Source organism: Aphelocoma coerulescens, chromosome 1A (genome assembly GCF_041296385.1).
Source record: "Aphelocoma coerulescens isolate FSJ_1873_10779 chromosome 1A, UR_Acoe_1.0, whole genome shotgun sequence".
NCBI classification, from domain to species: Eukaryota; Metazoa; Chordata; class Aves; order Passeriformes; family Corvidae; genus Aphelocoma; species Aphelocoma coerulescens.
The window spans coordinates 22,615,899-22,687,987 of NC_091014.1; positions in this window are offsets into that span (position 1 = coordinate 22,615,899).

Here is a 72,089-nt window from a genome sequence, read left to right on the forward strand (position 1 = left end):
ATCACAGCACCTTAAGGAGTTGAAATGGACCTTAAAATCACCTAGTCCCAACACCCTCTGCCATGGACACAGACGAATGTGGGAATCAGGCATAATTTAGTTGCCTTTATCCAGAATATAAGTATTCCAACTCCTTTTTTGACTGTCTTGAAAGTATCAGAAGTCTCAAGGTGCTACAGGTTTTGAGCTTGATTTTCTTATAAATTGTACTTTTGAAATCCTAGCTTTTACTGAGCTGAGTAGCACTGTGACTGTCATATGATTGTACACAGCTAAGAGCTGCTAACCCTCATTTGGGGAACTAAGCACACCCCATGCTCTTTTCAAAATACACAGGCTGTCTTTTTTCTTTCAAAACTTCCTTGGAATAGTATGCACCTTCTCCACTGCATTATAAAAATCAGTATTACTAAAACTTTGGAGAATGATTCCTCTGAGAATTCTTTCATGTTCCTTCCAGAAGGCAGCTGTCATGGAATTGAATGGAAAGAACCAGTGTTAAGGAGCATGGTTTAGTATACAAATAGGTAAAGCATGTGGCTAAGAGAGAGGGTATGTGTTTCCATTGCTCTTTAAAGTCTGTTCACATTATTGGAGTAAAACATCTTTTGGAAAAAAACTAAATCATTATTAGGAGAATGCTAAAAAATTATCAAACAGCCAAAACCAACCAAATCCTCTTCAGTGAAGGAAGTGGGTACCCCTAAGGAGAAAGTCAGAGTTATGCATTCCAAATATGCAGTGATATCTTTTTGCACATTTTTAGAATCACCTTTGAGTTTTCGTATTCTTTAACTGAAGAGGACGGTACAGCTACACAGGCAGGTAATATAAATCATGCAGGTCCTTGCTCAGTGTTTCCTGCTTTGACTTCTCTTGGAGATGCTGCTGGCCAAGCCTACATGTGGGAGAATATTCAGGAATAATCCCTTCTTCAGGAGGAGACCGGGCTGTGCCTGCAGATCCTGTCTTTGCTGTCCTTACAGAAGGATCACTGATGGATGAAAAGTGCTTACCCAAAAGGAGGTTTGTCACATATATCCCTGAATCCAAACCATGCTCTGATCTGTCATTCTCCCGGAGTACTGTCTCTGCTCCATGCTCAGCTTAAGGGCCCACCTTCAACAATATTTTTAGATTTTTATTTCCTAACTCCTCTTTAACTTCTCTATTCAACAGTATGTGAAATTAGGAATTTAAATGTGAGTTAAGGGACCATGTATTTTCAATTTGTAGCTGAATGTCAATGTAGCTCTTAACTTTCAGATGCACAAGGCTTTTGTAGCACTGATCCATTTGAGTTTTTCTTCATATCAGGTATCTGTTCTGAATTAATTCTGGAATATTCTGAAAATTAAAATATTTCTTCAAAGACCCTGCAACTCTTTTATTCTACATATTGATAGACTACAATTCATTTTCTCTTTGGATTTTCAAAATATTTTCATATCACTGAGCAGAAGTCCTATAAGAATTTTAATTAAAAGTATAATATTTTACAGCTTTTTATACTGTTAAGGATTCTTCTCTAGAAGAGATCAGTTTTCTTGTCATTTACAGTATGTATGAGAAAAAGAGCGAAATAGTTGCCTATTTTGGTGATTGCCTAATAAATAAAAATTTTGGATAGAAATTTCATCCTAAATTAAAAAATAACAATGGAAGTTCAGAATTCATAAAAATTGGTGTTAATATTAAAGAATAATGACATGTTCAAATAAAGGGTGTCAATGAATTATTTAAAAAGAGTAACTAAGTAAAATCTTTCAAGCCAAAAGTATTTATTACCTTTAGTGCCTGACTGACACACAGGAAGGTTGATGTGTATTTGAATGTAAGATTCAAGATGTGAGAAGAAAGGAATTCTAATATCAAAGCTATTCCATAGGCAAAGGAGTAAATGTATTGTTTTTCTCAAAATATTTGTTTCATTAAGGTAGCACAAAAGCAGTATCTTCTTTTAGCTTCAAAGTTTAGTTTTTATAGTCTTCAAAACAATTTTTAGTAGTCAGAATGGTGAGCATCAATTCTCTCACTGAAACTGAGTTGATAATAATGTAATTCTCCAGTTTAGTCAGCCACCCCAGTCCCAGTATTTCATTTTTTTTTACTAAATTATAGGTTTGAGATAGAGACAAAGCCATCTCCCAAATCTAATTTCCTTCTGAGCTCATAGATAACTAAAGACCTAGATACTTGTAGGATAACACCCAAATCTTAAAATCCCTAATCATTACTAATGGAATTTTTCCCCTCAACTGCCCTGTGGATAGGAAAATAATATCCATAGCAAGTAAGGAATCAGGCAAAATAAGTGACATACCCAAATTTATGAAGAAAGCCAGATGCCTTGGAATATAAAAACCTTGGAATATAAACACCCTTTCTGCAGGTTGCTCTTTCTTCCTTGGAATATTTTGTGGTGTTCCTATGAAAACACTGTACAAAAAGGTATTTAAATTCTTGGATTTAAATTGCACAGCAGCTATCATGCCTGTTTTACGTTTCACTCAACCTCATCTCTGGCTAAAAATGCTTCTGATTTCTTCTTATCAAATATTTCTTAGCCATTAGGTTTCCCCTTTCAAACTTGTTGGTCTAAGAACCACAGGTGACACTGCACCTCCACTATTGCGCTCGGTTCTGGGCCTTTCACTACAAGAAAGACATTGAGGTGCTGGAGAGTGTCCAGAGAAGGGCAATGAAGTTGGTGAAGGGTCTACAGAACAAGTCCAAAGAGGAGCAGCTGAGGAACCTGGAGGTGCTTAGCCTGGAGAAAAGGAGGCTCAGGGGATACCTTATCACTTTCTACAAGTACCTGAAAAGAAGTAAGTCTCTTCTCCCAAGTAACAAGCGACAGGTTGAGAGGAAGCAGCCTCAAATTGCTCCAGAGTAGCTTTAGATTCATTAGTAGGAAATATTTATTCATGGAAAGGGTTGTCATTGGAACAGGCTGCCTAGAGAAGTGATGGAGTCACCATTCCCTGGAAGTATTTAAAGGATGTGTAGGCATGGTGTTTAGGGACATGGTTTAGTGGTGGACTTGGCCATGCTAGGTTAACAGCTGGACTCAATGATCTTAAGAACTTTTTCTAGCTTAAATGATTCCATAATTCTATAATTTTCTTTGTCCACTAATGCATTTTTTAAACTTATGTCCTAGTCATTTAGTTGGTATAGTTTTGATGCCAAAAATCACATAGTGCCATTTTTTGTATGGCATTTTGCAAAAAATTATGATAGGTGATAGTATTAGCACTTTTTCTTGCTGCAACATCTATCAACAAGAAATACATATAAGTCACAGGAATAATCAGACAATCAAGGCATAGCTGAATGCCTCATGCTGAAAAGTGACTTTTATAAATACTGCCACCTGGAAAATAAATCAGTTGAAACTATCACAGCTGATCTCTCCAATCCAACTAATCCGTCATTCTTTCTGGCCTATTATATTACATTCCAATAAGGTGTCAATTTGTTACTGTGCAAATGCACCTGCTAGGAGTGATGTCTTGTTTGGAGATGAACTAAACCACATTAGAATGGGGTGAAATCTGATTAAAAGGTGACTCTACACAATTTTCCAGTAGTCGCTATTTACTACATGACTCTTATCTCAGCCTGCTAGCAATTTAGAGCAGTTTTCTTTGGTTAAGGGCATGAGAGATCACTGTCAGACTCCAAAACCTTCACACCAGATTTTCACCTACCACCTAGCATAGCTCCTTCATTCTGCTTCGAAAAAGAAAGATATGCAAGAAACCAGAGCTCTCTTTCAGTCATGAAATATTTTACCTCTGAGAGGTAACGTCTCATTCTAGACTGTAATTAACAAAGTGGAAGGTATGAAATCCCAAGAGCTATGAGGAAAATAACCAACTGTCTTTGCTATATAATATAATTTTCTACATTCACTTGTCAGTTTTTAAAATGAGACGAAAGAAATAAAAGAGCAAGTGAGTTTTGTGATAAAAACAGAAGCATGGTTTTTAAAAGCATTTTATAAAAAAAGGCTACACTACAATTACTTTGCAAAATTTTATTAAATTTGCTATTTCTACTCCCTATGCTGGCACACTTTTGATCTGACATAGCTCTGCTGAAGAAAGGAGTCATAATTAGTGAACATGAAATGAACTCTCCTGCCTTTGAATAATTGTATAACACAAGCAGTTGTAGATTACACAAATCTACAAGTTCAGTTTGATAAAAACATGAGCAGGAGAGAAATATTTAATGAGGTTATTTGCTAGACCAATAAGTATCAATGTGTCAGACAACTCCTGGAAATAAATGTGTCTAGGAGGGGTGTAAAATTCCAGACATCACTTTAGGCTACTTACCCATGTCATTATTACCGGCCAGGAAATTTTAAGCTGGGATGTCCTGACTGTTATTTAAATCTTTTATTATTATTTTTGAGAGTTTGCCTTGTCCTTGAAAGGAAACTAAGTCAGAATTAGGTAAAAATGAAATTAGAAGTTTAATATAATTTAGAGTGTCAGGAAAAGGTTTTATAGGGATGTGGGCATAACAGAAATTTTTTACTAAGATTTCTCCTTTGTTACCTCAGGGTCAGGGTCACTCTCACCCACTCAGTGGGGAAATCCTGATTTCTAATAGCCATGTAGGTGGTTGCAATATTTTAAGCATCACAAGTAAGCCTTTAAAGCCAATAAAAGCATAGCACTAAGTACCATGTCCAGTCATTTCATTAAGACTTCCAGGGATAATGACTCCACCACCTCCCTGCACAGTTGTTTCCAGTGCTTAACCACCCTTTCAGTGAGGAAAATCTTCCTGATGTCCAACCTGAACCTTCCCTGATGCAGCTTGAGGCCATGTCCTCTTGTCATGCCACCTGTTACCTGGGAGAAGATGCTGACCCACACCTGGCTGTATCTTCAGACAGTTGTAGAGAGTGATAAGGTCCCCCCTGAGCCTCCTTTTCTCCTGGCTAAACAACCCCACTTCCTTCAGCAATGTCTCATCAGATTTGTGCGCCAGACCCTTCAACAGTTTCACTGCCCTTCTCTGGACATGCTCTAGCACCTCAGTGTCTTTCTTACACTGAGAGGCCCAGAAGTGGGCACAGCACTTGAGGTGTGGCCTCACCAGCACTGAGTACAGAGGGACAATCCCTGCCCTAGCCCTGTTGGCCACAGTTCTTTTTGATCCAATCCAGGATGCCATTGGCTTCTTGGTCACTTCAGCTGCCAATTCTGGTGAGCCCCAAAGCAGAACAATCTCAAAGGGTATTCAGAATTAGGTGTTCAAAAGTTTATTTCAGTTTGACTTGTGCACAGCTATGACTAGCTGCTGCAAGTGGTTTAAAGCCAGAGTAGGTACTAGCATCCCATACCTCAATCACGATATATCAATTTCCTATGATATGTTCTCTATTGTCTTAATATAACATCCTTTAAATGCACATGCTTAAAAAAAAAGCCAAAAAATGCAGCAATGAATGTGACATAGGAGGGAAAAGATTATTTTACTATGAGCTGTGAAGAAAAATCTTCTCTCCTTGATGGTTCTCAAGAGACATGTTCATCTCAATGAACCTGTTTGTTGCTTTTACCTGGTTGTGGAAGTTTCTAAGATAAATTCATCATGATCTCAGAAGAGTTTCAGCTGTTATATATATAGTGCTTACAAATTCAATCCTCTAGAATTATTAATAATTATTACAAAATCTCTGTGTTCTATCACTGGAATATTCTCACAAACACTATGTTTAAAGGCACCCATTATACCACTATTTTTCAGAGAGGGAATGGAAGCCTATCCAAATTGAAGGATATCTTCAGAACCAGTTTACCCAATCTGTAGGTGTCTTCAACACCAGAGTAAATTGGAGTTAGACAGTAAAGAACAGTCTGAGCTCCTTGCCTTATTGACAGTTTACTCAGACTTTCACTTAAATATCAATGTTTTTACAGGTATAACATAAGAATCTCTTCATCAACAGAACTATTTCTAATTCATCGTTATTCACTATATTTGAAATATTGAATTGAATTTTTCTACATGGTTGTGTCTGAACAAAAAAATAAGGTACATTAGCACAAAACTGTTATGAGAGGAAAGTCAGGTCCTGTGAGCATATGATTTGTTTTTCTAAGTGTTTATGTTTAAGCCTTCACAAATTGCCCCAAAATATTGTTATCATTAAAGCAAGAAATCTGCTGCTATAAAAAGCCTTATTCTGAGTTTTATCATGCATTACTTCTCTCCTTATGCTATACTGGAAGAAAGTGTGGCAGAACTATCATACTAACTTGCATGAAATAATTACCAAGCCTTTCTCAGCTTCCATTGAAAATATGAGCATTTTTAAACTACTTCATGAAGCATTAAATGCGGTCTCACTCAGAAATTTCAAAGTGAAACCCAGGGGAATGTGGTTAATTTTTCTTATTTTGTATGATTTGCAAAGCATGGTTTTGATTTTTAAAACCCCACAGTTTGCAAATTCAATTATTTACCTCTAAAAAATAAGCAAATAAATAAGTCACCAAACCACAATATTCAACTAGTACTGTACTAGCAGTATAACCTGCCTTGAAAAGGTCATCTGCCTCTGCTGGTTAGTTATCTATTACAAGATAAAATCATTCTCATATAAAAAGAAAGAGAAAACTGGAGCGAATCTGTTAAAACTTTCTTCAGGTTCTACTAAGATATGCAGCTGCCAGAATAATACAAACTGTTTTCATAGGACCTTTTGTAAAAAAGTTTCATTGAAAGTTTTTCAGCATTTCTTTATGACAATCTGAAATCAAAAAGTTCATTTATTTAGAAAAACAAGACGAAGCAAAGCAAAACAAAATACCCACAGCCAAACCCAAGAAACAAACCAACACACTTTTCTTTTCTTGTTTATTTGAAAAACAGGAAGGTAAGGAGTCAAATGAAATCAAAATTTCCTTTTTCTATCTAATAGAAAAAGGAAATACTCAGATGAACACAATTTTGACAGAACAGTCTCCAATCATGTCTATTTATGTGGAAGGTTAGCTCATTTCATTGCTGTTGTTCTGTGCAGTCCTCTGTGGGTATTCAACCAGAGGCACGTAAAGGTAATGCTATTTGGATCAGTAATGCAGCTGCCAAAATGATTTTCTCACTTATTAAAGCAAAATGTAGCCTATAATTGGCACTCAGGTTTCTGTGTACTGCTATGCAGATGTATCGCAGAGATGCCAGAATGATTTTTGCTTTTATATTTCCTTCATATATATTTGTAGCTCTGTAGATTATGGCTGTATAGTTATATAGTTCCTAGCCAGCTCCACTACTTTTCCCTACCTTTTCCCTACCCAGATAGGCAGAAAGATAAAACACAGTCCAGAGGCTCCAAAGCCCGGGGCTCCAAAGCCCCTATCCTATCTTGGTTCTTCCTGGGAGCCAAGGTTGAAACCAGCTCTTCAAGACACATTTGCATAAACAATGTTTAGTTCGTATCTAGAGGGGCGCTACAGAAGAGGTGGAACCAAAAGGGGAGAATTACCTCATCACCTGTGCTTCTAACTGGGGATTCTTGTCAATTATGCTAATTTGCTAAACTTATAAAACTGTAATAACCCCATGTGTGGGTGGCATTTTCCACATCTCCCCCTTGGAGGCCTCCAATAAAGACCAGCCCTTGTATTACCTCCTGTACTAATATTGTCTCAGAAGTGTGTTGTTTTATTTCTAGGTTCTTTAAGGCACCAGCAGGACAGTAAAGGTGCTTGTAAATGCGGTGTTTGAGTCACCTGGAACATATCTTAAAAATTAAAACTTTCCAGTGGTGTTGATACTCAGCCAAAGTCTACTTTCTTTAGGCTGCATGCTCTAGGTATTTCTTAGCTTTCTCTGCCTTTCAAAGTTTTTTATATAAAATATTTTAACAGAAAGGTATTTCATGAGAAAGTATGACCAGGAGTTCCTGGATGTATAATGGAAAACAATACAAATATGAATTGCTCATTTGAATTCATGAACACCACCTCTGTCTGTGCTCTCTCTATACTACTACACACAATAGGTACAAACCCTTCTTCCCTCTATCACTGTCAAACTGACTGTGACTATACCAGTCTCTTCTGAGGTCTCCAAACATTTGTGCATTATTCTGAATGAAGCAAATAAAGTATCTATGTCATTAACTGCTCAATGGTATCCTGTGCATTACATTTTCCTATTCATGTACTGTAATAGAATAGCTGCAGCTTTTATGAAAACTAAACAATTTTGAAGTGACAGCCATGCACGCAGGACACTGTTTAATATCAGGACATAAAAAGGAAATTTACTCACTTTTAAAATTCATCTCGACACTTATAGCATACATTTAGCCTACATATTATCCATAAGCAGGGAAATAATTGAATACCCTAGGTAAGTGGGTTAATGTGTTTTCATGAATATGGATGATCATATTTTGCTTATTCTTTCACAGTCTACACAGCTTTTGTTGAATGTCTTTTGATTGCAGGATATTGAAAAGTTGCATTTTCCTACACTCCATTAGAAACCGATAAATCATATGCTGGAAGAGTGTTTCTCTGCCTCTATATGCCAATACGTTGTCAGTGGTGGATCTGGGACCAAATGTTTAGAATAAAGGTACAATAAATTCTCCAGCAGAGAGGAATTATGGAAAAATAATACACAAAGGGAATTGCCATCAGTTATGGGTTATCTTTTGCCTTGAAGCCAGTTTTATTCATGCTGCTTTCAAAATACTTTTTGTGTTTTATTTATTTAACCTTAACTATTGTAGAACAGGGTGGTTTTATTATCTAAGTAAATGTCTAGCCCTTTAGAGACCATTATTAACCTCATAATACCTTACAGATGGCTTTGTAATGTGTGCCCATTAGTAACAGAATTTAATGGTCCATTAGAATGACAGGAATCACCAGGACCCCACAGCATTGTAGGCACATTCACTCTCTGGGCACAAACCTCCTTGGCATCTTATGCAGAGGACATGTTAGAAAAAGATGATACCATTTAGCTTGGCCTTTGGTTCATGCTCTGATGTTAATGATTTTTCAGTTAAAGGGAACAAGTTACTTTGTTTTTAATAGCCTTTTTGGATTAGCTTTACAAGGAGTCACTGAAGTTGGAAATAATAATCTCCTTTATTTTCAGTTTCTCCATAACATGATACAATTCTGAGGCGGTGAAATAAGTATCTTTATGCCCATATTTCCAACCTTCCCAAGTAAGCAGAGGAAGAAAATGGAGCAACCATGTTTCCTACATTCAAAATTCAACTAAGCGCTTCCATTAATCTCTGCAAAGTCAGAATCATAGGCAGGAAGCAGATCCGTGTTGGAGAACAACCTTCATGGAAGTCCAGTACTGTGAATGCTAAGGATTAGTCTTTGTTTTCCTGAATATCTTCTGGTTTTCTCAAAGCTGTCTGAAAAGATTTTCTGTCTTTGGCTTTTCTGTTTTAAGGAGAATGTTGAGAGAAATGGTATGACTGGAAAGGGTAATAATGTGCACAGAGGAAACAGAAGTTCTTGCTTTTGGTGCAAGCGTCCAGGTGGAATACTTCACATGTATACTTGTGTTAGCCTGAAACTCCTGTTTACCACAGGGTTGCAACTATAGCTGTCTATACAACATGTTCTAGAAGGCAGGCTAGGAACATCATAGGTTATGACCTGAACCCCTAGATCATTGTCTGGTACAAACAATAATAAGAATCTACACTTGATCTTCATCTTACAACAGAAGATGAACGGATGATGAATGGAATTTGACTTGAAGGTAGTTATCTATTGTGAGTATCTGTGTATACCTTCTATTTTGTGATCACAAATATTAAAACATGCACGTGAGTTCACAGAGATCACACCTCTGAAAAAGACGTGCAGCAGAGACCTCTCAGTACTTTTTCCAGTGCTGAAGGTTATCCCCCAGAGCACAGAGTTACATTAATGATAGTGGGAGTCAAGTTTAAAAAACTTCCAGGTAAAATCCCCTGCCCCAGAATTTGGGTCCTGTATTCTATAACTGACAAATTGTATACTTCTTTTTTTGTTCTTTCAGCTTAATTACTGGTTTTTGCTAACTTCTTGTTTTTTATCACAAGCTGTATGTGTATAAGGCCTCCTCACTATGGAAAAAGACAAGGGTCTTCTTGCATTTAAGAATTTATCAACCAAAAAGGCTTCCACTGAAATGGTTTTTTTTCAATGGGCTTTTAATGCATAACACAGAAACACTAGCAAAGAATCAGTGGGTCTTTTCTACATTTATGTTGCTTACTGAAAGAATAGCCAAAAAATACTTATTCTAAGTACTGTGACTTTTACTGTATGATGGCAATTAGAAACTTGGATTAAGTTTGGAAATCTCCCTTTTAAGAGTTGTATGTGCACCTAGTAACAAACAGTAGCCATTCTAAATTTGTTGGGAAATGAGAGGTAACTGCTTGAGAAAAGGAAGCTGTATGAGGAAACTAAGACACAAAGAAACTGTGGTGCTGAAGTACAATCTATGAGTGGCAAAATGAAAATTTATAGACCATATATTTCCATAGACCATATATATATAAATTTTTCAATTTATAGAAAAAATTAAGTATCTGCATCAAATATGTGCCTCCTGTGCATCTGTTAGACAAGTAAGTTAGACAAGGAGAGATAAGCACCTCTAGAGAGGGAATCATCTGTCCTGTTTTAGATGCCTGTTCACTACACACCATTTTCATTAAAAGGAGCCCAAGGTTACAAAATTAGATTGAAATTTAGCTTAGACTTAGGAAAAATAAATCCCAGTTTTAATTACTACCCATGTCCTTGGAAATGTGACTTTCCCAGGGTTTGTGGAATTCAAGCAGCTCACAGTCCAATGCTGGAAGCATTACAGAAATCTTCTTCTAGGCACAACTTAGTCTGCAGCACAACAAAGATGAGGCCACCTAACTACAAACTAGTTTCATAATATGGATTTTGTAGACTTTTATTCTGTGTAGTAGCTTTTTCTGTGTAGCTTTTCAACCATCACAGGTTCCATTTTGTCTGCAGTTTCAGCTAGACTATGGCTGTATTCATACAATGAAGAAATCATCTCTAGGACGGGCTCAAAGTCATATTTGTTTCCCATCTGCATTATCTATCTGCAAAGTAGACTGCAGGGCTGGCTTGAAGCTGACCCAGCTGGAGTGTCCCCGGAAGAAAACTGTAGATAAATCAGGAGCTTTAGAGCACACAGAAAAGCAATTTTCTTTCCCATACAGAGATAGATTTGGAACAGCTGAGGAGACTGCTGCTGCAGCACTGTGCAGAGTAGATGGCCACAGAGGGCTGTGCAGAAGCACTCTTAACATTTTGCCTGAAAATGCACCAACTCTACCTGCCATGAAGGCAGATGGTATTTACAGTCAACAGTTTTCAGGCTGGTTGCAAGCTGCCTGTAAATCCATATGGTCTAGAGTGCTCCCCTGCTTGTCCAGTGTCTATACAGCTCAGACATATTTGACAATTTTCATTCTTTCTCCTTTTATACATATATCATAAACTTATCTTGAAATGAAATTACTTTGCTCCTCTTTTGCACTGGAAAAGAAAAGGATGTTATGAAGATTTATATCTGACCTTGGGACACCTATACCTCTCTCAACCTTCTGCAAAATCAAAGTGACAGTTTCATGCTTAGCCTTGTCAGTTCTCGCTTCTAACCCTTAGACTAATTTAGAGTGGGGGAAATAACAAAAGTGTGTGTGGATATGTTTTTGAACCAAAAGTTAGAAGTCCACAATCTCAGCAATAGCTGTATTTGGGATGGAGATCTGAGCCTCTGTTAATATAGTGAAGCCAAGAACAATGGAGATGAGATATGTTTTGTTCTGCTGTTGGATGAACGTCTCCGCATCAGGTGAGAAAATAGAGCAGAACTCTGCATGTTTATCTCATAATAATATGAGAGTGCCTGTCTTTGCCCAGCATCCTCAACCTGGATAGATAACATTACTGAAGAGCCATGAGACAGGAATTCACAGCTCTTTTAACAATGAAGACAAACCTGGAATCTGATATATAAATGTGCTCTCCTATCACGACTTTAAGAGCATTTCAGAACACACTTCGTGACTAATGTGGTAATGGAAGAGCCTCCTCACTGTCATTTTGCATCAATGAGGGTGGCTGCAGGCAAGTGTCGTGTGCCTTTTTTATACTACATCAGCCTGTTGATCAACATCTTTCCCAGCAAAACTCTTCAGGGAGAAGCTTTAATTGGTACTGTCACAAAATGTGTCTTGCTGCCTTTCTCATTCACTAAAGCTGCAAAAAGCACTACAAAAATTCAGAGTAGCAAAAAGTCACATTATCAGGCATACGACATTATAGAAATCTGTAAATGCAAAATAAATCAACCATGCTCAATGCAAAGCTGAGTATTTAAGGCAATGTTTTTCTTCTACTGGTTCTGGGGCACTAAATAGATCTGTCTATATCTGCTATCAGTTTCACCACTTTCATATCCTGTTTTTCCTTACCTCACATATAAGCAATATTTTCTCCTGTGGCATTTTCTTTCAGTTTCAATTTAAAGGCCAAATAAATTTCAAATAATTTCCTATTCAATTAAATTTTTAATTTTAAAGGACTGTGGCCACAGAACATGATTGCTGTTATGCCTTGATGAAAGATCAGTGAAGCATCCCTGGATTTTATATATGTGCTTGCATCCAGGTCACTGCTTGAGAGCAAATTCATGTCTCTGCAAATATTGATTCTTTAGAATTTTCAAAGTCTCTGGAACTCAAGGTGACCTGGTGCACCAGAGATGTAGGTCAATAAATTTCAGAATGCTTGGGAAGAGTGCCTGTGTAACTTCCCTGTTGGTAAAATTCCTCTCCTATATCTTAATGTCTTCATAGGCCAGATGGCAGTTTAATTTCTAGGAGTCTATTAAGAAGAATGATAAAAAGGGATTATATTATTTGAAAGAATGGTGTGTGTTGAAAGGTAGAATATACCTTTCATTAAATAAAAAATACATTTAGCCATCTATTGGCTGAATTCAGAGCTCAGGACAGAAAATACTTTAGGAATTTGGTTTGAATTACCCTACTGTTGTTCTGTTCCACATTCTGTATATTCTAGCACCTTCATCTTTTCTGATTACTTAATACACAGACACACTCATGAGTGAAGAAATGGAACCTATTTGATCTCCCTTGCAGCTACCTATGTTTGCTTACGCTGTTTGACCTCCATAGCTTTAGATGCAAATTTCTACTTGAAATCATTTTTCAAGATATTTAACTATAAAAAACTTAATCATGGGATGTGTCTGCTTACTGATGGTTTAGGTGTTTGGGGTTTGGTGGGGGGGGTGTTTGGCTTTGGGTTTTTTTTTTCATTTTGTTTTTGTTTGGCTTTGTTTGTTTCTTTTGTTTGGTTGGGTTTTTTTGTTTTTGTTTTTGTTTTTGTTTTTTTTTTTGTGGTTGTTGTTTTATCTTTCCCAGAACAAAACCAGATACTAGTTTTTAATTTCAACTGTAAAAAGCCCCACACCATATTCCTTCCCCAGCTCCCCACCAAATTTGGGAATTATTTTGTAGGAAAAACAAGTAATCTGACTAGCCATGTTATTTACTCTCACTCAGGAAATGTGCTTGGGAATTTATCCTGATGAAATCATCCTATCAAGCCACTAGACAGGAGTGTATTAACAAAGTCAAACTCAGAGTACTCTGAATTTAATTCATGCCTTCTTCAGCTCTTCATATGTATATCCAATGGCTTAGGGTTTCAAAAGTGATCCTGCCTGTCTATCTTCTTGTGCTGTCCTGTTAAAAGTAAACAAGTACCCAGAACATTCAGTGGTGTTGGTAATGGCAGTCTGCACACTGACTGTACAGCAGGAGCACTCCAGGAGCATAAAGGTGATATGGTGTTCTGCTGCTGGTGGTGTATGTGGAAGGAAGAGTCACTTCTAGAAAGACTGTTTTAGATGTTAGCGTTGTGCATCCTGAATTCAAGCAAATACAGCCAAGACTACACCAATCCATGACATAGCAGTGAACTAATCTTTAACAAAGAGCTTCTGAGAGCTTTGTATCTCCTAGTATATTTATATATCCAATGGACAATGAATTAAAAGTTGGTTACTTTTTGTCTCTGGAAATATGTAAAGTATTATTTTTTTGTTTAAATGACATTAAAAAGAGCCACTTATCAATTTATTCTTTCTTAGACTTGTAGCAAATAGAACTGGATGAGTGGCAGTGACAAAGACTGCCTTTGAAACAACTTATTTTTATATGGAGTATTCAATTAATAAGAAATGAAAAGACTGAATATTCTGACTTTAGTAACAAAAGCAGAACTGCATTTTTTGTTATATGGATAACTGTGTAGTTTTCTTCTGTGTAGAAGAAAAGTTCACAACTGATTTTTGATCCAAACACATGCCTACCTAAAATCTTACACCTTCAGGAAGAATTGCTCTAGTTAAATACCCTAAATCCTGACTGAACATTGTGGAAATGGATATCCCAGTGATGTGAATAGAACCCTTGATTATTTCAAGCCAAAATTACAATATTGAAAGTTCTGATTCTATTCTCAGGGAACACAAAAGTAGACCAAAATGTTTAGTTTATTCCTGGGTCTCCAGATCAAATATGATGTTTTGAAGTTAAAAGGTTCCTTTCCTTACCACCAAATGAGGAAACTAGATCTCAGAGATTCATGAAACACCTTTTAACCTGCCCTGATTTCAATGAGCAAGCTGCTGAAAATAGTTCAGACACAGCTTTTGTAGAATGATAATTTGGATGCTTTCACTTCTGAATTGGGAATCCAGACTACTGATGCATCCACCAAGGAATACACATTCATGTCAGGAGCTATAAGGCTGTCATTCTTACTCAGTTTAAATAGGACTGAACTGCAATAGGTAACATCTACCCTGGGGAGACATCTTTGCAGGCAAAGGCAATGAGTTTGGCCCTCAGTTCCTGACTGTGGGAAATGTGACTAGTAATTCAGCATATTTTGTAATAATTACAGGCACATAAAGCTAACAATTGCTTTGACATAAATTCCTAACAGAAGCAGAATATACTTAAAAGGATAACTTGATGTATCTCGACTAGGCAGAAAAGGAAAAGAATTCTGAGCATTCATAATCCTCTTGCTTTGCCATTCCATTAGAGAATTAATCTATTAGCTAAATAACTAAATGTACTGTGTGCCAAATCCTGCATAAGTTAGGACAGCAAACAGGCCAGTAAACCATTTATACTCCTGGTTACACTGATATAATTATAGCAATAGGTTGGTATCCTGAGTTTGCACACCAAGGCATACATAGAGTTTGTGCTTTTACAGGCTGTGCGCTGCCCATTGGCAAAGATTTCCACTGCTATAAGCAGGACCAGAAATAAATCATTAATTTGAATACTAATGCTTGCATATTATGCAAGGACAGAAAAATAAAACCTAAGCCAAACCCTAAACAAACAACAACAACAACAAAAAAACCAAACCAACCCAAACAGACAGAAATATCCAATCTAGCCTAGGTGCAAGAATAAGGCAAAGTAACTGCTTGCCTCGGGCAGCAGCATGTAAAAAAGTGCCTGTGTCCCACAGCGGTTGTGCTGTGGGAATACTGCAGCTGCTGGCAGAGGTGAGAGGAATATGCCTGAAGGGGGTTAACCTGTTACTCACCTGGCTGCTCTCTACCTCATGACTATGTATTGCACTGCACTGAGCTTGCAATAATGGCTCACCAAGGCTGGCCCCTTCTCTCTCTGATCCCATTCTGCTCCATTCCTCTACTGCACCATTTTTCCTGGCAGGAGTAACCTAGTGTCCTGGTTTGAGACAAATTAAGGGAAACGTTCTGGAAGGAATACCTAGTGACCTGACCCTTCCACACCTAGCATAAAGAATTCAGTTTTGTAACACTCCTGAGAATCCCTAAGATGTCCTTGAGGAGTTCTAAAAATACAGAGTAGTTGCTAAAATTATATTTCTTCATAGGATGCCCTAGAAAGCCCTGAAAGAAGAAATAAAAGCTAAATAACCAAATCATCTTTAAAAAGCAACAAAAAACTTTCGAGCACTTCAGCCAACCCATCTAATTTTAAACAGAAGATTGGGCCCTGGGGGGGAGGCAGGGGTTTCCCTGCCCCTGCTCAGCCTCGTTCCCCATGGGTTGTTTTGTGTTCCCCTGCGTGGGCAAAGGACCCTCGGGTCCTGTGATTGAGCAGTTCCTGGGCAGAGCCCCGGCCATGCACCTGGGGAAATAAACATCTCTGAAACATCTACCAAGAATTGGTCCATAGATATTTCTTTTCCATGGGCCTCGTCGTCTGATACATCGTGTTGCAGTATCTGCACTGTAACAGTGGTCTTCTTAGCCCAGAGGTCTTCAGTGTGGTGCTGTGGCCTTTAAGCACACCCTCACATCCTTTTGACTGCTTTCCTGGCATTTCTATATGAATGCCACAAAAGAGCTGAAGGCCTGAGGTTTGAATGTATTAAATGTAAAGCCACAAAGGGAGAAAATCTGCTTTAGGACACTTCTACCCTCTCTTTACTGTCAGGCACCTTAACTGGTTATGTATCTAAATATACTTAAGTGCTGTGGCAGTGAATGGGCCTTGGGATTTGAAAATCTGACCAGAACTGGGCAGTTTCCAGCTTGTTTTCATCCAAAATTAGATTTGATTGCTCATGTCATACTGATTTTAAATGTTTCATCTCTCCTATCTTAAATTTTACAGGAGCAACTGAAAATTAAGGAAATTTTGAGAGAAAATTCGTCACAAGTGGTTGATGTGACTGGAAGAAATTTGGTTTCCAAAGCACCAAAAAGAGAAAACTCTCTCTATGTAATTGTTTGTATCAGGTTATGGCCTCAGTTTTAGATCAGACTAGGTTGACTATGTCCTTTAAAGTAAAATATATTTCTGTGAAGGTGATATCAATACTGTAATAAGTTCCTGTGTAGCTGTAAGTATAGTCATAGGTGCATATTCATTTCATTGCACCTGTGTTACTGCACTCTGAGTCTTCATTTGGTGATCTGTGTGACTGTAAGGAGTTAACAGGAAAATGTATATTTATACAAAGCATGAAACTGGTGATCCAGATGTAAGAAGACAATGTTACCCTTTGTTATAGAAACTGCCATCTCATTACTTTATTCCCACGGATTTCTGGTGACATATCAGTAATTGGATGCATAAGCTGTCAGACACCAGTGTTCCCAAGCTCCTTTTCAACTTGGTGTTTCATAGAATGTCAAGGTTTTTTCTCTGTTTTAATAAAATATGGTGTTATATACAACACCATTTCACTCCATTCAGTGTCATGCTAATATTACTCACTGAATCTGAATTGAAAGTGAGTAAAGCCGCCTTCCTAATTGGAAGGAATAATGAGCTCAGCTTATATTCTCTTTAATGCCAAATAACAACATTCAGATGTTTATCATTTGGGAAATATTAGAAAAATAGCCTTGAAAATAACAAAATTGCAAAGCACCCCTGAAAACACTAAAATCTTGTGGCATTTTCCTTCTAAATAAGGCAACAATTAAAGCAAATGAGTTCTAAAAAAGTTAGATTCTCTTACTGTGCCACAGCATATAAGAAAAACAAAGCTTTTGTTATGAATTAGGTAAGAATGAGGCCTTTTGAAAGAAAAGCTGATTGTGTTTTCAAACCATGGAGCTCCTTCACAGTGGATTTCTCTCAGGAGACAGGTATTTACAACTGATGTAAAGCGACCTCAACTTTTTCCTCACTCATTTCTCTTGAAGTTTGTTTTGAAGCATGAATAATCAAACGTGAAAAGTGAGAGTCTCAGGAGGACATTCTCATTTCAGTGTAATAAACTATCAATGTTTTTCTAGGACCTTAGAAATTGTCAGTTTTGTAAACATTGGGACACTGATGAATTTGGAGCGTTATCTGCAAGCTCTGATTCACTGGCCACTCAAAAATTCTTTGGAAAAATCCTGCCACACACTGTCTCAGGTAGAGAATGGAAGCTTTAATTCACCACAGGTCACAGAATGTCATCAAATAATTTTTTTGTTGGGACCAATCCATGTGCTTATCTGACTTGTAACCCCCCAAAAAGTAGCTGTATTCTACATCCACTTGTTCAGTTTACTCAGAAATTTACTACAACTTAATTTATAAGTAAGAATAGACTAGCAGTTTTGTGGAAAACTTGGAGAAACTTGACATAAAAGAAGCAAGACAGCTTTCTTTCTTGGTCTCAATTAAACCCACCTGGGATATTTCAGGTTTAAAGAGAAACTGTGATTCTATTCATGGAAATTTTATACATTGGACAGAATATTTTTCCAGGACCTGAGACACCAGTCTCATTATTTTTCGTTTAGGAAAATTCCGTAAAAGTGGGAAGTGGGGGAAAAGGAAGATTGCGGCCCCCTCAAAAGTCCATAAATTCTCACCAGTGGGTGAATCAGGACTCCATCTGCTTCAAGGACACTTCTGAATATTTTATCTTCCAACATGAGTTTCAAATGAGTAATTTATTTTTCATTTGTTTAAGAAGCATGAATGAAATATCCAAGAAATTTAGATTTATCTCATTAGTTTAGAGCTTCGATGAAGGATATCACCCAAAGGAACTTCACACAGCCAGGAGGGTGGATGAAAACTATCAGTTACACAGATGTTCCCTCCTGAAAAAACACTGTCTAACTATTACTTTGAGGAAGAAGGAAGCTTGAAGCTCTGCTCCAGCATTTGCAGTACTGTCTGACTCTGCAACAGTCCCCCAAAACAGCAGTGAACTGACTACGGATATCAACGGTTTGGAGCCCTTGAGCATGAATTGCTTTATTTAGTTATACAATATGTAATGCAGGAGTAGCAGGTACTTGCAGCTTTCCCAATCCTCACCAAAAGGGAGCATCTTCAGAGCAAGAATATTGGCATGTTCCCATAGCTGTGCACGAGACAGACCTCTTGTTCCTCTGCCAGCAGCCCACTGGGTGCCTGTCTCACTACAAATACAGTATTATACGCCAAGGAAGGAACTGCTCTTGTTCCTTTCCTCCAGCCAATATCAACTTTAGTAGGACTAAAAACAGACATAGAGATGAATGGTCTTGGAGTGTATTAGCACTGTCATTTGCCATTATTCTGATGGAATAGTTATTTACTTATTGCTGAGGCTTTGACTACAGCTCAGCAAATTGTATACAAAAATACACTTTTGGGGCCAATAATTCATGCCAATACCCAGCTCCAGATACAAGAAAACACCAAGGTCTCAACTGTAGCATTATCCTCATTTGTCACAGCTGAATATAATGACTATACCAGAGCTTGTAAATGCAATGAATCTAACCAATTAATTTCACACCCTCGTTGCTCTTCCACACAACTGTTTTCACCTTTTTGTCACAAAACATCTTCCAGCTGTTCAAAATCATCTACTTCTCTTTTGCTAATGCCCTCCCTCTGCCAGCCTCAGCAATCCAGCTTGAAAGCTCTATTTTTATAACAGGGAACAATTTTAACCATAACTCTGATTCTTCTTCATGTATTATTTACCAACCACACATCACTGACATGCACACAAAAAAGGAAAGGATTTTGTTTTGTGCTAGAAAATTCGTCACTTTCAATGCTGATCCAGAAAATTACCTCTCACCATTTCCCATCCAAGCAGATGTACTAGTCTGAAAGCCAACCAGTGAGAGACTCGAAATCAGAACTAAAATTTAATTGGAAAATACAAAATAAATGCAGTAGCACAAAAACACTGACAGAGTCAGGATACAACCTGACACCCTGTCGGTCAGGCTGGTGGTAGCAGTCTGATTAAATGGTGGCTGCAGTCCTCCTGAAGTGATAGATGTGGTTCTGTTGAAGCAGTGATCCTGTAGAAGGGTCTGGTCTTCCTCTGAAGCTCCAGTGGTGGTTATGTAGCTCTTGTCCTCTGGGAACCCGGTAGGTAAGGACCACTTGTGGTGTTCCAAACCTCAGATTATATCCAGGTAGGAATGCTTGGTTCCTCCCCCTGGGCAGAGCATCTCACAATGGGATGATGTAATTTTATGAGTCATGCAGTGAGGCTTGATGGCACATTAAGAGAAAAATATGACTCCAGAGGGAGTTGTCAGGGATGTGTCATGATAAAGAACACTGCCCCACCTGGTTTTAACAGATGGTGATATAATACATACTTTTAGTTACATCTCATTTTGTAACCCAAGACAGCAGATTATGGAAGAATTTTTCCTTTATTAAATCTTAGGATTAGAGTGTTCATTAAATCATGCAGGAAACTCCCATTCAAATGCTGAAATACAGGTATTGTTGAATGGAGCCTGTGGCCAGTGTCCCTTTTATGTGTTTGTTTAAACCTAACCATTAAAGTCACATATAAAACCACTTAAGCATCTTGGGTTAGAATCCTCCTAGTTTTACTGAATATCATTCCTCTTACAATACCTTGTTGTAATACACAACACAAAGAAGTTTGGGCTTCCCTTCTTGTCAAATAAATCAGATAAGGAGGTAGAAAGCTAGATTATTAGGAGCATTCCTCCTACACCCTTTCAGAGTACGTGGCAGAAGACTTATATCCTTTCCCTGCTCTGGCCCTTTGGCCCCAGTTTAGTTTTAGATATAGAGATATTTTTAAGGAGGATTATGAAATCCTCCATATTTGGTTCCAACAGTGACTCATGAAGATGTAAGGTATGGGGTAGAAGGGCAGCCCTGTAATGAGTTCTCACCTGATAAATGCAGGGACAATGGGAAGAGAGATCATTTCCCTCCCTCCTCTTGCCTCACTGTAGCACCCCCTCATAATGAAGGGGTCCTGTCCTGTCCTCCCCTTTTTGTTCTTCATTGCTATGAGATATCCAAAAGGGATATGGAGAGTACTGTTTGTCCTCTTACAGGCTACATTATTAGGGGAAACTTGGCTGTGTATGATGCAGAGTAGCAGAAAACAACATTGCACAGAAGGGACCTGGAATACTAGTGCTGGAGCTATGATACTATTAGTGTGATTGACTGTAGAAAATTGGTCAGTGACCTACAGAAAATTTTGTAAGGAATGCTATCAAAACTGTGTGCACCTAGATCACTGCTGATTGACTGAAAGATGGAATGGAGAAGGAAAGTAAATGAAACACTGGACTACAAGAATCTATACAGGACCTGAAGCATCTCCAAGCTGATTGCCTTCTCATTAACAGTGGTCAGTTACCTGGTACCTGCCAGCCAACCCATGCCACAGCTGCAGGTTGTCAGCCCCTTCACGGTGCTGTCTCTGTCCATATTCCTGACCTAGACTGAGCTTGCCCCAGCCATTGTCATCACAATGAAAAGAAATAAAAAGAATAAACCAAGGTGTTGCAAAGGAATGTCAGTGGTTTGCTTTTGCCCTGATTCCCTCAAGATGTTGAAGTAGGCATGGTCCTGTTCAGCAGAACTTGCATGCAAATACTATTGACACAGAGGTAGCATTCTGGGAAAGGAACGTTTCTTTTAAAAAATTGTCTCTTGTTAATGACACAGACACTTTGACAAGGAACCAGATTCAGTCTTGTAATGTGTATTATATAACTCCCATCAGCATCACCACAGCATCTGAAAAGGAAGATACATTTTTCTTAGACTCACCGGGAAAGAAATAAGAAAAAAATTATTGTTCCAAAGCTTTTTATAACAATAATAATAAAAAAAAATTTCTCTGTTGAAAAGATGTTCATGTATGCACCTGGAAAAAGAATTTGTCCTGCTGAGTTTTAAGGTTTTGGGGCTGACTTAGACCTAGCCAACTAATGCCTTCCAGTTCAAAGCAGAATTATTTGAAGGAATTTATGACAGCTGAACATGCATCCAGGCCAGGAAACAACAATCACAGGATCCTTGGTTGTTTAATTTGTTTCTTAAGTGTAATTTAAAATAAAATTAAGTAGTTTGCCACAGTAATTATGACTGATTATTCTGGACCATGCTTTTCTTCTCTTCCCTCCTTTCAAGATCCTCAGTGTTCCTGTCTTTTGGCATTTTACTTTGACACTATTATTTCAAAATAAACATTTCCAGTCTTCCACTTCATCAGTTTCAATTATCCAAAGTATTGCAGGGCTAGCTTGTTCGCCTAAGGCATTATGAATTATTTGGGAATACCACCATGTTTTTATATAAGCTGAAAACAAATACAGTGACAGGTAGTTAGCGATTTAGCATGGATTCCTTTTTTATTCTTCCACACTCCCATGCTCCTGGCTTACTTCCTCCAAGCTGGAAGTGCTAAAAACAGATTATATGTCTTTGTTTAAACCCGAAAAAATTACGCACCAGGACCTAAACATATGGCCCCTTTGAGTGAAGCAGTAGTTACAAAGCAACTGCTGGAGCTTATAGCTAGAGTTCTTTCACCACCATTCAGTATCAGAAAAGAACAAGAAATGTAATGTGGAAAGAAAAGGTGTATGAGATGGAAAGCCTCACCAAAGGCAGCATAGTACATTTATAGAAGTTCTTTAATGTCCCAGTGAAGCCAGCGTGGCCATAATTCTAAATTCCGTGAAAAAAACATCCAAAGACTTATTCTGGTAGTGTGTGAAAACAGAGTCACTTAGGTTAGTCTTCATCTCAGTTTTATTCCAAATTCCCTAACCCTAACCCATGCACAGTTTATTTCTCCATTTAAGCAGTAGGGAGGCAACCTTACAAATGTGTGCTATTGGACTTTTCTATCAGATTTTATTTTTACCATTCACACCATTTTGTGACAAAGACTTTTCTCAAGAGAGCTGAGAACATTCCAAGAAAGGAAGCTTATACATATATACATACATATATATATATATATATATATATACATATACATACATATACTTACATATATATATATATATATATAATCATTTGGTCTTCATCTTTCTATAAAATATCTTGCCTTTGACTCCTACCTTCTCTTTGATGCAAAAGGATTTTATATTCTCTCCATCAAGAAACATCCTTCTGCCATCTCCATTCACATCCTCTGATCTCATCTTTCCATCCATTCCACATTCTTCTCACATCCATAATCTGCCACACATCCTCTGATGGTGTACCCTGCAGCAAGCCTTTTTCCCCAGACATCCTGATGTGATGTCATGCATCTCCACTGTCTAGATTTTCTTTCCCTGCACCAAATGATGACACCAGATGTAGGACAGTATGAACTGCCCTCAGGAAGGACCACTTTGACCCTGTTGTTTACAGAGGCATCCTGACTTAAACTGGTGACTTACCAGTACATGCTGGTATTAAGGCATCACTGGAAACTGAGATGCTTTCCATTTGCAATGACAGTTGGGTATCCCAAGCAATTTGCAGTAGTTCCTTCTTTGTGTTTTCTCATTCTGGCATTCACCTTTCTAAAAATATCTTTATATGCAATGGAAATTTCTGTAAGGAATGTTAGTTGTTTTTACATGCACAGCGAGAAATGTTTTATAAGTGTAAACAAATAATTTTGCATACTCAAAGTGCTCATGTGTGGTTTTGCAGCAATATAAACTATTGACACCTCACTGTGCACTTGGTTGTATTTTTTTATCTGTTATTCTTCAGTCTGATTAAGTACACAAGTGAGTTGTCAGTGAGTCACTGTCTACAGCTGTGAATTTCACACTATATATTTAATGTAAATATGCTAATAGTGACTGATCTTCTTTTCTGATTTAGTATGAGTTGTAATTTATTTAAAGTGTTTCCTCCATGCAGGATGCTCTTCATCCATTCATTACATCCATTATACATGGCCAGAAAATGGTTTAAACCTAAGTGGATAAGCAGTTTACAGTTTTTAAGAAGACTTAAATGATGGCACACTGCGTTGTGACTTGTGTAATGCTGATTTCCTCTTGGAAAGCAAGAGAACAGAGAGACCATCAGTACATTCACAGCTACACATCACAAACCATGCTCAGATTGTCAAAAAAACATAGACTAAGACTCAGTAAAAGGATTTCATAAGTTCTTTTTTTCCTAAAAAATCTGCTGAAAAGGAACTCAAAGGAACTCAAAGTTACATTGTTTGCACTTCTTAAATGGATTAGTTGAGGTCAACAGCCTTTTTGAAGTGTTGAATATTAAAACCTTTAAAAGTTGCAATTCATTGAAAGAATTATGTAGGGCTCTACTTCGTTTCAGCACAGTTAAATGTCTGGTGCATGATGCCAATATTTTCTGATGGGAATAACAGCTTAGAAGGTCACTAACATTCAACTTTTAACTTTTTGCTTAAAAGTAGGAAGTGGTGAGATACTGAGCACCTTTTAATGAGTTATTTCATTGTCATCAGCCAGAACTGCCTCACAAAGGTTAGAAGATTCAGCCTAAAATCAAGACTCGGACTTGTATGGCTTTTCTGACCAAACTCTGGTACTGTAGTCATAATCATTGGTTCTTTTGAAAACTCAGTGCTTTCCCCAAAAACAAAATGGAAGGTAACACAGAAACAGGGCCCCAAGAGATAATAAAGGAAGACGAGCACTAACAAATGCTGCCAACTTGTTCCTCCTCTTGCTATTCAGTTATTCTTCAAGGGGGAATAACTTAGCTGAGAATTCTTCCTTTGTGAAAAAGAAAACAATGAAACAAACTGGAAACCCAGTGTTATGGGAAAAAAACAACCCAAAAACATATTATCTGAATTCCCATTTGAATATAAATCTCTTCAAATAAATATGAATGAGGCAAATTCTGAGCTTCTGTTAGCCAGTGTAATTCCCTTGAAACCACTGAAAATTATGGTTTAACCCCAGCCAGCAACCAAGCCGCACACAGCCGCTCGCTCAGTCCTCTGCCAGCAGAATGGGGTAGAGAGTCAGAAGAGTGAGAAAACTCATGGGTTGAGATAAAGACACTTTAACAGGTAAAGCAAAAGCCATGCACACAAAGCAAAGCAAAATCCTTCTTCCCATGGGCAGAAAGGTGTTCAGCCATACTCAAGAAAACAAGGCTCCCTCATGCATAAAAGTGGCTTGGGAAGATAAATACCACCACTTCAAATGTGTGTTCACCCCTCCCTTCTTATTCCCCCAGCTTCATATGCTAAGCATGATACCACATGGTCTGGAGTATTCCTTGGGTCAGTTGTGGTCAGCTGTCCTGGCTGTGTCCCCTCCCAACTCCTTGTGCACCCCCAAACTCACCTCTGACAGGGTAGAGGTTGAGGCAAAAAAGGCCTTGCCTGCGTAAGCACTGCTCAGTTCTAAGAAAAGCATCCTTGTGTTATCATCCCTGTTTTCAGCACAAATCCAAACCACAGCCCCTTCCTGGCTGCTATGAAGAAAATTAACTATACCTCAGTCAAAACCAGCACACAATTTAAATTAGCTAAAATTCACAAGAAACTTCTTCCCTTTCCTATTTCTAGAGAAGACATGCTACTTGAAAAATTTTGCTTTCCCTTTCCCCACTACACACAATCCTCCCCTACTTCTCATTTTCTTAGAATTCCAAAAACTGGAAAGAAAACATGTTAAATGTTCACTCCAAAATCTCCTTAGCTTCCCATCTTTATGAAAGGGGAAGTTTACATCTTTCACCTGCTCCTTCTTGGTGACTTACTCTGGAAAGCTGTAAGCACAGAGGAGAGAGGGTGATGATCTTGTATGCATAGCAACTGACATGCAAGGACTTAGGTGCTTGGTTCCTTACTAGGTCAGTCCTCTGCATCTACATTTTCTGTGAAGTTTTCTATGGTTCCTGGAGTTGTTTGTTTGTTTGTTTTCTTTAAACAATATAACAAAAATATCTGTTTCTGTGTAACACTTTTGTGCACAACATGGCATCCAGCACAATGCTTTACTAGAAAGGAAGCAATGTAGCCAGGTAAAGCTGTTTTTTGCCTTTTCCTCCATAACTCCTGTGCTTTACAAACAAATTCACGAGGAGAGAGCCAAGAATATAGTCTTTTTTTCCTTTTGGAAATACATTATGGAGAACTTTCTTCTGTTAAGTCTTCATTTTCTCTACCAAGCTCAGACATCTCATAAACTATCCAAATACATTGGGTGTAAGAAATGGTGAACTGAAATCTTACCTCTCTCCTGAATTTAGTAATGGTCCTGAAACATGATGTTACTGAGAGCTTTTATAAAATTAATTCTTCAGTCTTCAGGTAGAGATAACTGCTTCATCCTTTCCTTATAAATTTTTCAACAGAAGTAGAACTCACTTTTTATTTAAATGCCCACACTTTCACCTGTGTCCCTCCTTTCCCTGAACAGTACCCCACAACAACAGGCTTTTAAATTACATAGAAGTGGGGGAGAGAGAGGGGAGGGAAAGAAAGAGTGAGGACCTGACTTCCACAGCTTGTATGAAACCCCTGACACTTCACAGCAGATAACGAAAAATTTTCGGGGTCAAAAAAATAGCTCAAGAGCAAGAAAGGCATATATCCATGGCTTAATCACTAACTCCCCCTCAAAACCCATTGCTTCCCAGAATCTCACTTTTCCTGGATGCCTTATGCATTTTTTATTAGACATTCATCAGGTGAAATGTTAACCAATCAAAGGAATGGGCTGTAGTCACCTCTGCCATGGACTGCCTTGCTCTTCAGGTTTTGTTCTCCCAGTTGCACTACTCTCATGATCCCTCACTTTGACCCTCTGACTTTTTACATATTCTGATGCCCTGTTTTAATAGGCATTGACAAGGGGCACTACCCAGCCCTGCCTCTACACCAGTGACTGCAGCACTCAGCTGTGAATGTCAGATGAAAGATACCCTAAGTCAACCATACTAAAAAAATGCTAAAGAGAGGACATGAATTTTTCTGAGTTTTGTACTGAGTTAGACCTATCAGTGTTTCTTCCCTCTTGAACTGACACGTGGGTGACTCATTCATACAACCTGACTGGGCTAAATGGGAGCTAGGCACTGAGAGGCTCTGTTCTTTCAAAAGGAGGACTGTTCTTGGCAATAACAGCAACCTGGCAGTACCTTGCGTTAACAATAACCTAGCTGTAACCCAGGCAACCTGAGAACATCGGTAGCCCACTAATTAGTAAATAATAAGCAGCTCTAGCCCTTTCAGGAATCTCAGAGTGGTTAATCATGGTTTGAGTAAATAAAAAACTTAATATACTGGGTGCTAAACTTCAGGTTTCAGTGAATGTGGGACTGAGGGCTTGTGTGTTAGGAGACCCATCTGCAGTGAGACAGGATGGGAATAGATGCTCTTCTGTCTTGCCCACACTAAAATGTCCTGCAAATTCTCTCACTGAGCTCTGCATCCCAGACTGGTTCTGCCCACCACTCGATGCCTGGCGGAGGTGGCCACAGCAGGAGTCTTTTTTAAGCTTAGCCCCTCCAGACTCAGCACAGAGAGGTGGACACAATCAGGTGGACCAGGGGATGCTGCCAAATGGAAAACAATTTAGAGTTGCAGTCTAACTAACCCATAGCCATTGCTGCTTTTGTCTTGTTTCCCAGTTTTAGGAGGAAAAGTTACATGTAACTTATGAGGAAGCTTGTTGAGTATGCACTAATAAATTTGGTCTCATGAACTTCTCTTAAACAAGTGTAAATCAATAAGTTCTTAAATGAATTATAGTGTGATTTATGTAGGATTTGCCCCTCCCTTCCTCTCCAGAATATACCTGAAAGTTTTGACTAGTTAGGCTACAGTGAGTCAGTTGAAGTTTTCCTCTGCTGCTTAAAATGCTTTTGTTTTGTTTTCAAAACACATTATAGAAATATTCCTAATGTACTGTACTAAGCAGAGTCTTTATGCATTCCAGTGTTTCAGTATTTTTAAAGATACTGACAAAAATTATCCTTCTAAATCAAGAAAGCTCTGATTTTCAGTTCTGGTTTTTGTTTGGTTTGGGGGAGTGGTTTTGTTGTTGTTGGGATTTTTTTTTTTTTTTTTTTTAACTGCCATGTTGCAATGCAATTACTTCAGACTTGAAACAACAAGGGCTGTTTCTCTGAGATGTTGGTAAACTGATGCTGTCAAGTGAATATTAATTGGGCACTGAAGTATAACTCTTTAATTGCCTCATGGAGACTATGGAAATCCTGCAACTGGTCATAAACTGCAAAGGAGGGAGTGGCATCTGCTTCCTCCCTTGTTATATTCTTGTTATTGTCTTGTTATATGTCCCTTCCCTTTGCCACTTTCATGACTGTCAATGTTACTCATTGAAGCTGAACAGAAGATATATAGCCAGTAAGTAGAAAACAAAATTTGGGTTTCCTTCACTGCAATCATTTTGTGCTGTTGCAATGTGTGTGTTGATTTTTTCTGTCTGTTTCCTATTGCTTTGCTAATGAGGCAGTGTCCAAGCAGTGCTCCTCACAAATGAGACCTGGCCTGAGGCAGCTGCTTTGCCAAGTCCTCGTGCTTCCTTAGGTCACTGTTGCATTTGTTGTCTGCCCTTTAGGGTTCCTTTCTCCAGACATCCCAGACTGCCTGTACACTGTGTGCCCCTTAGATCATCTTCTGTGTCTGAGAATATAAAACACTCTTAAACCAAATTAACTCTAAAATGCTGCTTGCACTAGAAACAGCATTTCCTTGCCTTCCTTTACTTCTACCCTTTCTCTTTCATAAAACGAAATGATCATAAGAACCAGAACAGTGTAGAATCAGACCTTACTTCTTTCTTCATGGTAATTATGGTTATTAATGCATTTGGAAGAGAAAACAAAGGATTTATACATCTATGAATTAAGCATCAGTTGTGGAGCAGGATTCAGAGGCTAGTTTGAGGAGGAATGGAGAAAACCCCTAGGTCTGTACCTGACCTCAAGCTGCTCTCCAGGACCTGTATACACAAATCAGAGTTGTAAACAGTCATATTTCCATTTGGAAACTTTATCTCTCTTTTTAAAATTTTCTTTTCCTGTTGGAGCATTGATTTTTATGAAAAAACCAACAAACCAACAAACAAATTGGAGTGGATGGGTCAGCTTTTTGCTTTTCATGTAATACTGTCCAACTAGAGACAACACTACTTCACTGAAAAAGGAAAACCATGCTTCAGACATTTCTTCATAGTGCAAGCCTACAACTTGTAATTACCTGTAATGTATGGTGCATGAAGAGGCAACTCACAGATTCTGTTATAAATGCAAGACTCAAGGAGTCAGACAGTAAGCAGAAGTCCCCAGCAGGAGTCTGAATTCTGCTTCCAGGACTACTTCTGTGCTTGGGCAACTATTGAATATAACTTGCCTGAATATTTTTGAAAGCAGATTCTAGAACTCCCATCTATAAGGGCCTGCAGATATCAGAGCTACTATTCACTGCTACTGCTCACTACTTATCTCTGTGGCCACATAACTCATGTGCTGTAATTCAGCTCCAAGAAAAAGTAGAGTGATACCTTAACATACTTCAGATTTCAGCAGGTGGCTAGGGAGCTCTTCTGAGCAGGGTTTAGGTCAAATCTCTTTGGCTGACACGGATAGAAACTCCCCATCTTTCACACTCTACATATTTGGATATATCACCACTTTATTACAACAGACACAGATAGATTCACCACCTTTTTCAGACTTAATTTTTATTTCTGATCTATTTTTCACACATTCCATTACTTTTCAAAAAGTCAAATGCACTTATGTGTAATACATAAACAGTCATCTTTAGCTCTTATTATTTTGTCTGCTTTTCTCCTGACACAGTTTGCTGTTCTGAAAAAAATCATTATATTCTGAATTGGTTTTTGCTTCTATGTTTGATCACTCATATTTAGGAATCAAGCTCATCCAATATAGCATTCAGAAATTTCAGATAAACTTGCTTAGGAGTAGTACTGCACCTGACAGTATCCTTGACCACAGTTCAGCTATCATACTAGTAATGTTTCAATTGATTTTTAATACTAAAATTTGATGGATTCTGTTTGGAAATTTTATCACAGCATTCCTGATATGGACGTTGGTATGAAAACTTCTACTGTAAGTTCATTTAAATTGCAGCATATAAAAGTGTTCTTATAAAGAAGTATTGGCTAAGCTGAAATAATTATAAATATGGGTGTGCAAGGTTAAAATTCTGGAGAAGCATTTTTAAATGCAGATTTGGTTTTTGTTTTTGTTTTTTTTTTTAAATCTCAGGAAAGGAAGAAGTGAAATATCCCAGAACAAAATAAAGAAGATTCAAGGTCACATGCTACCTGGCATGTGACCTACCTGTGTGTTTCATGCTCTTGTCTAGATGTGTGCTAGAACATTTAATTTCAACCAAGGTTCCTCCTGCACCCATGTGACTCTTATGTGACTTATGTTACACAACTACAAAAAAAGTTATTATTCAAACAACTTTGAATGGCTCCCAAATAATTTATGCTTCTGTTTGTTTCAAGAATAAGTAAGACATGAGTAAGAATTAGTTCACAGGATCATTTTTACGGGAAAATTTATTTTCAGAGCTGAACTGCACAGAAAATCAGAATGTCCATGGCAACATTTGACTTGTGCTCTAAACAGTTTGTGAAATATTTGTAAAGTAGGCAAAATCTACATTTTGATTTCATACTATGATTGTTAGAGAAGCCAGATTGTGATTCATTCTTTTTAACACTGTTGTAACAGGTGTGTATGGAAGTCAGTGACCTGCCTAATCCACCCTCAGGATCTAGGATATCACCCCAAGTTTTAGAATGGTGTGGTTTGCAAAAGCTATTGTATTTTGTTAAGTCATCATAACTTTTTAAGGGGAGAATTACGTCAGACATGCTTAAGAGTCTGTTCTGATGAATTAGCAATTGGTGTGACTCCCCATGAGCATTAAAAGTAGCAAAATGTATTTTCCATCTTGGCAAACAAGCCTGGTATTTTGTAGAATGGGGATTTCCAAATCTATACATCCTCACTTCAAGTTTATTTTTAGACTGGTTTTTCATATGAAGTTCCACAGAAGAGACATATTTTCATATATAATCAGATGTAATATTTTGAAACAGTGGTTTAATAAATCATTGTAAGAAGCTAAAAAGGAATGCTGCAGCTCTGTCATCCTTCACTCTTTAAATTAAAGTGCCATTCTGTACTGTAATCCACAGTTTTTCAACAATTCCATATAGGAGGATAGATATAAAAAAATACATACTCAAGCAGTTGCAATACTATGTGTATGGTCTCAAGGAAGTGATTCTGGAAACACTGATTTCCTTTGCTTTTTATTTTCCTAAAAAGTAGTGTTACTTCACAGATTTTGCTATTTGATTATTTATGCTTCATATATTTTGCAGAGGAAGGGAGGGAATCAAACCAAAGAATTAAGAAAAAATTCTTCAACAGAATGTTGTTGCTTAGCTTGCTCAAATAAATTGTTCAAACTCATTGGATTGTTTATGCAGGATGTAAGAGCTAACAGCAGTTTCCTTTTAGATCTTTAATGTGCAAAGCTTCTCTGAACGATCCAGACTGTGCAGGAAAATCAGGGTTACTGCTTACCACATTAGGTAAAATGTTTATTTATAGAAAGAGAGTAACTGAGGTTTGTGTTCCTTCCACAGCAATTAAGCACAATTTTAAAGACAGAAACAATTGACAGGATCGATTAGCTGGTTTAAGAAAGGATCAGTTAGATTCAGCATCATACCACCTCACTGTAATTAAGCCCTGCTGGAACTGGTATTTATGTGTGGCAAACTGACATTATGCTGAACTAAATTTGCTTTTTATTTGTTTTGCAAAACCATTCCAGCTGACGGTGTCCAAGTCTGGATATAATAACATTCTTGACAAATCTGAAGAGAAAAATTCACAAACCCATAAATAGAACTACATTTTGTTTATAAATGCAACAGTAAAGATTGGGAGCATGTTTCGGTTTGTCTCTGTCCGGTTAATTTGAAATGAGAATGGCAAAAACATTTCACTGTCTTTAGAAATATGTGAAAAACCCCTTTTCTTCAGAAGCACAGGTCCTACCCTTCATTTTCATTGTATATTTTTAAAAATCTATTCCTCTTTCATCTGATACTCCCAACTTCTCTACTTACTTTGTATGTGAGAACTATGGGTGTGACAGATTTCAAGCAATACCCACTCAAACCAGTGGAGTGCCTCTCACAGGGGATGCAGTTGCCCAAGCACAGACCCCTTGTGCCAGGTGAGATGTTGTAGAGTCCTGCAAACCTGGAGCCAGTGCCCCAGGAGGGTAGGAGTAGTAGTAGTGGATTCATTTTAACTGAGATTGGCTCAGACGGTCAGAGCACAGTGTTAATCACATCAGCTGTGGGTCTGATCATGGTTTGTATGGACCATTCACTTAAGAGTTGGACTTGATGATCCTTGTGGGTCCCTTCCAACTCAGAGCCTTCTGTCATTCTGTGATTTTCCTACAGCAATCCCCCCATCTTTGGGCACTGAGGTTTACACTAGCTGCCCGCCTTGACACTACTGACCCCACCCCTCTGATCAGTAAATGGCTTTGTGGGGCAGAATTTAAATATCTTACCTGTATGTGCATGTCTCCTGCACACCTTTGATGGAGCACTCCTGTATTTAGTGGAGTTTATATATCTATGCAGCAGAACAGAAGCTGTTAAAATTGGTGTATCCTGTAAATCCCCAGAATCTCTTTGGCTCAGCTCATGAAGCTGCATGTCTCAGAGAACTGCTTGAGATCTGCGTCAAGGCTTCTAACTAAGAAAGCCTCATATAATCACAAAACTGTATAAATTTCAGATAAACTGACACATTCTGTTTCTGGAGGGTTTTTTACCTGAATCCCATGTTTGTGAATACAACTGTACAAGTCAACAACCTTGATAAGCCTTTGAAAATTTTCTGAAACTTGTCATTCTATGTCTCAGCCAGAAAGAACTTCATCATTCAGTCAATTTTACTTTCTTTTTTTTTACTTAACATCTTCCCAGTTCCAGATGGTCTCTAGTGTCCGGTTTCGTGTTTCAAAAGAAGACCAGAGACTGATGATGTAACCAGCCCTGTGGATGTCAATGGTCTTGGCAAACTCTACTTGAGCTTCTGCTGCAGAAAGGAGTAGGTGGGACATCTCTCAAAATGGCCCCAGAAGCAGATATGTGGGAGATGGTGATGCATTCCAAGGTCAAAAGAAGAGGTGACACAATTGTATTCACAGCTCTAAACATCAGCAGGAAAGGCAGATAATTTTCCTTCAGAGACTGTCTATGGAGACACTCAGGAAAGTTCAGAAAGATTAACTAGAGCTATAAAGTTAAATCTCTTAAGTAGAAGACTGAAATTAAGGGCAGGTTTGTTGAGCTGAAAAAGCACATGGGAAGGCAGGAGACTTGGCTTCTGTTTCTGCCTCTGGCACTGACCTTCTGCACAACCACCCTAGCTGAATCTTGTCAGACTTCTCTCATAAGAATGGAATAAGTATATTTGCCGACTCTGAGAACATTTGGAGATATATCTAATATTATTATTGACTTGTTATTTTATGGATACTCTTATTCAGAAGTGGAACTTATTCAGTGCCTTGGAACTTTATGAGATATTCTTTTCTCATATGAGGCAGCAAGAACAGGAAACCTGTTTCTAAAGGAGATGTTTACTTCTGGGTTTAGTGTCTGGGTCCCTTTTATAGATAATGAAGACATCTGTGGTTCAGTTCATCTCTGAAAGCAGATGCCTCAAAGCCATCACATCAGTCATATCCTAAAATTGCTTTTTTTTCCCCCACTGACTATAAAAAACACCTCAATTGGCCAGCTAACAGCTGACATTGCACATTAGGTGAAATGAATCCCACCTTCTGAATTAAATTTACCAAGCATGTTAAGATACTGCTAGTTCACAGAATTAATGTATTTTCCATGAAAATTTTGCTACCCTCTCTATTAACTCTCTAATTTTCTCTAAAAATTGGGGAAGATGGGTAATTTTTCATCTTAACTGTTTTAAAATTGAAGAGTATTTGCCTTTTGAGCATTGTTAGCCTTTTGAAATTTGTTTAATTACGTGATCAACCTATTCTTTCTGACCCTCATGCAAACATACCAGGTTGCCCACTGTGATTGATTTCTACATGTTTTGCTTACCCCTAAACCCAGGTAGCAATAAATTAATTAGACATCAGAAGTAATATGGGAAATCCTATCATTAAAAAATGTATGTTTCATTTCTTCTTTAGCTTGATAGGACACTATTAAAATGGATTAATAAAAAGTGCTGCATCACTACATCCAAGCCATATACCAGGAGGTCCCTACACTGCAGTGTTTGAAATTCTAGAACATATTACTATGATGTTGAGAATGCTGGTTGTGAGAAGATTCTTTCAAAACTATCAAATCTCCCCATGCTGGAAAGGGAAACAGATCATGGACAGATAAGTCATCTTATTCTCTGTACTCTTTTCTGCCCATGCTGTCACAACATATGCCTGGGTTTTGTTAGCAATGCTTTTGGCTGCAATGCAGGACTCATGGTCACATGCCTGCAAACATATGTTTTCCACTATTGTCTGTGTGCTTTTACTTTGAAACCTCAACTCTCAATGGAATGCGGAGGCTTGTCCTATGTATTTTAGTTATCACTTGTGTTGTCTCCTCACTGAACAGGATTAGCAATGTTGCTAGGGGGATATGCCAGTTTCTACCCTGGACAATCAGGCATACTTTAAAAGCAGAGGAAACTTCTCAGAGCTGCTGGAAGTTTTTTTGTGTTCTGTGGTTCATCAGATTCCAATACCTATGTCTTTAGTAGTGCTGGGTTTTATACTGTTTGACATGAGATCATAAAGCTGATTCCTTTTGTCAGTTATGGTCTCAATTTTGTATTTTAGGTACTGAAACATCTTTTTTTTTAAAGAATCTTGCAGCATATGCTATTGAAAAGGTTGTATTGCAGAGGTTCTGAAGCATGGAAAGACCAAAGCCAGCAGCCAAGCTTTCCAAAAAGAAAAGGTTAGCTAAAATTGCGAGTTCCTCTCACTGAAGTATCTTGCCAAGAAGTCACAGATGTACAACACATGACCAAGTGAAAGAGTGATTATGAGGGTTATAATGGCAGCCCCGAATCCATAATGCATAATGCATTCATCCCAAGGTGCATTTGTGCATCTGTTAAGATATTTTTACTAGTATTGTAAGAGCTTTTAAAACCATTTTCTGAATTGTTTAGCTCATTTGCAATGTTTAATTGGTATTTTATAATTTTGTCCTTATTACTTTCTGACATTAAGCCGTGACACAATGCATGAATATATTGTAGTGACAGTTGTTCCAGCTTCCGTTTGTGATTCATCCCTTCGAGCCCTGTCATAATTTCTGCATATATCTTTGTGCCCTCTTCTGCCTTTGCAGAGTCCCTGTGACACTCAGCTGGCCCTAGGTAGTCACAACAGCGTGTCTGAGTCTGGGCTTTTTTTCCCTAGACGAACATATAAGCCGGAATGTTGCTTTACATCCTTTGATGAGAAGTAATTTCTTTTCATTTCTGTTCTTCCTCTTGTTTTATGAGCAGCATTCTGCTCCAATTTGTATTTGATCTCTGTGACACTCAAGTAACACCCAGACAGTTCCTCACCAGGTGTATTTCTTCTCTTACCAAAATTAGAAAAAAATAAAACCAGATTTTTCTTGATCTCCAACGGTGGGAGAGAGCAGAGATTCTGGTCCAGTGATCCATTTCCACCCTCACCTATCTAGGTGCTGCTCATGCTGATTTAAATGATGGCTGAAGCTGCTCTTTTGCCATCTGAATTTTAATTGCTCCTCCAACCCACCACATCTCCCTGCTGTATTTACAGAGAACATCAAGCCCTACTTGCTGCATTTTGCCTTTAGGCGTAAAAAGTATCTCGATTTCAAATGTCTTTTTGTTTGTGTGTGTATTTTTGTTTTATTTTTCTAAATACAACAATCCCAAATTGCCAAATGCTTTAAACAGTAATCTATACCAATGACACACAAAAATATAATGGATGGGAAAAGCTGAGTTATTAGAGTGACACTTGCTTGGCTCCAGTAGAAGATACTCTATATACGGTGGAAATTAGTGGAGATCCTGTCAGCATGATTAAGTCATTTGTAAGTGGGGAGAAAAATAAAGCTGTATAATTCTCCATATATCATCTTGCTGAGCTGTTTCCTCCCACAGCAGTGATATCACCAGCACAAAGCCCTTCAGACAGATCTTTATCCTCACCAGAACAATGCTCTCTGAGCTTGTTGCTAACCCCTTGTTTCTGAGGTACAGCGTTTTTTTTTCCCCCAATCAATGTAGATTATGTTCACTGCTTCACACCTCGCAGCTTTATGAATTATTTCCTTTAAAAATAGCTCCAGCAGATATGTCAGACATGATTTATTCTGTATGATATTACAACAAATTGCTCTCATGAGCAGATACTTTGCCAGACATTTTGTGGCCTCTAGGCCTGAGTATCTGTGTGTTCATCCCAGTGCAAAGACAGCACCACTGAATTCCTGTACCACTGATAGGCACAGGGGTAAAACCAGCACATTTGTAAACAGAAAAAAGATCTAAAGCTACCTTTTGAAAGGTGATAGGTGATTTGGAGAACAAAATTTGAGGATGGATGAAATAAATCTTCAAGGAGTCATGATATGACAAAGGACAAAAAGCCAAGTGTGGATATGTTTGGTGGAGTAAAGAAATACTAGCCAGTCCATCACTTAAATTATTCAGTGAAGGGTATGGTCCTGCATAAAATACTGGAGAACATGACTGCAAAATCCCACTGCTGTTCCCACATGTTAATATTACAGAGCCCCCACCCCTACTCCTTTTCCAGCATTGAAACCCTTGCTGACCTTGACAAGAGCAGGTTTGTACTCTGGCAAGAACTGCTTTGAACTGTTTGAGTCTAATTTACCTTCTTTATTTCACTGCATTGGAAAGTAAATAAGTACTTAGAGGTCTAAATAAAGCACCACACTTACCAGATTAACAAAAAAGATTGATTATTGAATTGAATGAAGCATTAATTAGTTCCTAATAGCAAAGGGACTTGTGGAGAGTTGTGCAGGCTGGAAGAGGTCAGTTCAAATGTTAAATACACAGGGACAGTAGCAGTTCATAGGGACAAACATATGTGGTAAACAAGAACAGAGAGCAGAGAGAGAAGTGGATGAATGTCACGAGAGTTCCCGTCAGTGTCCGAGGATTTTGAATCTCAAAGAGAAGAACACTGACAAAGCTGGTGGCAAGTGCAGATGCAGCTCTGACAGCCCCTACAGAGAGCGCCTTCAAGTTCATTGTGTGATGAGGAAGGGTCTTTGCATTGGGTGATGCATGGGCCATGACTGCATCATGGTGCCATAATGCACCTTCTGAGTAACCAGCCTCTCCAATCTTTGCTACTGAGGGGAGGGAATGGAATAGGAGGTGGGGAAGGAAGAGGGTGAGACTTAATGGGATGACAGAAGTCTCCCATGGCCTTCCTCATAAGTTTGTTTCTCACTGGAAGCTCTTAGCTGCCAGACTGAATGCTAAGATTACCCAAGCAATGTGTTATTCTGCCATATAGAGGGTGGGGGAATGCAGAAGGACTAGGGGTCTGATTCAGTAAAGTCACCTCTACCTTTAGAAATCTGCATTTCTCACAAGAAATTACTAGACAAAATACAACGAAGTATCAAATTGTTAATTAATGAAGTTTAAATACATATTCATTAGTATCTATATTCCTGTCATGCTTTATCATTGTTTGAATGATGCTCTCATGTTCCAAGGTATAGAATATAATTTTAAGGAAATTTCACAAGTTTGCTTCTCATTACATCTTTATACAATTACGGTACCCTTTTTTCCCTCAAAAATTGTCCAATTAAAATACAGGTTATATCCTGGATAACCTTTGTGTGAGTCCTGATCTTTATTATCTTGCAAATGTACTTCTCCTATCCTCCCTGTGACTAACAGGAGTTTCCTCCGAAACCTGCTCTGTTGCTTCCCTCTCTGTATTCCTTTATCCTGGCAGAAGATGTGCCTGTCCTGATGGCTGGCACAAACGGTGTGAAGGTGCTGTCCATGTGCTGCCCACGCTGTGACTGAGGGATCAGTGCTGTCCCCTCACACTGGCCACCATGTTAGGAACACCCTCCCAAGCCCCTCGGCACTTCTCATCTCCACAGCAGGGAAGTGGAGAATGCTGCAGTGTTATTTGACGTGCTGGCACAGCACCTTGCTGATTTTACACCACCAACCTCTCCCCCATAGCACCAGAAAATTGTTTTAGGAAAAAACCCAAACATTTCCAGAAGAGCATTTGAAGTAAATGCAAAATCCTATCCATTCATCCATCCATCCATCCATCAAGTCAGTTATGACTTGAGGAGGGGTTATTGCTCAGTAGGCTAACCTACTGAGCTCTGTGAGAATGTATCTGTGCTTGAACAGTTTTACCCCTGTTGTCTTTTATCCTTACTCCCCTCTTCTCCCTGAATCTTTGTTGAGGGAAATCTCTACAGAAACTTTTCCATCCTTTCTCACTGGAATCTTTGAGCTGATTTCTACTAGCCTACTATATGCCACCATTTATTATTATTATCTTTCCTCCTTGATCAAAATAACAAAAAATAAATGGAATGAAAAGTCTGGAGGCCTAGAATAACAGGGGAAGTCAAGTAAATTCCATTATTTCAAAGCACAGGGAAAAAGATATGCCAAATACTAGTAAGACTGATATTTTAATGGGTGCTGGTAGAGTACAACATAGTGATGTTAATAGGTGGAAACAAATCCTGTCTCACAAAGCTCATTTTGCTTTAAGCAGAAGCTAAGGAATTGGCCCCCTTCTCTCTATGCAGCTTTTATGAGTCTGGAATTGGCACAGCCTCAAGCTCTACTTCTAGTCCCCAAACAAGATTTTGAAAGCAACATAGCCTTTTGGTTTTTCATCGTCAAGGAGATCAGGCCATTTCAAGACCCATTCCATAATAAATTACTACTAACTGCCAGCTGTTAACAAACTCAGCATTGTCTCTGTTCTGTATAAACAGCTGTGTTACAAGAATGAAAGAAAAAGGGAGAGAGGAAAGGGCTTGCTACAGCCCGATGGTGCCAGTGAACTTTTTGTGCTCTGATTTGTGAAGAATTCAGTGATTGTGTTTTAACAGAACATGAAAGTATTGGAACAATGCAAGCATTAGATGACCCTCAATATTACAATATGATTTCTTGTTGCATGGCAGAGCTTGGGCGCAGAGATATTCAGAAAAACCTTGTTGCATCTCCAAAATACCTACAGACTATGGCAGAGTTCTGCTCATTGGAATAACTCATTTGACCTTTTAGTACTCAGAGTTTGCAAGTTTGATAATGAAACATGTATCAATACAATCAATGTACACAATGCTTCTACTGAACCTTCACAGCAACTGTCTATCAACATATTGGAGTAAAAAGGTTCCCTAAGTTGCCTGTATACTCCAGTAACTCAGAATTGCTCAGCTCTAATACGACACTTAGTTGCCAGGTCAATCCAGTAACAGTCATTGTGACAAAACACATTTACATATGTGCATCAGTGAACAAATTTAATGATGTTGGATAGCACAATAGTAAGAAGTTGTGCTAAATGTTTTCCTAGAGACTACAAAGAGCTAAGCTGGAGATAAAGCATGAAAACACATTGAAAGTATTGAAATTAGGTTTGAAAAAAAGGTTTTAAAATACAGACCTCCTTTGTGCCACTGGAAATGTGCTCTGCTGGCAAATCTGGACACAAAGCAAAGCATTTTGAGGCACTGTCAAGGGTTTGTTAAAATATGGCTGGACACTGAAGCAAAGCCAATTTACACAGTACCAGTTGGCAAGCAGAGGGGTGTTTATTCTGCTTGATAAGCATCTCCTTAGTAACTCTATGAGTCAATAAATTGGGTTGATGAGTAGCATGTGGGGGAAGAAACTGGAGTGCAATCATAGTGCACCATGGAGAATGTTAACTAAATGGCAGGGACAGGAACTTGAAATCAAGGCTGCAGAGGCTGCTTTTTGTAAGGGGATTCAAGGTAAATATGTGAAAGGTGAATAACGAGCAGTATGCAAGTGAAGATAATGGGCCAAATTAGCCTGCAGCTCACATTCATGCTTATTTCCCTCTGTTTGCCCAAGTTAGATTCTGAATCGATTCTCCCTGTTTGACAGTTCCTTATTTGAACTGCTATTGACTGAAAGCCAAAAATTGTGAGTGGTATGTAGGGAAAAAAGGTCTTTGTTCATGTGGAGTACATCTGACCCATAGGGAAGCTAACATTTGTAATTGTAGCTTAAAGCACATTTTTACATCCTAAGGTTAGCTTGGTTCCTCTCTCCTAATAACTACTGGAGTTGACACCCTTTACAAATGACTGACAAGGGATAGGTAAGACAAAGATCAATCAATGGAAATCCTGATTCCTGAGACAAAGTTGCATAGGAACCCCTAATACTACTGGAGCAGGCCTTCATTGTTAAAAAAAAAGATCTGTAAAACCTTGATTCTTGTTATGTATCTTCCTTTTCCCAACCCTTTACTTCTAGACTAGCCTCTCTGGGGAAATTTCAAATGAGGTTACATTGCCTGAAATTATCAGCAACAGTAATGGCATAGAGAATGGAATTTTAAATCCTGGACATATATTTAATAACCTCCACTGCTGTCTAGGGAAGCCAAGCGTATTTAAAATCAAATGCAGAAGGCCTAATGCATAAGATGAATAGCCTATGAGGTCACAGAGAAAAGTTATGATTATCTAATCTGACCTTTTGAATAACTCAGATCCTGCAGTTTCACCTAATCATCCCTACAACAAACCCATAACTTTTGATTACCCTATGATGGATATTTCAGAAACATATCCCAAACAGATTTAATGAATTAAAGTGATGAAGAATCAATTGTATCATTAGTAAGCTGTTCCTGTGGTCAATTACTACAACTGATTTGCAAAAAATCTTGATGAATCATTCCCCCAAAAAAATCACTCTCTGATGAAACAAAACTGCTTCACAAAACACTGTAGAGTAATGTGATTTTGATTCAGGTAACAGAAAAGCTTCAGGCAGACACATTTAAAGTCTTCATGTTTTGAACTGGCTTCACTAGAAATTCTGATTTCATGTTATACTATAACAAAATAAAATAAAAGCATTCTGAATTCCTGACTTTTTCTTTATCAAGAAATCTGAATTTTGGGACTTCATCCAGTCAAAATACAGATAGGTATTAAAAAGACATATTTTATACTCTTACTAGTACTAGCCATTTTATTAATTACCCTCAAAAATAAACTGTTTTAGAATCCAGACATACTTGAGCTGAACTGATTTTTGCTCTAGACAGAGGATCTTATTTTTTATATAGTATCCTGTCTGACAGGCAGGTCTTGCAATTTTAGTTCTCTTTTGCTAACAAGAAAAAATGTAAACTTTCTCCTGGAAAACTGGACAGAAAGAGGTTCTCTAGACTCTCACCATAGAGGAGTTTTTCTGCACTTCTAATCCTTACAGAGGCTTTTTTTAATCTCTTACCAGTTTTCATCACCCATTCCAAACACGTGACTACATTATTGTTACAATCACTGAATTATTGTCACTTTTTACTTTCTGTTTATAGTCACTGTGATTAATTTCTAGTAAGTTTTTTAGCCCTCTTCAGTAGTGTATTTAGATTTATGTGATCAGACTTGGAGGGCATTGCATCCTAAGTATGCCTAAAATATGGTGGATGAATTATACCCTAAAAGTGCTGACTTCTTTTCATTGGCTACCAGTGGAGCCTTGATGACAGCTCAAAAGTAGACATCAACACTGTAGATATTGAAAGGTCGATGGGATTATTTCCTCTGTAAGAAACCAACAGTCTGAGTCAGTTATTGGCTTGGAGACATGCTTTTTTATATCTTTTTAAAAATTATATTCACAACAGTTTTTCTTTGCCTTTGTATAAATGGAAAACATATCCCAAGGGGAAAATGATGACTCAATCCACCCAGGAGAGTTTCCACAGTTGATTTTAAGTTGTTTTTTTTTCTCTAATTCCAACACTGATTGTACATAGAGTCATTCAGGTTTAACAGAAGTTAAATGGTGAAATAAGTATGGGAATTGCATTTTGAATTCAAGTCTCACCAAAAAAGAAAAAGCAAAGAGAGGGAGATAAGTTTATGTATCATTGAAAATTGTAAGAACACCTATGAGTTGCACTTGAATGGTTAATGTGCACATTAATTACTTTGTCTTATTTTTGCCACTGTCTTCCACTATCAAAGTATTTTGCTTCCTAAATGTGGACATAGTGTATTAGCTTCACAGAAAAGACACTCTTTCCTCTGACTCATAAGAATTAAAAGACTTGTCTTAAGAAGTGGTTTTATCCACTCTAGTTTTGGACTATCTAATGAGGTGGTCAATAAACATTCAGGCTATATGGCAAGTCAGGATTTTCTCCCATAGAGTCATAGAATTATTTGGTTTAGAAGGGACCTTTAAATATCACATAGTTCCAGTCCCTGGCCACTGACAGGGACACCTTCCACTAGACCAGGTTGCTCAAAACCCCATCCAACCTGGCCTTGAACAATTCCAGGGAGAAGTATCTACACTGTACTACACTATGCATCTATACTCTGAGCAACCTGTTCCAGTGTCTCATCACTCTCATCATAAAAAACTTCTTCCTTATGTCCATTTTAAATCTACCCTCTTTCAGGTCAAAATCATTGCCCCTTGTCCTGTCACTACAGGCCTTGGCAAAATGTCTGGAAGCTCCTTTTAGGAACTGAGACACCACAATAAGGTCTTCTCCAAGCTGAACAACCCCAACTCTCTCAGCCTTTCCTCATAAGAGAGGTGTTACAGCATCTGATAATTTTTTTGACACTTCTCTGGACCTGTTCCAACACAAATTTCCTGTGCTGGGAACACCAGAGCTGGATGCAGTACTCCAGGAGGGGGTCTCACCGGAGCAGAATACAGGGGAGGAATCACCACCATCCACTTGCTGGCCATGACTCATTTAATACAACTCAGGACACGGTGTTCTGGGCTGCAAGCGCACATTAAGGGGTCACATCCAATTTTTCATCCACCAGTATTCCCAAATCCTTCTCCTCAGGACTGCTCTCAATCCATTCAATCTTAATTCTGTATTGACACTGGAGGTGAACCCTACCTATGTCCAGCACCTTGCTCTTGGTTTTGTTGATCTTCATGAAGCTCATATGGGTCTACCTCTCAAGCCTGTCAAGGTCCCTCTGGATGACATCCCTGCTCTCCATTGTAGTAACTACAACACTCAGCTTGAAATAATCTGTATACCTGCTCCAGGTGCAGTTGACCCCACTATCTATGTCACTGATCAAAACAATGAAGAGTGTTGGATCCAGCACACACCCTTGAGGGACAGCTCTTTTTACTGATTTCCACTCGGACACCAAGCCATCCACTGTAACTCTTTAGATGTGGCCATCCAACCAGTTGTTGCTGCCTGTTCTGAGCTTCCCCTCCCCCTAAACTATTAAACTTCTCAATTACATCATTTTCCAATGGAAGTCTCTGAATAAAGCACTTCATCGCTTATTTACCTTCTCACCATTTGTCTCTCACTGTAAAGTCTGAAAATAGGGTCTATTTCTCAATACACAAATGCCTAAAGCATCAGGACTTTCCTCTGGGAACCTCTATATTTATTGGGGTGAATCATTAGGCAAATAGTGTTCATTGTTGACTAAGAACTCACTTTACAGTCATAATGCCCTCATTTGCCAAAAAAGCAAGCGTTGAGATCCCAGACTGAGTAACTTCTGTGAAGACAATTCCTCTTGGCTTTAGCAGGACTTGTCCGTACATAGAGGAATTAGGTGGCCTTGGACAGGATCTGAGCTGGCATCAAAAGGGTAAAAATCTGAGCAAGTCACACTCATTTTGCCATACAGGCAGCTTGCTTCCATCACAATTAAACCTTGTTTGGCTTGCATATCACAAGAGAATTATTACTTTGTTCCATGAAATAAAGGGCTATATCATGTAGTAATAACAGATATCTTACAAATATTTAAAATCTTTTAATAATTTCAAGTGTGGAGAATAATTTCTATTCTACCACTTATTTTATTTTAAAATAACTTATTTTCAGGGATTTTCGTTGTATTAAATATATAACAGGTATGGAATGTAACAATCAGATTATTTTCTTTAGTTTAATGTACTCTTCCACAGCTATTTCACCCTAAGCCATGGATTAAATGGTGTTTTACAATAATAATTTTTCCTTCTTTGTTTACATAATTTCTTAGGGTATATTCTAGATTTTTCATTCTTCTTAGACCACCATATTATTCTATTTTATACAAAAAAATTAGTATTTTCCAATTTTTGGTGACACTATATCTTGATAAAGAAAATTAAATATTTTTATCCAAATTATCCCAAGTTGAAATAAATTTATAGCTAAAGGTTCAGAATTTGCTACAATTTGTAGATATTTTGTGGAAAGCATTGTAAGTAACAGTCATTAATAGCAGGATTTTGAGATACTCTTTGAATGATCTGACAGCATTAAAGACTATAACATACCCAAATCTGACAGGTATAACTCAGGACATTTTACCTGGCCCTGGTGGGTCCAGAAAAGGGCTACAAAGATAATTAAGTGACTGGAGCATGACTGTTAAGAGAAAAGGCTGAGGGGGCTGGGCCTGTTCAGCCTCGAGAAGAGATGAGTGAGAGGGAACCTCATCAATATCTATGAGTATCTGAGGGAGGGTCTGAAGAAGATGGAGTTGGGCTCTGCTCAGTGGTGCCATGCAATAGGACATGAAGCAACGGGCAGAAACTGATGCACAGAAGTTCCACCTGAACATGAGGAAGAACTTCTTTACTGTGCGGTGACCGAGCACTGGAACAGGTTGCCCAGAGAGGCTGTGGAGTCTCCCGCACTGGAGATACTCAAGAACTGTCTGGACACAGTCCTGTGCCATGAGCTCTGGTATTGACCTGCTTGAGCAGGGAGGGTGGACCAGATGACCCACTGGGGTCCCTTCCAACCTTATCTATGCTGTGATTATGTGGGACTGTTTTAATTTACATTGAGAAGAGACTGGACACCTAATGAACAAGGAGACATCTACGTTTAAAAAACTTAATCTCTAAGTTGAATTCTAACCTCAGCCAAAAGTGGCTGTCTAGGCTTCCCCTGCTGCCAATAAATTAGCATTTCCTTAGGCAATTCACCCACTCTAGACCCAGTTACCTACTACAGATGCCTCATTGACTTACACCTACTTGATGTGTAATGAAACAATATGCACTCATGTCAGTAGAAAAAAGAGCATTTGAAAAGAAATACTATGTCTAACTTAGAGAATTTTCTTTATAGCTGTGCCCAGTAGATAATCAGCAACGTAGGCATATAGGAATGATGATTCCCTCTACAGTCGTAATCTCACCCTTCTGTGACTTTGATTTATTCTGCTGCCTCTTAATTAAGTAATCACTTTTCAAAGGAGTCCAGTATTTTTCAGTATGTTCTGAGGGACAGACACAAGCAGGCCCAAGATCTTCAGGGCAGTGTTTTGATGCCCTAACTAAAGGACATTGGTTTCTCTTTAGGTAGCTCCTCCCTCTTATTTTTTGCATTACCTCTACAGTTCCTCATAAATTAAAGGTTTGTGAAAAAATACTCTTCACTGTGTCACTGTATTGCTCTTGAAAAAGATTTTTTTTTAACTAACGCTTTAAAAGTAATAAAACATAAACCTTTAAACTTTTTTACCAATACTTATGATGAGTGATTGTTTCAGATTCATAGCACAGAGCTTTACTGCTTGAGTTAGCAGTGACTGGAAGCCATAGGAGTTAAACTTTCCCTTTATGGGACATGGCCGAGCTAGAAAGAATATTGGTACAGGATATCACAGTAGCAAGCAACTGAAAGAAGAATAAATCATTGGAAAATAGCTCAGTCCTTTTTTTTTTGAAACAGAGTAAATTTGTTTTAATTAATACATAAGCACTATGAGAAGACAGAGCATGTGCACTATGGTCCAGTGCGTGCTCCTGTCAGGCACAAAAAAACCACTTTTAAGCATGAATAAGTTATGCTTACCATAGATTTATGGTTAGGTTAAATTTTGGTTGGAGTGTTTTGGGTTTTTTTTTTTGTTGTTTGGGGTTTTTTTGTTTGTTTTAGAGTGGGTTTTTTTGTTTGGTTTGGTTTTGATCTTTTGTGGGGTTTTTGTTTGGTTTTTGTTTTTTTTCTTTGTTTTGTTTTTTTTTTTTATTTTGAGTGTTTTTTTCTTGGTTTTGTTTTGTTTTGCTTTTATTGGCATGGATAGCAAAAGGCTACTTTTCTTCAGGCAGTTTGTAGTCAAAGCTTGAAATCTTTGTGGAAATCCCTCTAAGTGTTTATAATAATTTATGAACAAGAAAAAAGTATGATATTGCCCTCTAACTTATAATTGAAAATGACTACACAAATGTTATTCCATCTGTGGATGACAGCATATTGGCAGAATGACTACTTTTAGTTTAAATTATTAAGAAAATTAAAGAAAATTGTTAGTAATTTATGTCAAGAAGTTGTAGGGGCTTATACCTGTGCTGTTTACTGCAGTTTCAGTCCTGGTGCACTCATATGAGATGCCTGCTATTCCAACAGTACTCTTCAGAAGAAAACAGGGTAGATGGATTAGATATGTTTTGAAATTGATATGTCCTTTGTCACTCCTGAATGTAAGAAGCCTGAAGCTGGAATTGAATCACACTGAAATGTACCTAACATATGATATTTCAGTTGTAGAAATATGACCACAGCCTTTTAACAACTGCTGGGTATGAATTTTTAAATTCTGTACTAAGGAGTAGCAGCACACACTGAATGAATGCTATCCAGTCTCATCACACAGCAAATCTTGAAATATTAACTTCTTTCCAATTGCTGCATGCTCATTTAAATTCACTGCTGCATACTGAGATTTTACACTCTGGAAGTGTTGCCTTTTTTTATAGAAACCAACACATCAGTGTTGGATGCTAAAGATTGGTGCTGCAGGACAGCAAGTTGTGCAAATGCTTGAATTTAATACAAGCTACCATACAGTTTTATGGAAAAGAGTTTTAATTTCCCCATCTTGCTTTTTGAGGGGTTTTCTGAGACATTCTGCTGATGTCACATTGCTGTCCAAATCACCCAAGAAACTTGCACTTGATGACACCATTTCATGCTGGTAAGAGGCATCCACTTACTATGAGAATGGAGAATTAAGAAATTGCATGGGGAAAAGGGAGGAAAGTAGCACAATCGCAGTTTGGACTTTTGGAGTATCCAATAATTGCAACATGTGAAATGCAGCCTTTAAAGCAATCATGCTGCAAAGTTGTGTTTTTAAATGCTGACCTAATCCTTGGTCCACTGAAACCAGCTCCTCCTCATACCTGTCTGCTTAAGCCAGCTACTATCTGTCATAAAAGGTCTTTTAAAAGCTCTTCCTAAATGGGGTGATGCACAACAATATATTGATTTTATATTCTAAGTGAACTAAATGTTATCTGGCTATAGTGGCTGAGACTGCTGATTCCTGGCAAAAGTTATGCTGGGGCTGGACAATACACTTGGCATGACGGACTGGCAAAGTAAGAACATCACTAAGGATAGACATATTCCTGGTTTTTACAGACACGAATTATTACATATGCAAAAAGAGAAAATCCACAATTAAAAGTAACCTTGAGATATATGTAAACCTTAGCCTTATGTTAGTCATAAAATTAATAAATAAAATGTCCTAAATTAGTTTTAATATTAAAAAGCTGTCTTGTAATAGCATTTTATTGCTCTATGGTAATAATAGCATCCCACCAAATTGGCTAAGCCATACCATAATTGGCTTAGAATAGAATCCTGAACCAAAGCCTTCTATAAGGGAATTCTACTGTTTCTTAGAAATTTTGGAGTTTAATAGGAATTGATTTTCCTAACTCCTCCTTATGCCTTTCATCAGCTGTGCAAAGCTCTTGCTATAGATACGCTGAAATACTCTTTAGAAGAGCTTTATAAATACTCTCTATAAGAGCCTTCTAGACCTCAATAATTTTTTTTATTTGATGTAGAAGTATTTTAGAAACTAAAGAAATTATATTAGGAGTTTATAAAAATGAATTAGCAAAGAACATATTTGTATTTTACTTTGAATATGGCTTTAAAAATTGTTACCCATGAAAACCTGATGATTCTGTCTTATTGAAGTCAAAATCCTACCTCAGAAAGTTAATGTTAACTTAATCTAAAAACAGATAGAAGAATATAAAATAGAAGAATATAAAATCAAGATTGTTGTGCATCACCCCATTTAGGAAGAGCTTTTTAAAAGACCTTTTATGACAGATAGTAGCTGGCTTAAGCAGATAGGTATGAGGAGAGAAGGAGCTGGTTTCAGAGGACCAAGGATTAGGTCAGCATTCAAAAAACCAACTTTGCAGCATGATTGCTTTAAAGCCTGCTTTTCACATGTTACAATTATTGTATATTCCAAAACTCCAAACTGAAATTGTGCAGAAATGGACATTTCAAAAGGCTAAGTAGGTATTGGCTACAAAAGGAGCATAAGCTTAGTATGAAAAACATTTTAATCTCTTTACAGTCTAGAAATGTTATTTTGATTTTTGATCTCCAAAATAATTCAACACAAAGGAAATGCAAGTTAACAGTGGGAATTGTAGCTCCCTTCTTAAAATGCATATTGTGTCACTGCTGTTGCACACCTTTGATCTGTTGCTGGTTTGTTGTCATCTGAAGTCTTTCATTGTTGAAAAAGTATCTTACCAATTAGTATTTTCAGTAGTGTTCTGCCATGGTTGACCGGATGGTCTGAGACCAGATCACCTACTAAAAAGCTTACTCTGTCCTTTTTTTCTGGATAATTGCCTTGGGGAGACACTGTACTTATAACCATGTTGAGTTATTTTGTTATGCTAAAATGTCAAAAAAATTGTGAAATTAAGGCTGGCAAGGAGCTAAAAACTAACTGCAGTAGGGTTAATCCCCCAGACACATACTCCCTGCAAATTTTAATTATCAGATAATAAATTTCTGCTTTAAATGTGGGCCTTTAGATCTTTTCTTGGTGAATGCTTAATATTCACTATATGCTGTCTCAGTAGCAGCCTTCCAGAGTTACTGGCGAAATGAAATTGCTTTTGTTGGCAAAAGAATTCCAGCCTATGTGAAGAAATGAATCCTAGGACACTCACTAAAATTTATTTTGTCTTGCTAAAGAAAATGTTTTGAAGCATGAAGATACGTTTTCGAGAAAAATGCCAAATCTAAGTTTCAGTTACTTAAGTAAAAGTATCTGAAAGGATAGAAACAGTGTGAAAAAGCTAAAAGAGCTTTGAAGAAAAATAACACACACCTACAAAGGAGTATTTTATCAGTGGGGAAGCACTGTGTCTGCTTAGTTCAGCTCTTCTTTACCCAGTGATGGGTCATATCTTATCATATCATATACATCACATAAGACACAGATGCCAGAATAGAATGGTGAGCACTGGCAGGGGCTCTGCCTGCATCCCTCTACTTCCCTGCATGTGAGCACCCCAAGGACGCTTTAAGGTGCAATTTAATTCTCCAGCTTGATTTGGAAGGATAACCTTCCCCCTCCTCCCCTGCCGAGGCTGATGTCTGCTCCCTGTGCTCTCCCATTCCATACAGCCAAGTCCTGCCGTTCAGCAGCCCCCATCCCAGTGTGCTCACACCCAGCTGCATCTGCTCCTGCTGCTGCCCTCGTGTCCACCGGGAGGGGTCCTGCCTTCTGCCCTTGACAAATCCTCTTCTTGTCCTGCCCACGAAGTGATGGTAAAAGCATCTCTCCTTCCTTTCTGAGCACTGCCTAGTTTTGAGTGAACATAAACAAAGAGAGGGAAAAGAAAACTTCCTGACAAGCTGTGGAAGGGATAAGCAGAATCTGGCCTTTAGACTATGAATCTGACTTATGTCTTGCTAGACCATGTTAATTACTTGGCATGAAAATGCATGCCAGAAAGGAAGTACAGCCTGAGCCTGTGTACAAAATAAGATTCAAGTGAGGGAAAAACCTCTCAATAAACAGGTGGTGCATCTGTTACTGCTAGGACATGGTGGATGTTGATTTTTTACAAGTATTTTTCATTGTTGGAAACAGAAATAATTTTTGAGAGAATCTTGTATATGGATGTATGGATATAGAGTATATATCCATATATGAACATATGGGTGTATATCTATTTTTATGCATTATATAAACCTATCTTTATACATATATACATTGTGTCTGTATATGCATATACATATAGATGCCTTGTCATATGGCCTTCATGCTTGTAAGCTAAAATACTATGTAAGTTCTGGTGCTTTCTGCAAAAGAGCTTCAAGAGACTTCTCTGTAGTAAGGAGCTTTTTAAAATAGCCAAGCCTGACTTTCTCATCTTTAATCACAGCACCTTTAAATGTATATACTTGAAACATTTAATTCCATGAATAAACAATCACATAGCTTCTAAAACTATGGTAATAATCAATATCCAGGCTGGATTTTTTGGTAACTGCTTTATATGAGCTATAGTTGAAGCTGGGAACATTGTAATATCATCTTCAGAAATGGTTTTCATTTAATGTATATCACACAGGGCAAAAGCTAATAAAATTTTTTGCTGAGGTCCAAATGGTTTCCTACCTGATTCTACCTATGGAATAAAAAATATCCTAGTCTAAATCATGTTTAATTTTCCACCTCTTCACCAAGCTAGACATTTCTGTGAGGTGGAATGTGTTTCTTCCTTGCTCAGCAACATTGCCACCAGTAAACTCAACAGCTAGAGAATAAGAGGGAAACAAAAAGGCAGAACATCACAAATGCTGAACTCAAGGCTGTTGGATTCAGTATTTGCTTAGTGTCTGGCAAACAAAGAAAATACTCAAAAAAAAACCCAAAATAAAAATGAAATAGAACAGGACAGTTATGTCTGAGAGATAAAATATTTACTTTGGCATTTTGTAATGGGGATAACAGTTTTGTATTTACAATTCATTGCTATATCTGGCAGACTGATTCACCAAATATATAGTGACACATTTTTCTCTTCCTTTTTCCACTGAAAATGTCCAGTGAAAGCAATTAATTTCCATGAAGTTACTCTAAAATTAGGACCTGAATTTCTATGACCTGAACAGACAGTGGGTAAGACTCCTTTAGCAATGAAACAGAGCAAAAATGAAGATTACTCTGAAGATGCTTCTGTTACTGGGATCTTTGGATATTCTTCAGCCATTGGAGTAGGTATTGCAAATCATTTCCCATCCAACTTTGTTTCAGTCAGTAATTTTATCCTATCCTATGAGAAATGTGAAAGAAGATTCATATACCTTTAAAGGATTTGTGAACTCTTTGGGGAAAATAAAATCACTCAGAATTCCTCTTGTTGCATAGATTTCTTCAGCTAGTTGGGAAGGAACTACTGCAGCCCAGCAAAGTGGTGAGCTGAGTATGAATGCCAAGTAGAAAGCAAATCTATGACTGCAGCTAAAAGGAAACAACTGTTGCTAGCCCCAGCTGCTTCCTTACTTTTAATTTTTTAAAACCTTTTCTAAGATTCATAGTCGATCCTTGTCAAGAAAATGTTCTTCCTTAATTGTCATACTCAGTTACTGATTTGCTAGGCTGGAAATGAGAGCTTTCCTAAATAGTGTATTTGATTTTTCCCCTCGGAAGCTAATGGAGCCAAAAGTTATGTTTGTTTGTGCTGTAGCTTCTTCCCTGCTGATGCTGCCTGTTTGAAGCAGCTGATTCTGCTCCATGACTGTCATTCTGTGTGACAGCCTGGAGCTCTGATTTCCTTGGGACTTTCCTTAATGCATGCTGCAGCAGTCCTGCTAAAGCTGCATCTCATTTCCTAGAGATTGACAGAACTTGCAACAGACTCAGAATGTAACAACCCTACAGTTCAGAAAGTTTTTTTCAGCATTTAAATTCTTTGTCTATGGTTTATAGCTGTCTTCTTGACCAACCTCTTTTCTTGCAGAATGGTAGATTTCAGAATTTTTGTAGTAAGCCAAAAAGTTCTTAGTTTGCAGGGAAGGGAAAGATTTTACAGATAAATCTAACTGCAACAATCTATAATTCTTGGGGTAATGTTTCCCATGAGAAATTATTTCTATTATTTGTAATAAGTATTATGCAACTTACAAAATTGCCAGAAATAGGATCCAATAGGAATAAGGAAACCTTTATTATGTATTGGAACTAAAGGAGGCCTTAGTGTTATGGAAATTCACTATGAAGAAAGGCGACTGTAAGAAAAACTGGCTAAAGTTTAAGGTTAGTGATGTCTCACTCTGATTTAAGTTTGAATATTTACATGCCCACAGAGTTAATCTAGTTTCACATTATCACAATTTTTGTCGTTTTTTCTTCCATCCAGATTTTTTCAGAGCTTTTGCTGTTGCTGTTCTTTCATGATTTTATTTCAAATGACACAAACAACTGTTCTTAGGCCTATTTGAGGAGAAAAATTCCGTATGTTTTTTCTTTATTGTAGGTCCATCCAGTGACTTTTTTTCCCTACAGTACCAGCTACCCAAGTTGATTCCTGGTTCTGGTGACAGAAGTACAGTGAACTCTTCTCCACCTGAGAGTTTGTGCAAAGGCCCCTATGAAAAAAATTGACTAATTTTTAATCCATATAACACTAAATTTATCATTATTGTATAGAGTACATCACAAGTTTTATCCAGCTTTAGAATTTTTCCATCTTTTAAAGCTGCAGAATCACTAAACATCCTCACTTAAGAGGTTTTCCACATGACTGTACACCTTAGAACCATTTCACTTTATCTGAGCTAACATACACACTCTCTGTAAGACAGTATTGGCATTTTTCAGGTTCACTTTCAAATAAGCCCAATGCAAAGATAACTATAGCTCTCCACAGAAGAAGTTATCTTAGTCTTCAGATCAAAGCGATACACGAGAACTGTACAAGAACCATTTTTATTGTCTGCTCTTGCAGAAGCCACCAAACGGCATGGGTTATTCTGATCCTTTTCTAACTCTACAGAAATAATCAGAAGAAGGTCTTCACCATCCATCTCAGTGCTGTAGGACTTTTGATCCCCATTTGTCTCACTCACCTGCCAAAAACTTGTGAATGTATAAGATTTTTTTTCCTGTGATTTGTGTGATTAAGATTTTAGCCAGGGGAGGTATTAATAATCCCTGATAGAGCCACAATTTACTCATTTCTCAGTGCATGATCTTTAGACTTGACATTATTCCTCAATTTAGACTATTCCAGCTTACTTCCCATGCACAGGCTTAAACATATCCACTGTGATGTATGTTTTCAGTGTCCCAAAGGGATATTACTCTATCTTACCAATACAAGTATCACACTAAGCACAATTTTTCGGAATCCAATCTCTGTTTAATGCAAAATAAATTTTATTGAAGCTTAGTTCAGATGATAATAACTACAAAAACATCCAGTGAATTTAAAATAACGATTTCATCAGAACCTTTAATATTTCTAATGCATAAGCTGATATCGGCTTCATCTCTACCATAGTGAGGTATTTTATATTTACTCTCTGAGATTTTCTACAGGTAGTGGGGAAGGTGTTTGGTATGGCATTTGTACTCATGTATTTTCCAGTTAATTTTTTCAGTACCCCTATTTTGATATCAGACTGTCCTCTTCAGCATGCTACCAAGGCTTGTTTAGATTGTAATAATGAGGACGGAGCAGAGTATTCTGGTATCATTTGACAAGAGATATGCTGTAGCCCTCTGCTCTAAACTACCAGACTAAAAAGTTAATAATCAAGTTACAATTCTGCAGACAGAGAGATTTTTATAGATTTTACTCTGCTACATGTTATGTTGCAATAACATTCCTCAATTTCTCTATTACTGGATAGGGTTTTTAGTTGCTAAGGCCACTGAAGCTCAATATAAAAAAAAATAAAGGAATTCAAGCTCATTCAAGACAGATCAATAAGGTTTAAATCCCATGTTCAGAGGTTTAACAGGAATGGTGAACTTATTTTTTTGTGGTTTTTTTTTCCCATCAAAATAGTTACTTGATTACCCTCAGTAAATTCTCCTTTTCTCTGCCCATCTTCTCACAGGCATTTGTTCTTCTTTTGTGGTGTTAGTGAAGGCAGAACTTTCTGCTTCTCAGAATAAGAAAACAAATACTGAAAATTATTATCACAATCCAGGACTGAAACAATTTTTTTTTTAAATACCATAGATTTCAGATTGAATGCTCTAACTCTGCAATTCAAGATGGCTGGTGACATCTTTCTTATTTACCTATGTACAGATACACACACCAAATGAAGTCACAATGCATACTCTTAGCTGTACCCAACAGGTCATTGAAAAAAACCCAAACAAATCAAACAAACAGAACAAAAAAACCCAAACCCATATAAACAACAGCCCCAGGTGAGGTAAATAACTTCATCAAAAGTAAAGTCTATAATGACAATGATTTGTGCCAAACAAAAAAATGTGCCTGAAATGGACAAAATTTATAAACACACAACTCTTTTTTAACACCACCTGTATGCATCCATACTACCTCATACAGACAGAAATTAAGAGAAATATTTTTCTGAAATGTTGAGATTGAAGGCAAGAGTAATCTGTAAATACAGAGACAAAGATTGGAAAGTGTGTATACACTTGCACTGAAAATACAAATAAGCAAATAAATAAATTAAAAATGGAAGCTACTTTGGATGTATGGCATTTTTGCAGACCTTAGATACACTGAAGTGACCCAACAAGCTGTTGTTGAAATCAGCAGTGACAGCTGTCCCCATGATAAAAGAAGTGAAGAAATTTTCAAGAAGATGAAGTCATAAAACAGTGTCATAAACACTTGTTTCAAACCTTGCACAGATACACCGTAGATTTTACTTGCTACTGATGTGGGAAAGATGTAAAGTAGAACATCATGGTATCAATCCCATCTTCCTTCTGATGACTTTTTTCCCTGAATATCTTTCCTTTATTTCCTTAATTTTGATTTTTTTTTTACAATTAAGCCACTGCTGTGTATGCAGAGAATGATTCTACATACCTTGTACTCTATGAAGAAATACTACTTAAGGAGAATCAGAGTATGACTACGGAGAGAATAGAGAGATATGCACACAGGCTGCAACAGAGTTAGACCAGAGTCCTTGGCTTACTTTACTTCAAATATTTAAGGGAAGTATGCACATTAGGACTTCAGTCCTCTCATGTAGGCTATGGAAAGAGCGAGGTATATCAAATAGTCACCCACCTTAACTAAGGTCCAGATAACTCTGTCCAAATAAACTCCTTTCTCCACTCAGTTTAGCTAATGTTAGATGTTCTGGAGTCTGTGCCTGAAGTAAGAGCATGCCTGTAAGCTCTTCCTGTGTGTCTTCAGAACTTTATTACATGGCAAAGAAGAAAGGAGTAATGGCCATAAGCTAAAACACAAGAAGTTCCACCACAACATGAGGAAGAATTTCTTTACATTGAGGGTGGCAGAGCACTAGAGCAGGCTGCCTAGGGAGTGGGAGGCATTCAAAATCCATCTGGACTCATTCCTATGTCACCTGCTGTGGCGATCCATTAACCCATTGCTTTTCCTATTTCGCATTGTTCTCCCACTTTTCCCTTGCCCCTAGTCCTGGCCACTTCCTCGGGCTCTCCCTATTGGTTCTGTACCCCAACCCCGCCCAGGGACCACGTCTGAGCCCCTGAGAAAAAGTCGCCGCGCCCAGAGCAGGAGGTCTCTCTGCCTCTGAGGGTTGCTGGGACAAGATGGGATTAAAGTCCTCTCAAACTCTCATGGGAGACCCTTCTTTCCTCCCTTGCCATCACTGGTTGTAGCGCTGCTGGCTGCCGGAGCAAGGCCGCGGGGCCGTCCGAAATGGACTCTGGGATGTGACCGGGTCGCAGTGCCCTAAGCAGCCCTGCTGAGCTCTCAGGAAGCTACAGCCTGCTAAGATAAATCTAGCAATTATAACAACCTGCTTCAGGTGACCCTGTCTTGGCAGAGGGGTGGGCTGGATGATCTCCCGAGGTCCCTTCCAACCCTAAAAATTCTGTGATTTTTTGATTCTGTGAAATGAACCTTGACCCATGTGACTTTATCTGAATTTCTCATATTTCAGTTTTATGCCTAAAAATAGACTTGAAGTCCTTCAGCATGAAAGAAGGAAGCAAAGAAGGAAGGTAGTAAGGAAGGAAGGCAAAGACAACACATCAACTCAATAAACCTTTAGGCTGGGTTATGCACAGCTATTGGATTTTATAAACTTCATTTTATCTATTAATAGTTTTGGTTCTATCTTTTCCCTTAGCTACTGTGCTTATTGTCTGCACAAATTTCTCACTTTTTGATCAACAGAGTTCCAGGGAGTAAAACATGTATTTCCTTTATGTTTAATTAGATTCATTTGCTGCTTATCAAATCAAGAACTCCTTACATATGCAAGAGATATTATAATTTACTCACAGAGTTGTTTATTGCTATTGTTTTCATAAGGAACAGCTTAAATAATGCTTTTTAACTATAGGTCATTTGGTTTATGCTCTTTAACTATTGGTTGTTATTAGCTACTAACTCATATAGATTAAAAGAAGGATATCACAAATATTATGTTGTCAAAAAAGACACTAAATAAGTGCAAAAACCTCATGCATAGCTAATGTTTATGATTTATTTGCCTTATGAATGTATTACATTCCAAACAGAATTTGGTTTCTGTAAGGTGATGGGAAACTATATACAGGAAAATTGGCACAAGAAGGGCACGAGTAGCTCAGTCTGGTGTGACTGGGGATGAATTATAAGTGTGGTTTTCTCTTTCAGCTGAGAAGTAAACACAGAAGTTTTGCCTGAGGCATAGTCTCAGAAGTGGTAGCCTGCACTGTCTTACCAAAAGGCCATTACATTAGTGGGGTTCGTCAGAGCATACCCACACCTAACCACACTCCCCCCCAGTCCACAGACCCAGAGTATCAGCAAAGGAGATGCACTGGGACAGATTGGGTTTTCTACTGGTGTGGCTTAACCCCAGCCAGCCATCAGATACCACACAGCTGCTGACTCACTCACCCACCACAGGACTGAGGAGAAAATTGGAAGAGTAAAAGCTATACAACTCATGGGTTGAGATAAAGACAGTTTAATAGGTAAAGCAAAAGCTGTACACAGAAGCAAAGCAAAACTAGGAATTCTTTCACCACTTGCCATGGATAGGCAGGCGTTCAGCCATCCTCAAGAGAGCAGGGCCCTGTCACAGGTAACAGTGACTCGGGAAGACAAACGCTGTTACTCGAAGCATTCCCCCCTTCCTTCTTCTTCCCTGCACTTTACACACTGAGCGTGATGCCATATGGCCTGTAACATCCCTTGGGTCAGTTGAGGTGACCTGTCCCAGCTGTGTCTCCCAACTTTCCATGCACCCCCAGCCCCCTGCCAACATGGCGGAAAAGGCAGTGGTTCTTCGCAAGCCACGTTCAGCAATAGCAAAAAGCTTCATTATATTAGCATCTTAGCACTAATCCAAAACACAGCCCCACACTAGCCACTGTGAAGAAAATTAAGTCTACCCCAGCCAAAACCAGCATACCTACAGAACAGCAACAACTTCAGAGTTCCTCTCCTCCTGTACATGGGGTCCCCTCACAGCTCATGACATCCTTCAGAGGCAGGAGCCAGCACCATCCCCACAGTGCCACAGCAGAGACCACAAACCCTGGAGCTTACTGGGGTAACTGCTAGAGATCTGAATTTTCTGAAAAGTTAACATTACTGCCAAAGGCTCTTGCATTAAAAACAGCTTGAATGAAGGATTTGGCATAACCCCTGGCACAAAGCAAGGCATATCATTTCTCTCAGTTGAACAAAGTGCTGACATAAATATTACAAGGGGTAGAACATGACCCAATAATAGTGTCTGCCTTCTCATTCAGAAAATGCTGTGGCAAATCCCTCACAGTGGCTAATCAAAATGAATTAAGGGTTTAGGACCTGACAATGCACAAGTGTGAAAACAGTCTTCCACCCTACACAAGCACTGCGTTCAGCATCACGGCAGTCACACAGCAGATATTTTCACTTTTGCAAAAGCTCATTCCTTGGTAAAGAGGCAAAGCTGATTATTTGAACTGGCAATTTCTAAAACACATTTACCAACTTTTTTCCAATGGAGCAATCAATATTTAAAATAAATGTTTCACAGTTCACAGCACAGAATTCCAGCATTCAGTTAAAAGCATTCTGCTAAAATACTGCCATCTTGCAATAAAATCTGAAGGTAAATGGACTGTTATGAACTAATCCAGTGCATTATAATTTTATTCTGCAACTTTGTGCTACTTTTATTAGCTCTTTCTCTTTGGCCTTCGAGGGAAATATGTGTAATAGTGAATACTAAGAATATATGTGATGTAAAGTGAGTTTGAGATATTCATTTTCTTTTCATAGCATCCCTTCTTCCTTGAAATGACCTCAGCCTTCAGGACTGATTTACTATGACTGGTTTAAGCTACTAATAGCTTAATCGCCAAAGGTTTAGAAATTTAGACAGGAGAGCAGGAGATGGCTGCCTGAAATGGTATTCATCTCTCCACTGTCTACAAATTGGCCTGGAAGAATTTGAAAATCAGGATTCATCAGCGAAAATTTCATGATTTTAGGAGAAAAGGTGCCATTTAATGCTCTGCATTTCTGTTTCAGATCCCATCCAAAAGGCATGCAGATAACTGTATTTTTTTAAATGACAGATCTCTAATCCCAGTTCAGTTTTGCAAGATTTAGTTCAACCCTGTTGCTATGTAAAAAATGTTCACAAAATACTGCACGTATATATTTCAGATGAGCTTTCATTATTAGTATTGCAAATGCCAGTGAAATCTCTTAGTTCAAGATGCCTTCAACAAACCAGGCTAACAAGCAGTCCTTGAGCTGTTCTCTACTGTCATATCTCTGTGAACAAAGATATTCCCCATGTTTGCTGATGCACCGTATCTTACCTTTACACAAAGCCTTACAGAGTAACCATCTTAGATACTCCTTCCTGTACTGGGCAGATGGGAAGGAGGTACAATGTCCCTGGAGACAGCTCTCCACTGGGTGCAAACAGCAAGGTTTTAGAGTTCTTTACTCAAAATACTCTTCCCAATTAAAACCTTATGTTTTGTCTGTGATAGTATATATGTGAGATCTACAGCTATGTCCTCAGAAAAGAAAGCTGTATTTTACATATTTTTATGCAGCAAGAAGAGCAAGTTATCTTGAAATCTGCTACCACGTTCAATCTGAAAGTCTTAGCCTATAAGACCCTCCCCTGGAGACATATTTAATCTTTAATAGACACAGAAAACAACTGCAGATAAAACCATCACTTAAGTAATTCAGCAAGCCTGTATAACCTGATACTTGAAAATGAGGGGCAGAAAAAGCATAGAAACCATTCTCTGAGGCATAATAGTTCCAAATGTGTTCCTATTTTGGGACTGGTGAATTTTGCAATTTGAGAAAATTTCGTAAGTCGACCATTAGAGTGTGAATTGTAATTTTCACAAGCAAACAGCAAAAGAAACTAACCAAAACTAAACCAAGTAATAGTTACTGTCAAACAATTCTCATCATAAAAATAAAATAAATATCAATGGGATGGTAGCCAGTTTCATTCTGTTTGCCAAGAGATACCCACAAAAAGGAGTGCAATAAGTTCAAAACATACAGAGCAAAAGCAGTATAAAGTCAAACATTGCACTCGAGTAACTCACTCTTCATACAAACACCAAGATAACATGCCAAAGCCTCTTCACAATTAGCCCGTAGTTTTGATTTACTTCTTTTTACTATTTATCATTTTTTCTCCCCTCTGCTAGTTTAGGTAGACTTGTTTGCAAGCCATGCACTCACAAGGAGATCAAAAACACATGGAACAATTCCATCCCAGTTCCTTCTTTCTGGTAAATTTCTGTCTGTTTGCATTTTTTCTGAGTAAATTTCAACCAGGAGAGTCTACGTATAGGCTTAGAGTATGTGTACCAACAGATAAGAAGTTAGCATTGTCCAAACAGATAAGGTTACTAAAATTAAATGCAAAAATCAGGTTTAATAAATAGTCCATGTTTTACATGTTTTATACTACAAGCAATGCTACTTCCACTGGGGAATGCTCAAGTGCTTTGCAGAGTGCAGACTACAACTCTCTGGGGCTTGGTTTTTGCTCCTCCTGTCAGTGAAAATAAAATTAAAATTACCCTGCACAATTAGTAATTCCCCACTTCATAAATAATAATACAGACAGAAGAGGAAGAAACTATCTTTCTGTTCATTTCTGCAAAGAAGCACCAAATGGAAAAGAAAACCAAACAAAACACCAGAGAATATTGACAAGTTATTTATTTTAACACAATTTAAGTTGGGATGACCAGAGGAAACCATTGTGATCACCTGGTGGAAACACCATCACCTATATTACTGAATTTTAGTGAATTTACTGAATTACTGAATAGTCAAATCCTGCACCGAGCTTGTTTCAGCAGGTTTTATCTGAAGATCCTATGCACCACCAGAACAAATTACATCTTCAGAGGTATCTAAGTGAGCCTGGGGATAGACCTAAAAAAGTGTTACATCATCTCAGACAAATTTGAAAGTGCTTAAAACCTCATTGTTCGGTGTTGGATTGATGGTTGCAGCTCTAGCAATCACCATGCCCTCTGACTTCACACTACATCTATCTTCATCCTGCTTCAGTCAACACTGGATATTGAAACCACCCCAGCATACCTGTCTTTAATTTGCCACAGACTCCCTTAGTCCAGATTAATTATTTTCAATCTACAGGTCAGCTGCCTGATACATAAATATTAAAACTTGAAATTATGCCCTCCAGTAAGAAACTTGCATGACTTTTCAGAATAAGCAAGATTAATCAGACATAATTATGATAATAAATGTAATACTAACTTATCACATCATATAAATTCAGCTAAATGGGCTCTGTGGCAATAGCAGTTAAGAATTGAGAGAAAAGACAATGACAATCTACATTATTGAAAATAAAACCTTCACCAGCTGAATCAAAGCCATTTTTCACAGTCTGTATAGAGTCATCTTCTTATCTATATGCCTCATGTACTTGGAGGCAACAAAAATACCTGAATCTAATGCCTTGGAAAGTTAACCTTAAGAGGTTAAACTTTGACACAGCATAGAAAAATATAAGCCAGGGAATTATTCTTATTCTGGCTTTCTTAGAGTCAGGTATGGGCTTTTCCTGACAAATAGTAGTAAATGTTCCATTAGAGCATTTACTCTATTACCTGGATTCTGGTTCAGCCAAAAGGCCTCACTTCATTTGCAATCTTTTCATCATTTTGAGTTGTTTAGAACTATGCCACTGCAAATTTCAGCTTCCCACATGCATTTTAATGTTTAGTTTGTCTACTGGAGGCTGAAAGAGGCACGCTGCACAAATACTGTGGTTGTGTGTTGGCTAATTGATGGCACTAGAGCTATGAGAGGCCACGTATGCCATGCATTTAAAAAGCTGAAAGGTATCCCCTTTCTGGCCCTCATAATCCTCTCAGAAAAGATTAGCTTAGCTTCTCAGACCTCACACCTGATATTCTTTACACTAACCTTATTTTCCAGGTGATCAATTCAATTTCACAGCATTATACAGTCTTCTTTGGTATTCTCAGTCAGGATAGACTCTGTCCGTCAATTGTTATCTCCATGTCTTCAATTTCTATCTCCACTTCATTCAATTTTACAGTGAAGCTTTCAGAATTCTTATCACTTGTAGCTTGTCCAGCATTTTATTAATCTCTGTCATGCCCCTAATAAATGAAATCTGACATTGCACTATAGCCCATATTCACAGACTGTGAAAACTGTGAAAACTATGAAAACTGAAAAGAAAAAACAAGAGAAAATTTCAAAACCCAGCTATTGGAAGGTGCAAGCAAACTCCTTTGAGCAGCAAGTTTTTCAGAATATTCAGAATATCAATGTCAAATAAAATTAAATTTTAAAATATCAAAAGCAAACATCAAATCTTTTTATTTCCAAACTATATTAAGATAAGTAAGAATAGTTCATCTCTGGCTATGCTGAATTTATCCAAGTAATCTTTTCATATAAATTTAGTTAACAGAAAAAATACAATGTAAGGGTCAATAAGCTGGAACTTTTTTTTGTCTGATTAAATGTGTCCTCACTATAGAAAACAAAAATGTTTTCAAAATGACATATTTAAATTAATTAAAATTTTGTATGCATTCTCTTTAACTTGCTGTAAGAAAACTAGAATAAAATATTTTGAATAGACTGTTTGGAATTTTATGGAAAAGTAATTTTATTTGAGAAATTATTATTTAAAAATCTTCAGGATTGAAAGTTCTGAGCAAGATAAAAATTACATTTTCAGCACTTGTTTTTTTCCTCTGTCAAAAGTCTTGGAGAAGATTTAAATTTATTATTTTCCTTTCCAAATACATCAGAATTAAACCACATATCCATGGCAATACATCAGTTAACTCAGTTTGCTCAGTTTCTTCCTCAAGGCAGATCTGCTGTAGTTTAAAAACTGAAGACCATTATTTGGTTGATGGCTACCTCCAAAACAAAAAGAGATTTGTGGGTCCACTAGGCTCTGGTCTCTTGCCATATTCTTTTGCCCTCCTCTCTGGTAGCAGGGAAGGGATTGAGCAGAAGCATGGCTGGGCTACTCCATCATCTCGATCTTCACAGGTTGTGCCAAACCTCGCAACGCCTCTGGCCTGTTGCAGTGGAGAGGTGCTGCCATACAGCAGCTGAGCAGACATTTCTCCCTGACAAAGGGAATGGTAAAAAAGGTCATAATGTGTCAGATGTACAACATCATCAATACCTATTATTCTCTGACTAAGTGCAGCTCCTCTATGTGGGAACGCTGCATATTAGCATGCTTGATTGATCCATCTATAGATTGTATGTTGGCACTGCAAACAACTGCATGGCCAGAGGCGATAGATCAACCACTTGAGAAAGCTGTGGAATGGTCTTTGCCTTCATTAATATAATAAGGCAATATCTACAATCAATGCATTACATATACCAATGAACCCAGAGAAGCCAATATTAATGTTTTAAAATTTCAGTATGTCGAAAGGATGTCACAAATCAACATTTTGTAAAAGGGGCATTATACGCTGAACAAAACAAAGATTATGCTGCAAAGCAATGGAAAAACCCAACATCAGCATTCTTCCATACAGTTGTACCTCTTAGGAGCAACTTATCGTTCTGCTCTAATGAAGGAGGAAGTTTTTCAGGGTAGTCAAGACACTGCAGCTTTCCTTCACCCTGAAACAAGCAAATAGAGAAAGCAACCAAAACTAGTATCCTGGAACAATTAAATTTATCCATGTTATTGTCATTCCTACTATGCCATTTATGTTCTGTTTCTTGCATCAAAATTTTTGAGATGAAAGAATATTTTTTTTTCTATGCTGCCTACTTCTTAAATAGCCTGTGATTTCCAATTGAAAACAATCCAATGAGGTAGGCAATACCAGCCAACATCCAACACAGGAAGTATTTATAATTTTGTTAAAATACTGTTGAAAATTATTTTTGTTATTAATTTCTAATTACATCATTGCCACTTGAGTGGAACAAAAGAGCCAGGTTAAGTTTTCTGCTCCAAAATGTAATTTCAAAAGCTTTGACAAACTAAGAAACATCAGGCTCTTTTGCTCTATGAGTTCTGTTCTGTTCTAAGAGAGTTAAAGCACCATGTAAATATCTATAATATTTTTTTTTTATATTTTGCTGTTTAAAAAGGTTTAGTATTAAGAGAAAAATAGCTTCTCAGTTAATGTCTTTACACTCACTAATGCATTTGTTTTAAAGAGCCCAGGATTTAATCAATCATTGTGTACACAACAAAGCTGTCTCTGCTCAACAGAGCCTATGGAGCAGGCAAGGACGGCTGCAAACCAAACAAGCTGTGCAAGAAAACAGAGAGTTGTGGTCAGTGAAACAATTCATATGGTCTCTCACTACTTGAAGACAAGAAAATCCATTTCCCTGGACAAGAACCATTACTCCTCTCACATGCACAAAGCACCAGTGTGAGGTAAGGTATCTCCAAGCTCCCTCCAGCCTCAGGCACCTCCAATGCCATGGCAGACCAGAGGGGAATCAACAGAAAGCAAGCAGTATTCATCAATTTCAAAACAAAAGTGAAGGCTTCACAGCCAGGGGAATGGCTCCAGATTCAGGAATGTCATGGTCACTTTTGAAAAGAAAAAAAAAAAATACAGATCTTGGGGACTAGAGAGGTGCCTGAAGCTAGAAATTCAGTGAAAGGGGAACAGCAGCTAGCTACTGGGAGCCAGAGAGGAGACTAAGCCAAAACGGAACAGTGACAGCTTTCATGCAACTAATACAGGCTCTTTTCCAACAAAATAACCTTTTCTGCTTAATTTAATCATCCAAATGAAATGAATAATAAGGGTGGAGGAGGGAAATTGCCTGGGTCAAGAACATCCTGGACAGTGGAAACTTACTGGACTTAGATGCTGCTTTTTTTTTTCATTGCAATTTTCCTTCTCCGAGGCAAGGATGGAAGAAGAAAAGGGAGGGAATCAATGTGAAGTGTGCTTCGGAGCAGACAGTTGTTTGCCGTTGGGACACTTCTGTGTCTGTGTGGTCAAGAGAATAAAGAGTCACATTGAACAACAAGGAGGGGAAGCAGGGGAGGGACTTGATAGCCATTAGGGCCATTATTTCCACCTTCGTGATGAATAGTCAAACTCAGGAAAAGGGAAAATAGTATGAAACCCCCATTGTTGTGCAAGAGCAGGGCAGCAAGATGGATGAGCTGGCAACAGCTAACACTGACCCTGCCATCAGACAGTGAAATTGGTGCACAAGTGTTCACAGTTGTTCAAAAATATCATGGCAGCAGCAAGAAAAGCAATAGTTACCTTTTCCATCTCTTCTGCCTTTGCTACTGAGTGTGAGAACAGAAATAAGACTGAAAAATAGTGTAAAAGAAAAATAAAGAATGATTTGGTCAAGGCAAACATTGAAGAATTAATGTATATCAAAATCTATGCTTTATTCATGCAAATATTTTTAGTGGCAAGGTCTGATGCTGTTGGTCTCATGTTCCCTTGCAGATTATTGTATGACCTAAATAACTCTTGAAAGGAGAGTGTAGATACATTGGACTATTATGACTATATCTGTAAAATCACATTATCATGCATCCATGTTTTTTTTACACTTTAAATTATTATAAGGGGAAGATTTGAAGCATAAAATGTGAAAGTGTGTAGAATAAGAAAATAAAAAGCCCCCTTAGGCCCTAAGAAGGAATTCACCTCACTTAAATTTGGAATCTGAAAGGCTGAAATATCAAATCCTTCTATTTTCAGAGGTACCACTGTATGATAAAAGTTTAAAATGCTTCAGATTAATTTAGATAAATTTATTCCTGGAATTGCTTATGTTCATCCAGTGAATGAGTCCAGAGGGAGAATATGCAAGTAATGTATAAACACCCTTTTAAAAGGACAAAGTTTTTTGAGATTATTCCATCATAAGCGTCAGCTGAGTGTTACATGTGATGGAACATCTCAAAGATCACATATATTATCTTCTACTTCCCATAGAAACAGTAATACACTAGTTCTCTATATACATATTTGTAAAGGGAAGGACTGGAAACAATCATTGCCTTTGCAACAACAGAAACGAGAAAATAAGGCAAAGTTTGTTGTACTAAGTAAAATATTAAAATGAGATAATTCCATAGGTGTTATCTAACATTTATTTAACAGGGCAACCTTTTGGCTTAAAAATCATTGCCTTGAGGATAAAATTACTGAGTACTGCCAAACTGAGATCTAAATTACCCAAATGTGCAAGTAAACACTACTGTGGGGTTTTCTGGCTAAGGGGCATACAATACCATAGCAAAAGTGGCATATAAACTTGTTTTCTACCTGTTTTGAAATAATATTGCTTCAGCTTAGCAAAATCTGCTGCAGAAGACTTTTGATTTTATTTTTCTTTAGTAAGACCCCCTCTGCTCCTCTTACAGCCAAAGCAACATGATTCATCTGTACTGTTGCATTATTTCTAGCTCACAAAACAAAGTCACTGCTTTTTTTCATGTTTATACAGTCTTCAAAAGCCCCTGCAGACCATTAAGAGCCTTCTTGAGTCTCACAGTAGCCAATATGTCTTTTGTTTGAACAAAAACACACAGTCCTGATTGTCACTTTGGGAACAGGCATCTCTTTCTTTATCATTGTGCCCATATATTATTGCTCATCTTTTCCAAAGCATTTTGATCCAAAGTACCATGTGGGAGGAAATAAAAAGACTCAGCAGGAGACAGCTGTTAAGGATGGAAGTGCCGACTGAATTTTCTGCCTTTTATAAATTCAAATAAGATTATTTATACAGAATGATCAAATGATGGTCAAACATGGAAGCACTCAGAAGTTCAGCTAGGGTCAGCTCCCAGAATTTGCTTAACCTAATGATAGTAATTCTTTCCTCCCAAGTGCAATCTCATGTGACTCCTGTCTGAAATACTGTACCAGCTCTTTCCCTCTCAGCTTCAATTTTTTTTTCTTCAAGGGGACCTTTTATTCTATTAAAGCTTTTAACATCTTCAGTTCCAGGATGCTGTCCTTCATGGTCATGGTTCCCGACTCCACACTCTGGACAGGCAGGTTCTATGTCTGACAGTACCCTTCCTTCGCTGCAGTCACTACGCCCTTTCTCCCTCCATGAGCTACAGCAGTGGCAGCTGCTCTCTGTGCTGGCAGACCACAAGCCTCTCTCTGTTCAAACCACACACACACACCTTTTTTACTTCTTCTTTTTCTTCATGGGGGGATCACAACCCACCTCAGTAACTCCCAGGGTCACTGTGCTGTGTAAACTCACACTGAAAGAGAAAATGGGAAAGGAGCTGGGGATGGGAACTGAGGGGACAGGTGTTCTTGACCTCAGTCATTTTTATATAGCCTAAGCATGTAGCACAGTTCAACAGACAAAGGTCTGCCTTGATTATTCAGAAAACTATATTTTGATATATATCTCCAGAAGTCTGCCCATATGAAAAATCTAGTGATTCAGCAACAGTGCAAATTATGGGGACGTACAGACGATAGAGGGAAAATTTCAGTCATTCCTTTGTTCCCTGATAGTTTCCTCATTTGTTCTGCCTGCTCCTCCCCTCATCTGCCCCTTCTTCCTTGGGATCTTTTGACATGTATCTACCTCTGAACTCCCCAGCTTGCTCCTCTGATTTCCTTTTGATTAACATACACAAGAGCTATTGGAGCACTTATCTTCAAGAGAGCAGCGCTTTTGAAGGAAGACCTTTTGCCATGAGGCTGGACCACCTCTCCTATGAAGATAGACTAAGAGTTGAGAGAAGCATGGAGAAGAGAAGGCTCTGGGGAGACCTTGGAGCAGCCTTCTGGTACCTGAAAGGGCCCTTGCAAGAGAACTGGAGAGCGATTTTTTAACAAGGGCACATAGTAAGAGGACAAGGGAGAATGGCTTTAAACTGAAAGAGGGAAGGTTTAGATTAGATACTAGAAAGAAATTTTTGACTGTGAGGGTGGTGAGATACAGGAACAGGTTGCCCAGGTAAGTTGTGGATATCCTGTCAGCGGAATTGTTTAAGGTCAGAATGGATGGGGTACTGAGCAACCTGGTCCAGTGTTCCTGATCATGGCAGGGGATTTGGAACTAGGTGATCTTGCAGGTCCCTTCCAACCCAAACCATTCTATGATTTAATGATTCTACAGATGCAAGTTACCTGAGGGGCAAATGATGTAAGTGAAAATTCTGATCAGTCCCTCAACCTAAAATGCCCACCTGTAGTTTTCAAAAGTTGTTATGACTCTGAACAGCCTCACCTAAATATAGGCATCCTTTGAGTAGAGTGTTGGAATAAATCAGCTGCAGAGGTCCTTTCCAAACCAGTTTTAATCTATAATTCTAGAAATAGATGTTATCACTCTAATAAGTAGTTGCTCAGCAATATTATGAGAACCACACCGCTCTGTTAGCATTACCTCAGCTTTATTTTTTCTAAAGATTGACCTGCACAGCAGTTTCAAAATAGAAAAATAATATAAATTTCTCATTTTTGAACAAAGCAATCATTCACCTACTTCACTATCCCAGTTATGACAGTGGATACTAAGTATATAGTAGGATGACTGCATGAAAAGGATTTCCTAGCCCTACTTAAAGGTTTTGTTTTCAAGTTTAAACGTATAGACAATTTTCTTGAGTCTTGTATAAAAAAATGTTAATGGTTTTCCATGTAAAATCATGTGAATTTCAGTAGACGTCTCATGTCTACCTACGTTAAAATAACTTGCTTATGGCAAAAGCCAATACAAGATCCAATAAGTCCCTGAATAATTCAACAGTATATCTCACACATCCACCATGCAGATGACAAAAGTTTCTAATTCAGCAAAAATGTACCCCCAAACTCCCAGATAAGCTCATTCATGTGATGACTCTATCTCAAAAATGTGAATAGATTTTGCTCCTAAAGCACTTGTGTGCACTTTTGTGTGCAAGCGTGAGGAGAAGCAACCATAATGATTGTTTTTCAAAAGCTGAAGTCTTATAAATGCCAATCTCAGATTCATGCCACTAAATAAAGGTAGCTGATGAAAATTAAACTTCAGAAGATTTTACAATGAAAGGCTCATTGCATTTGCCTAGGAAATCTCATCAAATGAGATCAGCTTGTTTTAAGATGAGGTGCTTCATTTATGATGTAGTCAGGCAGCAGGTGCTTTGCCATCTGAAGAGACCCTGAACATGAGCACAGAATTAAAAATATAATAGACTGAGAGCAGAGAAGGTAATACTGCCATGGCTCCATGGAAAAATTATTTAGGGCAATCATTTGTAATTTGTATAACACCTTGATATAATGCCTTCTCCTCTGCCTGTAGTAAGTAATACTTACCGCCTTTTAGTTTGATTTACCCAGTCCTTTGACTCTGATAATGGTACCTTCGGTGCCCTTTGCACCATCTGCTAGCTTTCTTCAGTGTGGGCAGGCTCTCTTTTGCATAGAGACAAATCTCCCTTTCCAACAGGTGTAAAAAAGGTATCACAGATTCACAGAATCACAGAGTGGTTGGGGTTGGAAGGGATGTCTGGAGATAACTAGTCCAACCCCTCTGCAGAGCTGCTTTCCAGCAGGTCAACCCCTAACCTGTACTGGTGCATTGGGTTATACCTCTCTGGGGGCAGGACCTTACACTTGCCTTTGTTGAACTTCATTAGGTTCCTTTTTGCCCAATTCCCTATCCTGGACAGCCCTCACTGAGTGGCAGTACAGCCTTCTGGTCTATTGGCCACTCCTCCCACTTTTCCATCACCTGTCTTAGAAGCAAAGTTGATGTCTTTGCCCCATTTGTGGATGATTTTAAATACTTGGAGTTTACAACCAAGCAGGGTCTGGAGAAGGCAGCAGAAAGGTTGTGAAGTTTTCCCTTGTCACCAAAAAAGTCCATGTTTAAGGCTCTTGCTTTTATTTTTCTTCATCAATAGTGACAATGTATTTTTGTACCCAGGAGGTTTCAACTGATGGAAGTCAAGTGTGCTGGGGAAGATGATCAGGTCTTACAAGCTCTCTGTATGAGCTGAATTGAGACTTCTAGAATATCTGGCGATACTGCTAAATCACATCTGGAGTGAGAAAATTAAAGATTATTATTTTTTTTAAGGAAGAGGTGTTAGACAGAGAAAATATGGGTAGCCTTAATAAGCACTTTAAAATGTTTCCCATCACTGTGAAACTTGATGAGTACAGATACTAGCCAGATCCTTGTCAGTGTAGCATCTGTACAGCTTCAAACCTGAAGCTGTATTTTTAAAGGCAATAATCAAACTTGATAGAAACAACAGGAAACGAGAAAAAAACTTTCATAACTGGATACCAACCCATTTTTATGATTACCAGAAACATCTCTTATCTGTCCAGTTATCTGTTAGAGCCTTCAAGGGGGATAATATTGCCAAGGCAAAAGCAAAATGTAAATGGCTATGCTGGTGCTATTTCCTATTTCTGTTATGTTCCGTCTTGTGTGATTGAGTCACACAGATATTTTCTCCCATTCATGTCACATGAATGGGTTTTTAGAACCTCACACAGCCTGTGAAGGACAGCAATGTATTGACTCCTCTGACCTTTTACTTATTCTAGAGTTTGATTGACTGATCTCTTCTGTTCTTGCAAAGTTAGCAGCTGCCAGAAAGAACCACAGCCTCAGACACTCATATTACTGAATTTTGAAAAGGTGAAAGCAGCACAGCTTAGTTATGCTATGATATCTCACAAGCCCATGTTGGGCACTGAAATTCAGATGTCATGTTCTTATGACAAAAGATAAGTGGAAGAACAGGAAGATGAGCAAGAACATCAAAAGAAGGAATATTCTTTAAATAAAAGCTTTAACAAAACACTCTGCAGGTACAAATTTAAACCTGCCTTGTTACAATAGTGTACTGACTCTGTATTCTCTTAGATACAGAGCCAAATTCTCACTTTTCAACACTATTTAACAATGGCATTTTGTGCAACTCTTATATGAATATACACATTGATTAAGTCAATACCTACAAATTTCTAGGAATGCTCGTTTAACAAATAACACCTTTTTAACTAATGATGGATTATTATGAGAGTCATATCTATCCCTTATTCTCCTAAATACTCAATTTATTTAAACTCCAAGGTAAAGTAATATTTCAAAATATCTGGAAATCTTCCTTTCCTTTGAAATATGTTGAGTTCCAAGTTTATTTGAGGCAGCACAACTGCACTGTCCCTTACTTGGGATTCACCAGCAGAAAAATCTCCCCAACAAGTAGACAACTAAAATAAGTCCATTGAAATAGTCCCATTGGTATTTTTCAGATGGCAGTCTGCAGTGCATTCCAGCATAATATGCAAGACACGGGATTGTTTAAAAGTCTGAAGGTGATATATAATCTGCAACAAGGGAAAAACCTGTAGAAAGCTAGGAACACAGATGTCCCAGAAGAGACAAATTTTGTAGCATTCCAGTAATAAATCTAGAAAGATAATTTTTAATAGCATTGGTAAGGAAGTCTGAACTATACCAACACTACAAATATTATATTAATAAAACCCCCATAAATATACCAGAAGGAACAATAATCTCCAATCCAAAACCAGCTAAAGTCAGTTGGACGGACACCGAGGTGTAGGAAGCAGTGATAGATGCAATTATGGCAGTTCTGTGCCATCCTAAGAGGGACTTCTGCTAATTGAATTAGCTCGTGTGTGGACTTCAGCTTAATGTTGAGCTCTAGTGAACATTACATAATAGAAGATCAATAAGCAGGTAGAGAGGTAAGCTTGAGAACACTTTCAGTTTACATAAATCTATACTTAATCTTATTTTGCCACCAATTACTGACTACTGTTTGGTATCTCATAGATAATTATTTGCCTTCAGCTCCTGTATTCCCTAATCCTTTTCTATGGAAGGAAAGTTGCTTATTAAAAATGCTGCTAGTTTTTGAACCTCATTCTATTATATGTTCTTCCTGCTCAAGTCCCCTAAGTAAAGAATTTGGACAGCAGCTACTTATAAAAGCCAAAATGCCCCTGACCTCTTGCAGGAAATAATTTTGATAGAACATAGTATGAATGAAAAATTCAGAAGCTGTGACTGCTGCCACAAGTTTTGCACATGTACAATAAGTCCTCACTGACGCTTGTGGCTTAATATTTGAGGATCAAGTTGTTGGAGCAAGACCTCCAAAAATAGGCATAATCTTCCTGGACTCCTCTAATTAATGAAAGTAAAGTTGTGTGTGTGAGAGTTTGGTTGTGAAGATGATAAAATAACTTAGAAGCTACAGAATTTTACAGGCTTCTTTACTGATAAATTGAGGAAAGGAAGGTGAAAATCATTAAATAAATATTTTTAAATTACTCATTCCATAATAAAGCTTGGCTACCTTCTTATTGTACTTTGACATCTGTTTATTTTGGATAAAATTATTGAC